Below are 72,089 nucleotides of genomic sequence, written 5' to 3'. Positions count from 1 at the left end.
TTGATAACAAAAATTCAAGCTATCCAGCCAGTCATGCAATAATGATTATCATGATTATTATTATTATAATTCTATCTGCTCATCAATCAGACTGTAAAAATGTCTGTTTTTTTTTCACTTGCACCAGGATCTCCAATGGCAAGGTTAGATGTCCTTTGACTTCTTTGCTTACTTCAGATAGTATTGTTTCTCCGTTTGTAATATAAATCTATTAGACACACAGAATTAGGAACCATCATTAAGTTTGTGTTACATTTGTGTGTGTTTGTGTGCATTCTGCCTTGCAATAATAATCCAGCAATTTCTAAACCTGACTTAACAGAATTCCATGCAGAGTTTAGTGTATGAAAATTACAGTCAATTGTGTTTCCATCCACCCATGACTTATTTGAAAGTTCTAATGGTTAAGACTGATGGTTAAAATACAAGACACCCAGTTAAATTTGAATTTCAGATAAACTGTGCTTTGTAGTCTAAGTAGGCTCCTTGCCATATTTGGGACATGCTTATGCTAAAAAATTAATCTTTATTTATCTGAATTTCAAATTTAACTGGCATCTCAACTTTTTTGTTTTCTTTTAATTTTTTTTTTCCTTTTAAGCAAATTTAGGGGTCCTACCAAGAGTAGCAATGAGGTATTAATACTATTAGTAGTTTCAAACCTAATTTTGTTAAAACTGGGCTTTACATTTTCCCCAAGCTTTTTCCTTTGTTTATTCTTCTTTTCAAACTCACATTTCAGACTTAAACCAGAGAGCAATCACATAAGGTACATATGTTTCAAAGTTGAGGAGCTGACTATTTGTTATTTGAATAATGCTATCTTATTTATTCATGATTCAAGAGAGGCATTTTACACTTTCTAATAAAACATCTGCTTCAAATACCTTATTATTTAAGTGTCACTTAGCTTACCATCATTTTATTTATTTATTTATTTATTTAAATTTCTATACCATGTTTCTTGTTATGTGAGAGCCATGGCCATCCAGTTTGTTTGTTTGTTTACCTGATATTAAACACATAGCTAAGAAAATAGAATGAAAAACCTGCAAGGATATATTTTCCACGAAGATAAAATTCTTTCTTTTCTCCAGTGGAAATACCCCAATTCTGAATGTTTCATCATATGGGTGAGGAAAAATGATAACTAGTGGTTCTTTTTTTGATCTCCAAAATCACTGCAGTTGGTGATTGCAGTCATGAAATTGAAAGACACTTGCTCCTTGGAAGAAAAGTTATGAGCAACCTAGACAGCATATTAAAAAGCAGAGACATTACTTTGCCAACAAAGGTCCATCTAGTCAAAGCTATGGTTTTTCCAGTAGTCATGTATGGATGTGAGAGTTGGACTATAAAGAAAGCTGAGGGCTGAAGGATTGATGCTTTTGAACTGTGGTGTTGGAGAAGACTCTTCAGAGTCCCTTGGATTGCAAGGAGATCCAACCAGTCCATCCTAAAGGAGATCAGTCCTGGGTGTTCATTGGAAGGACTGATGCTGTAGCTGAAACTCCAAAACTTTGGCCACCTGATGGAAAGAACTGACTCGCTGGAAAAGACCCTGATGCTGGGAAAGATTGGGGGCAGTAGGAGAAGGGGACGACAGAGGATGAGATGGTTGGATGGCATCACCAACTCAATGGACATGAGTTTGAGTAAGCTCTGGGGCTTGGTGATAGACAGCGAAACCTGGCATGCTTCAGTCCATGGGATCGCAGAGTCAGACACGACTGAGTGACTGAACTGAACTGAATAGAGTGCTCCTTTAAAAGCTGCCCTAAAGCGGGTAAAGAGTAGATAACAAATGACCTTAAGAAGAGTGCAGGCAGGTCTCAGGGGAGGAATTCCTTAATCCCTGAAGCTTGTAATAGAAAGTTAGGATTCAAAGTGTGAAAATGTCAGAGCAGCACCATGAAATCTTAGAAAGACTCAGTAGGTGGAGAGAATCAAGATTGTATATGAGCAGCTGCTGGGAACCCAGGGTCTGGGAAACACCATGCATTCTGACACAAATCCCCAAGCCCAGGTACCATGGGAACAGCTGATCCTTCACAAATATTTATTGATACGTGGAGATGAGATGAGTCCTGACATGCCGTCTGGATATTATGAGCAAGGTGGAGGGTAACCAAGGAGACTGAACTGACAGCATTGAGTTGCATAAATCCCAGCTGTGAATTCAGAAGGGATGCCTGGGCTTGAATATTCCTTTTGCCCCCAGCTAATATGTGTACTGACCTCTGCTAAGAAGCTTGGAAATATTTTTAAGTAATTTGCTTCCCACAAGTAGAACATCTTCTTCAGATATTATGTGAGGAGAAACTAAAGATAATTAGTATAAATGATTCCTCAGACCATATACCACCTGAAAGAGCTAGAGAGAGAGAAATAGAGAGAGGGATAGAAAGGAGTAACTGAGATGCTCTTTTTTTTTTTTTTTTTAGAGTATTCTCTGTTGAGAGAAGCTGGTAGGAAGTTTTCCTGGGGAAAATTCCAGTAAATTCCATTATTAAAGCACATTCCTCATTTAAAAAAAAAAAAGAAAGAAAAAAAAAAGTAAAGCATAATTGTTAATTTCACTAAGTGTGATCTGTAAGTTGTCACTTGAGGAAATGTGTGGCAAGTTGTTTATATACCTGGCTTTGAACACTATGAAACATCCATTTTAAAAAGTAGATACATTCTATAGCACTTAAAATGCATACTTCCAAGCCTTCCTGGCTTCTGAATTCAGTATCAAACTGAAAGCCTATGAGGGGCAACTTTTATTTAAATTTGGCCAAAACAACCTTGTTTCATGCAAAAGGAGGGGGAAAAAAGAATAAACAAGTAATAAAAATCAGACTTCCTGGAGTGTCGAGTTGTGAAACTTCTGATTTTGAAAAATACTGGGTATTTATTGGGAATTTCACCAATGCCTTCTAAGTTTTCTGTGAAGTACAAACAGGAGACAGAAATGGGAATATTATGGAGAAAGGAGAATTACAAAAAATTAATTGAAGTCCCTTTCATTTTTCTTTCTCTAAGAAATAACCAGTGAAGCAGCCTAGGTTATACATGGATTACCTCAATCATCTGCTTTGGCTCCAAAATACTTAAAGAAAATTGCATTAGATGAAAAAAAAAAAAAAAAGAAAAGAAACATCACTTCAGGTCATAGTATTTCAGTGACAAAAGCAGATGATAGTGACGCAGAGATCATGAATAGCTTTGGTCTTTGATCCATCTCATTTGTTGGGTTCAAAGGTATCTTATTTGCTACATGTACCTGAATGTAGACTTTGGGGATGCACATGATAAATTTTGCCTGAGCTCAGACAAATATTCAGGATCAAATGCTTTTTGTTCTCCCTTTTCATTTTCTTACCTATTTTAATATCCTGTCTTTTCAAATACTTTTAGAAAATGTCATGTTCTCTCTCAAACTACTAAACTCATAAATGTATAGTGCTACCAAAGCTGAGCCTCCAAGGTGGTGCTAGTGGTAAAGAACCTGCCTGCCAATGCATGAGACATAAGAGACATGGGCTCGATACCTGGGTTGAGAAGATTCCCTAGAGGAGGATATGGCAACTCACTCCAGTATTTTTGCCTGGAGAATCCCATGGACAGAGAAGCCTGGATGGCTACAGTAGCCCATAGGGTCAAAAAGAGTAAAACATGACTGAAGCGACTTAGCAGGCATGCATGCACTACCAAAGCTACAAAAATTGAAAGGCGTATAAGAGAATACTGTGAAAAACTGTATGCCAATGACTTGGATAATCTAGATGAAATGGACAAAGTCATAGAAACATGCCAAGACTGAATAACAAAGAAATAGAAAAGCTGAATAGAGGCATAACTAGTAAGGAGGTTGACTCAGTAATCAACGACCTCTCGACAAAGAAAAACCCTAGAAATGAAGACTTCAGTGGTGAATCCTACCTAACATTTCTGTAAAGAACTAACACTGGTCCTCCTTAAACTCTTCCAAAAAGTCAAATAGGAGGCAAGACTTCCAAATTCATTTAATGAGATCAGCATTGCTATGATATCAAAGTCACATAAAGACCCTATAAGGAAAGAAAAACAATATTATAAAAAATGAAGTAAAAACCCTCAACAAAATACTAGAACACTGAATTCATCAGCATATTAAGATGACCATGTGGAACTTATTTCTGCAATGTTCAGTTCAGTTCAGTCACTCAGTCATGTCTGACTCTTTGCGACCCCATGAACCGCAGCACACCAGGCCTCCTCCATCACCAACTCCCAGAGTCCACCCAAACCCATGTCCATTGAGTTGGTGATGCCATCCAAACATCTCATGCTCTGTCGTCCCCTTCTCCTCTTGCCCTCAATCTTTCCCAGCACCAGGGTCTTTTCCAATGAGTCAGCTCTTCGCATCAGGTGGTCAAAGTATTGGAGTTTCAGCTTCAGCATCAGTCCTTCCAATGAACACCCAGGACTGATCTCCTCTAGGATGGACTGGTTGGATCTCCTCACAGCCCAAGGGACTCTCAAGAGTCTTCTCCAACACCACAGTTCAAAAGCATCCATTCTTCAGTTCTCAGCTTTCTTTATAGTCCAACTCTCTCAACCATACATGACTACTGGTAAAACCATAGTCTTGGCTAGATGGAACTTTGCTGGCAAAGTAATGTCTCTGCTTTTTAATATGCTGTCTAGGTTGATCATAACTTTCCTTCCAAGGAGTAAGGATCTTTTAATTTCATGGTTGCAATCACCATCTGCAGTGATTTTGGAGACCAGAAAAATAAAGTCAGCCACTATTTCCCCTCTTTCCCCATCTATTTCCCATGAAGTGATGGAACCGGATGCCATGATCTTAGTTTTCTGAATGTTGAGCTTTAAGCCAACTTTTTCACTCTCCTCTTTCACTTTCATCAAGAGGCTCTTTAGTTCTTCTTCACTTTCTGCCATACTGGTGGTGTCATCTGCATGTCTGAGGTTGTTGATATTTCTCCCGACAATCTTGATTCTGACTTGTGCTTCCTCCAGCCCAGCATTTCTCATGATGTACTCTGCACATAAGTTAAACAAGCAGGGTGACAATATACAACCTTGATGTACTCCTTTACCTATTTGGAACTAGTCTGTTGTTCCATGTCCAGTTCTAACTGTTGCTTCCTGACCTGCATATAGGTTTCTCAAGAGGCAGGTCAGTTGGTCTGGTATTCCCATCTCTGCAATATAAGATGATTCAAAATATAAATAAATCACTGGAATATACCACATCAAAAGAATAAAGGAAGAAAGAACAGAAAATAATATATACAGAAAAACCAATTGATGAAATTTAACACTTTCATGTTAAAAAAAAAATAGCTCAACAAACCAGAATAGAAACTACTTCAAATTATATTATTTGAATATAACACAGGGCACACATGAAAACTCACAACAAAGTCACAGTCAATGTTGAAGGCCCGAAAGACTTTCCCCTAACATAAGAAAAAGCACACTTTTACCACTTTTAGTTAACATTATACTGGAAGTACCAGCCAGAAAAGTTAGACAAGAAAAACAAATAAAAGATATCCAAATTGGAAAAGAAGGAAGAAAATGATTTTCTATTACAAAATGACATGATCTTATATGTGGAAAACCTTAAAGATCCCAGTGGAAAAAATAATTAGAATTAATATGCAAATTAAACAAGGTAGAAGGATACAAAACCAGTAAACAAGTCAATTGCATTTTTATACACTAGTAATAAACTATCTGAAAAGAAAATTAAGAAGATAATTAACAATAGTATCAAAAGAATAAAATGCTTGGGAATTTGCTTATCAAGAAAGTGAAACACAAAACTACAACATTGCTGAATAAAGAGGACATAAATAAATGAATGGAAAGACATGCTGTTCATCAATTGGAAGATTAATATTATTAGGATGTATACAAAGCAGTTCTTTCCAAGTGATGCAGAAGTGATAAATCTGCCTGCCAATGCAGAGAACATAGGACATGCAGGTTCAGTCCCTGGATTGGAAAGATCCCCTGGCAGAGGAAGTGGCAAGCCACTCCAGTGGTCTTACCAGGAAAATTCCATGAACAGAAGAGCCTGGCAGGCTACAGTCCATGGGGTCACAAAGGGTCAGACACTACTGAGCATGCATGCATATGCACTGTATAAAGCAATCTGCAGATTCAATCTAATCCCTATGAAAAGCTCAACATTTTTCTTTGGGAGGGGGCAAAAATAGAAAAATCCATCTTAAAATTCATATCAAACCTCAAAACATCCCCCAACAGCTAAAACAATCCTTCATTTAATGGTTACAGAATTCCAGTTTGGGATGATGTAATATTCTGGAGATGAGTAGTGATAATGATTGTATAACAATGTGGATTTACTTAGTACACTGAACTGTACACTTAAAAATAGTTAAGATGGTGAATTTTATGTTATGCATATTTTACTACAATTTTTAAAATCCTATAAAACAGTGAGTAGATTATAGATTATCTTCCAACTTAGAAGGCACCAGTAACATAGATGGACAGATACACACTCATCTAACTGTGGTGGTAGAAAGTTGAACCAGAATACTTCTTTGCACATAGACAAGCAACAAAAGAATGCAAGAATTGTAGGAACTGGGAAGGAACTGGGAGGAAACTGGGCAAAAATGCCCAGAGGCAAGTAAAGTTACAATATAGTTTGGGGCCAGCTTCTGAAAAGCCTTGAATGCTACACTAAAAAAATTTTTGACTTTCTGCTTCAGGCAATGAAAACTTGCCAGGTCTTTTAGCTGAAGAATGGCTTGACCAGAAAAATACTAGGAATAAAACTTTTATGAAAACATAGAGCACGGAGCTAAGCTGAACGCAGGAAACCAATTATGCTGTGAGGGGAAGGGAAGTATAAATTTATGAGTGAGCAATTAAATGTATTTATGGAAATTGATTTTCTCAAAATAACTTCAGTGAGTTAAGTCTTTCCTTTCTGATATATTTTTTACAACATGGAGAATAAAATACTCACAAGTCTGAGGTTTATGCTTAAGCATAATCTCCATTCACTGTAGTCACTCACAAGGGCATGGCCATTCTGGCATTAGGATATGATTAATAAAGCTATGATTTCACTCCAGTAAAACCCACTCTAATCTGATCAGAGGAGATCAAGAAAGAAAATAAAGATGCCTGCTCTTACCCTAAATGAAAGACATTCTTATAATAATCTTTGATTTCATGCCAACACATTACAAGGAGAAAAAAATGAAAATACACAGACATATCTGCATATATATCATCTAAAATATGCCCCTAATTCATTTTGCAAAACCATAATCTTGGATTTTTGATAATTAAATGAGAAAATAGATGCTCAAGAAAAGATCAGGTTTAAGCTCCAGAAATATTCTTGCTGATCCTTTTTATTTTCACTTCTTGAGATTACAAGTTAAATTCCTCAATAGTTACTTACATCAGATTTCCCCCATTCAATCTGGAGAGACTTGATTTTCCTGATATGGCATAATATAACAGGAGGCATTGGGGCCTTGAGGGTTAGAGCATTGTGGAGACATTGGTTGGTTTATGATGTCAGAGGTAATCACTTACTGTTGTGGGAAGCCCTTGAACTATACAGTGTTAGGCTCATAGTCGGACAAGGCAATGGCACCCCACTCCAGTACTCTTGCCTGGAAAATCCCATGGATGGAAGAGCCTGGTAGGCTGCAGTCCATGGGGTCGCAAAGAGTCGGACACGACTGAGTGATTTCACTTTCACTTTTCACTTTCATGCATTGGAGAAGGATATGGCAACCCACTCCAGTGTTCTTGCCTGCAGAATCCCAGGGATGGTGGAGCCTGGTGGGCTGCCATCTATGGGGTCGCACAGAGTCGGACACGACTGAAGTGACTTAGCAGCAGCAGCAGCAGCAGGCTCATAGTCATCCACTTCCCTGGGCCATCCCTAACATATGCCATCTCTTAGCAAGGAGGAGTGATGGAGTGACCCCTAGCCATAGTTCATATCTTTGCATAGAAACTTGGCAGCATCCATCATCTTACCCAAGATCTTGGCCAGTTCTGGTCAGAGACAAGTGATAGCTTATCTGGTTTGGGTGGGTGCATGCTGCCGCTCTGATCATGAGGAAATCAGATCATCGTCAGAACCCTAGTGCTCCAAGCCTCAATGAGGTCACATCATCAGGTCACAGTTTATCACATGGATCCTTTCTCTCCCAGTCATTTTCCATGTTTTCTTTCTATTTGCTAAATGCCAGAAAAGAAAACTAATAATACTACTTAAATGATATAAGATGAAATACTGTTCTTGTATGTAAGCATTCTGATGTTATTTAAGTCCTACAGGAATTCAAAATAAGAGCAATAACAACAGTTAGAACTTTAAAACAAAGGAAATTTATTAGTAAAATCAAAGCAGATGTTGGTGGCTCAGCTGGTAAAGAATCTGCCTGCAATGCAGGAGACTTGGGTTTGATCCCTGGGTTGGGAAGATCCCTTGAAGGAGGAAATGGCAACCCACTCCAGTATTCTTGTCTGGAGAATTCCATGAACAGAGGAGCCTGGTGGGCTACAGTCCAGGGGTTGCAAAGAGTCAGACATGACTGAGTGACTTTCACTTTCTTCTGTGTTAATAATCATTCTCTTTTAAGAATACCATTGCTTCTGGAAAAGTTAAAGGCATCAAAATCGGGAGGAGCCAAGATGGCGGAGGAGTAGGACGGGGAGACCACTTTCTCTCCTAGAAATTCATCAAAAGAATAACTGAACACAGAGCAAACTTCACAAAACAACTTCCGATCGCGAGCTGAGGTCATCAGGCGCCCAGAAAAGCAGCCCATTGTCTTCGAAAGGAGATTTTTACGATTTTTTTAATTAGGTAAAACAATTTTTTTTCTCTTTTTTTTCTTCTTTTTCTTCTTTTTTTTTTCTTTTCTTTTTTCTTCTTCTCTTCTATTTTCTATTTTTCTTTTTCTCATTTCTTTTAAAGTCATCTAGTACTCCTCTTACTACTCCTTAATTTTCATTTTCAATACACTATAACCTTACAGGGGGAAAAAAAAAAAAAAAGAAGAAGAAGAGAAGCCCATTTTTAAACCAAACTTCATATATATTCCTAAAATTTTTTTTTTTTAATGTTTTGGTTTTTGTTTTTAATATAGTATTTTTAAGAGTCTAACCTCTACTCTAGATTTTTAATTTTTGTTTTTCAGTATATGATATAAATTGTGAACATTTAAGAATCCAATATTCAGCTCCCATTTTTATTCAGGAGTGTGTTGATTATTCTCTCCCAATCTTGACTCTCTGTTTTCTACCTCAGAACACCTCTATTTCCTCCTTTCCCCTTCTCTTCCCAATCCAATTCTGTGAATCTTTGTGGGTGTCTGGGCTACGGAGAACACTCTGCGATCAGACAACTTCGTAGATCTGTCTCTCTCCTCTTGAGTCCCCCTTTTTCTCCTCCTGCTCATCTCTATCTCCCTCCTCCCTCTCCCCTTCCTCATGTAACTCTGTGAACCTCTCTGGGTGTCCCTAACGGAGGAGAAACTTTTCACCATTAACCTAGAAGTTTTATTATCAATGCTGTATGGTTGGAGAAGTCCTGAGACTACAGGAAGAATAAAACTGAAATCCAGAGGCAGGAGACTTAAGCCCAAAACCTGAGAACACCAGAAAACTCCTGACTACATGGATCTTTAAGTAATAAGTGACTGTCCAAAAGCCTCCAAACCTACACTGAAACCAACCACCACCCAAGAGCCAATAAATTTTAGAGCAAGACATACCACGCAAATTCTCCAGCAAAGCAGGAACATAGCCCTGAACGTCAACATATAGACTGCCCAAGGTCACACCTAACACATAGACCCATCTCAAAACTCATTACTGGGCACTCCATTGCTCTCCAAAGAGAAGAAATCAAGATTCACGCACCAGAACACTGACGCAAGCTTCGCTAATCAGGAAACCTTGACAAGCCAATCATCTAACCCCACCCACTGGGTAAAACCTCCACAATAAAAAGGAACCACAGACCTCCAGAATACAGAAAGCCCACTCCAGACACAGCAATCTAAACAAGATGAAAAGGCAAAGAAATACCCAACAGGTAAAGGAACATGAAAAAAGTCCACCAAGTCAAACAAAAGAGGAGGAGATAGGGAATCTACCTGAAAAAGAATTTAGAATAATGATAATAAAAATGATCCAAAATCTTGAAAGCAAAATGGAGTTACAGATAAATAGCCTGGAGACAAAGATTGAAAAGATGCAAGAAAAGTTTAATAAAGACCTAGAAGAAATAAAAAAGAGTCAATTAAAAATGAATAATGCAATGAACGAGATCAAAAACACTCTGGAGGGAACCAAGAGTAGAATAATGGAGACAGAAGATAGGATAAGTGAGGTAGAAGATAGAATGGTGGAAATAAATGAAGCAGAGAGGAAAAAAGAAAAAAGAATCAAAAGAAATGAGGACAACCTCAGGGACCTCTGGGACAATGTGAAACGCCCCAATATTCGAATCATAGGAGTCCCAGAAGAAGAAGACAAAAAGAAAGGCCATGAGAAAATACTCGAGGAGATAATAGCTGAAAACTTCCCTAAAATGGGGAAGGAAATAGCCACCCAAGTCCAAGAAACCCAGAGAGTCCCAAACAGGATAAACCCAAGGCGAAACACCCCAAGACACATATTAATCAAATTAACAAAGATCAAACACAAAGAACAAATACTAAAAGCAGCGAGGGAGAAGCAACAAATAACACACAAAGGGATTCCCATAAGGATAACAGCTGATCTATCAATAGAAACCCTCCAGGCCAGAAGGGAATGGCAGGACATACTGAAAGTAATGAAAGAGAATAACCTACAACCTAGATTACTGTACCCAGCAAGGATCTCATTCAGATATGAAGGAGAATTCAAAAGCTTTACAGACAAGCAAAAGCTGAGAGAATTCAGCACCACCAAACCAGCTCTTCAACAAATGCTAAAGGAACTTCTCTAGACAGGAAACACAGAAATGTTGTATAAACGTGAACCCCAAACAACAAAGTAAATGGCAATGGGACCATACTTATCAATAATTACCTTAAATGTAAATGGGTTGAATGCCCCAACCAAAAGACAAAGATTGGCTGAATGGATACAAAAACAAGACCCCTATATATGCTGTCTACAAGAGACCCACCTCAAAACCAGAGACACATACAGACTAAAAGTGAAGGGCTGGAAAAAAATATTTCATGCAAACGGAGACCAAAAGAAAGCAGGAGTCGCAATACTCATATCAGATAAAATAGACTTTCAAATAAAGGAGGTGAAAAGAGACAAAGAAGGACACTACATAATGATCAAAGGATCAATCCAAGAAGAAGATATAACAATTATAAATATATATGCACCCAACATAGGAGCACCGCAATATGTACAGCAAACGCTAACAAGTATGAAAGAGGAAATTAATAGTAACACAATAATAGTGGGAGACTTTAATACCCCACTCACAACTATGGATAGATCAACTAAACAGAAAATCAATAAGGAAACACAAACCTTAAATGATACAATGGACCAGCTAGACCTAGTTGATATCTATAGGACATTTCACCCCAAAACAATCAACTTCACCTTTTTCTCAAGCGCACACGGAACCTTCTCCAGAATAGATCACATCCTGGGCCATAAATCTGGTCTTGGAAAATTCAAAAAAATTGAAATCATTCCAGTCATCTTTTCTGACCACAGTGCAGTAAGATTAGATCTCAATTACAGGAAAAAAATTGTTAAAAATTCCAACATATGGAGGCTAAATAACACGCTTCTGAATAACCAACAAATCATAGAAGAAATCAAAATATGTATAGAAACGAATGAAAATGAAAGCACAACAACCCAAAACCTATGGGACACTGTAAAAGCAGTGCTAAGGGGAAGGTTCATAGCATTACAGGCTTACATCAAGAAACAAGAAAAAAGCCAAATAAATAACCTAACTCTACACCTAAAGCAATTAGAGAAGGAAGAAATGAAGAACCCCAGGGTTAGCAGAAGGAAAGAAATCTTAAAAATTAGGGCAGAAATAAATGCAAAAGAAACTAAAGAGACCATAGCAAAAATCAACAAAGCTAAAAGCTGGTTTTTTGAAAAAATAAACAAAATTGACAAACCATTAGCAAGACTCATTAAGAAACAAAGAGAGAAGAACCAAATTAACAAAATAAGAAATGAAAAGGGTGAGATCACAACAGACAACACTGAAATCCAAAGGATCATAAGAGACTACTACCAGCAGCTCTATGCCAATAAAATGGACAACTTGGATGAAATGGACAAATTCTTAGAAAAGTATAACTTTCCAAAACTGAACCAGGAAGAAATAGAAGATCTTAACAGAACCATCACAAGCAAGGAAATCGAAACTGTAATCAAAAATCTTCCAGCAAACAAAAGCCCAGGACCAGATGGCTTCACAGCTGAATTCTACCAAAAATTTAGAGAAGAGCTAACACCTATCTTACTCAAACTCTTTCAGAAAATTGCAGATGAAGGTAAACTTCCAAACTCATTCTATGAGGCCACCATCACCCTAATTCCAAAACCAGACAAAGATGCCACAAAAAAAGAAAACTACAGGCCAATATCACTGATGAACATAGATGCAAAAATCCTTAACAAAATTCTAGCAAACAGAATCCAACAACATATTAAAAAAATCATACACCATGACCAAGTGGGCTTTATCCCAGGAATGCAAGGATTCTTTAATATCCGCAAATCGATCAACGTAATACACCACATTAACAAATTGGAAGATAAAAACCATATGATTATCTCAATAGATGCAGAGAAAGCCTTTGACAAAATTCAACACTCATTTATGATTAAAACTCTCCAGAAAGCAGGAATAGAAGGAACATACCTCAACATAATAAAAGCTATATATGACAAACCCACAGCAAGCATCACCCTCAATGGTGAAAAATTGAAAGCATTTCCTCTGAAATCAGGAACAAGACAAGGATGCCCACTCTCACCACTACTATTCAACATAGTGTTGGAAGTTTTGGCCACAGCAATCAGAGCAGAAAAAGACGTAAAAGGAATCCAGATAGGAAAAGAAGAAGTGAAACTCTCGCTGTTTGCAGATAACATGATCCTCTACATAGAAAACCCTAAAGACTCTTCCAGAAAATTACTAGAGCTAATCAATGAATATAGTAAAGTTGCAGGATATAAAATTAACACACAGAAATCCCTTGCATTCCTATATACTAACAATGAAAAAACAGAAAGGGAAATTAAGGAAACAATACCATTCACCATTGCAACAAAAAGAATAAAATACTTAGGAGTATATCTACCTAAAGAAACAAAAGACCTATACACAGAAAACTATAAAACATTGATGAAAGAAATCAAAGAGGACACAAACAGATGGAGAAACATACCGTGTTCATGGATTGGAAGAATCAATATTGTCAAAATGGCTATTCTACCCAAAGCAATCTATAGATTCAATGCAATCCCTATCAAGCTACCAACGGTATTTTTCACAGAACTAGAACAAATAATTTCACAATTTGTATGGAAATACAAAAAACCTCGAATAGCCAAAGTAATCTTGAGAAAGAAGAATGGAACTGGAGGAATCAACCTGCCTGACCTCAGACTCTACTACAAAGCCACAGTCATCAAGACAGTATGGTACTGGCACAAAGACAGAAATATAGATCAATGGAACAGAATAGAAAGCCCAGAGATAAATCCACGAACCTATGGACACCTTATCTTTGACAAAGGAGGCAAGGATATACAATGGAAAAAAGACAATCTCTTTAACAAGTGGTGCTGGGAAAACTGGTCAGCCACTTGTAAAAGAATGAAACTAGAACACTTTCTAACACCATACACAAAAATAAACTCAAAATGGATTAAAGATCTAAACGTAAGACCAGAAACTATAAAACTCCTAGAGGAGAACATAGGCAAAACACTCTCTGACATAAATCACAGCAAGATCTTCTATGACCCACCTCCCAGAATATTGGAAATAAAAGCAAAAATAAACAAATGGGACCTAATGAAAATTAAAAGCTTTTGCACAACAAAGGAAACTATAAGTAAGGTGAAAAGACAGCCCTCAGATTGGGAGAAAATAATAGCAAATGAGGAAACAGACAAAGGATTAATCTCAAAAATATACAAGCAACTCCTGAAGCTCAATTCCAGAAAAATAAATGACCCAATCAAAAAATGGGCCAAAGAACTAAACAGACATTTCTCCAAAGAAGACATACAGATGGCTAACAAACACATGAAAAGATGCTCCACATCACTCATCATCAGAGAAATGCAAATCAAAACCACAATGAGGTACCATTACACGCCAGTCAGGATGGCTGCTATCCAAAAGTCTACAAGCAATCAATGCTGGAGAGGGTGTGGAGAAAAGGGAACCCTCTTACACTGTTGGTGGGAATGCAAACTAGTACAGCCACTATGGAAAACAGTGTGGAGATTTCTTAAAAAACTGGAAATAGAACTGCCATATGACCCAGCAATACCACTTCTGGGCATACACACTGAGGAATCTAGATCTGAAAGAGACACGTGCACCCCAATGTTCATCGCAGCACTGTTTATAATAGCCAGGACATGGAAGCAACCCAGATGCCCATCAGCAGATGAATGGATAAGGAAGCTATGGTACATATACACCATGGAATATTACTCAGCCGTTAAAAAGAATTCATTTGAACCAGTTCTAATGAGATGGATGAAACTGGAGCCCATTATACAGAGTGAGGTGAGCCAGAGAGATAAAGAACATTACAGTATACTAACACATATATACGGAATTTAGAAAGATGGTAACAATGGCCCTATATGCAGGGCAGAAGAAGAGACGCAGAAGTACAGAAGAGACTTTTGAACTCTGTGGGAGAAGGGGAGGGTGGGATGTTTCGAAAGAACAGCATGTATATTTTCTGTGGTGAAACAGACCACCAGCCCAGGTGGGAGGCATGAGTCAAGTGCTCGGGCCTGTTGGGCTGGGAAGATCCAGAGAAATCGGGTGGAGAGGGAGGTGGGATGGGAGACCGGGATGGGGAATTCGTGTAACTCTATGGCTGATTCACATCAATGTATAACAAAACCCACTGAAAAATAAAAAAATTAAAAAAATTAAAAAAATAAAAAAAAAAAATAAAAATAAAAAAAAATAAAAAAAAAGGCATCAAAATCATTGATATATTTAATATTGTTCATATTATTCTTCCTGTCCATATTCATTCATTCATTCTTTCTCTAAACACACACACACATATATATGTATATGTGTATCTGTCCATATGAATCAATAGATTATTGATAGATATAGAGAAATTGTTAGATACATCGAGACCAGGACTAGGATGATATAGGTGAGTCGCCTCAGAGATAAAATTTAAGGAAGCATCCTCAGGGCATACAAAGGGATCTACTTCCAACCCGTATACCTGTATCTGTATACAGCTCCACATTTACTAGACATATGCCCTCAGGCGAGGTCCTTAAACTCTTGATATCTTCACTGAATGAATAATAATACCTAACTGACAAAGTTTTTTAAAGGATTAAATGAATTATTGCACAAAAATTTTCCAGAAACTTTGCCTAACAGTATTCTCAATATATCTTGCTATTATTAATAATCATTGTTGCAATAATATCAAATTTGATTTAAACTAGGAAAGTTTTAAGTTGAAGCACCTGGAATTAAGTAGTCCCAAATTGTGCTAATTTAGGAAAAGAGTTTTCATGTGAATGTGTTTATGCTGCTTCTGTCCTGAAGCAGTGAAAATTGAATTATACACTCTTTGAATATAGAAAAACAAACACAGTTTAAAAATAAAGTTTTATTTTGCAAGTGGTAAAGCCAAGCTGGAAAATTCTAATTAGTCCCATCTGCACTGTCCCTGCTCTTATTTGCAATATATGCTAGAGATTTTTTTTTTTTCCCCATGGTGATCAAATACTACAGGACCTCACAAGAGCTTAAGTGCTGAACTTTAAATTTGGTATTTTTTCATGAATGTGGGAAGAATTGGGCAGAGAAATGCACTTTTAGCTGTGTGGAGGGCAGTGGGGTCCACTGATTTTATTTTCACTGTTAAAACCTGTACAAAAATAACATTATTATGATACACAGAAAGCCCCTAGAATATGTCAAAATGACTAAGAAAAGAAAATACAAGGAGGAAAACGTTAAGTGGGTTTGATTTTGAAAGCCAAATATTTTTAGAAAAATCTAATGAAACCTGCTTATAACTTTCTTACTTTCAACATTTCCCTACATCAAATGTTTATCTTTCAAAGGCCTGGTTAGGACACACACACACACACACACACACACACACACACACACACACACACACACACACAGAGTATTTCTTTTCAACATTTACCTTTCCTGGTCCTGGGGAAGATATTATAAGCGATGGGCTCTAACATTTAAACAAACACATAAATAAACTGTCAATGGGAAAAATAGCACCTCAGTTCTTAAAGGGCTTATCTTAGCCAAAAGGAGGCTTCCCTGGCGTCTGTTCTGTCCTGTCAGACAAGAAATGGCAAATATGATAACTCCAAAGTATTGCAGCACTAACCGTCGACTGCTATTGTTGGGTCCTAAGGAAAAACTGTTTAGGAAATTAAATTCCCCAAAGCCCCTTGTAGCCAGACTCCCAGGACCTTCATAAACCACTGAAGCTTACGTGGGCCAAGCGGCCACGCTTATCCTTGGTTCCGTCTTAGCTCTGGTTCTTTTACTCCAAGTGCTAAGCTTCCCCGGATCATGAATGAGCATCTATAGGCAGAAATCTCTATGTAAGACTTAAAAATTTGTTGAAATATACATTAGTAAAAACAAAGGCCCTCAGAGAGAGGTGTCCATCATTAAGTTACAAAAACCTCCACCAATTAATACTGGCTCATTTCAGACAATGAGCTGAAAGGACGCCTGGTGCTTGGAAGTAGGGTGTTAGAGCAGCAGTGGTAAGAATGCGAGGGAATACATAATTAACATGCACACCTCTTCCAAATACTCAACTCACCCTGTTTTCATGTAAGCAACGTCTCGGGTAATCAGCAGGTGGCGCTGTTCCCTGGGGCTCAGGGCTTGTCAGAGTAGCCGGAGTCTTTAACACAGGATTGTACTTCACAGATCGCACTGGTAGAATCCGAGAAGTTATAAGTCATCTTCCCAAAATGCTGGAAAACCTGGAGTTGTTGGCCATTAAGAATTCACCAATAAGTTTTGTTAAAAGACAGAGAAGTCCTGATAAGACTATGCTATGGAAAGTTTATCACTCATCTGTGTTGAGCTGGCTTTCTCTTTTGAACTTTTTAAAATATGGTTTCCAAATATAAATTTTGCTTTTCAGCCATCTTGTTCATCCCTATAGCTGGGTGCTACTACCAATGAGAAAGTCAAACTAAATTCAATCTCGGGGGGAGGTCTGAGATGAACAGGCTCCTGGTGTAGATCACATGTGAAGAATGACTTGATTCAGGACTAATACCTCTTGCTTATGGAAGGATGGAGCGTAAGAGTTTCTAACCATGTATTCCAGAACAAGAGGCAGGATGTGATCCAGCTTCCCATCAGAAACACTTGGGAGACTATTTTAAAGTGACAGATTTCCAAGCGTCACCTCAAACCTGCTGCAACCGAAACCCTGGGGGATATGACTCTGGAACCTGTATTCTTTTCTAATCTCCTTAAGTCAATTCTGGTGCAGCTGGGCCATTATTTGACCATGAGGACTTCTAAACAATGTAACTGTTTCCAAGAAAATAATGAAGAATCCTATGGTATTAAAAAATATATATATATTGCAGGAAACAGCAACTCAGCTTTCAGAGACTCAAAGGACAGTATCATTCCTTGGACTATCTCTTAAAAACTTGCTTTCATGAGTTTGAATGTTCATGACAAAAATCTACTTATCTAAATAAACTCAAGGAAATTATTCCCTTTCATGGGAGAAATCTGTGAGTAAAAGACAAAGTTGGACTATTCTTTCATATGAAGTTTTTGTGCCTCTCATTCAATACTAATGGATAAAATGGAACTCCTACTGTATGATTAGCATCCTAATAGTGAGACCAAATCCCACCATCAAGGAGCATACCTAGTGCATATTGTGCAGAGAAAAGCAAACGTTAGTATAAATAAGAATCTGTCCTATAGGCCAGATGTTCAGTTCAGTTCAGCAGCTCAGTCTTGTCCAACTCTTTGCGACCCCATGGAATGCAGCACGCCAAGCTTCCCTGTCCATCACCAACTCCCGGGACTTACTCAAAGTCATGTCCATCCAGTCAGTGATGCCATCCAACCATCTCATCCTCTGTCGCCCCCTTCTCCTCCTGCCTTCAGTCTTTCCCAGCATCACAGTCTTTTCAAATGAGTCAGTTCTTCACACAGGTGGCCAGAGTACTGGAGTTTCAGCTTCTGAATCAGTCCTTCCAATGAATATTCAGGACTGATCTGCTTTAGAGTTGGTTGATTAAATCTCCTTGCAGTCCAAGGGACTCTCATGTGTCTTCTCCAACACCACAGTTCAAGAGCATCAATTCTTTGGTGCTCAGCTTTCTTCATAGTCTAACTCTCATATGCATACTGGAAAAACCATATGACCACTGGAAAAACCATAGCTTTAACTAGATGGACCTTTGTTGGCAAAGTAAGGTCTCTGCTTATTAGTATGCTGTCTAGGTTGGTCATAGCTTTTCTTCCAAGGAGCAAGTGTCTTTCAATTTCATGGTTACAGTCACCATCCGCAGTGATTTTGGAGCCCCTCAAAATAAAGTCTGTCACTGTTTCCACTGTTTTCCCTTCTATTTGCCATGAAGTGATGGAACCAGGTGCCATGATCTTAGTTTTCTGAATGTTGAGTTTTAAGTCAACTTTTTCATTCTGCTCTTTCACTTTCATCAAGAGGCTCTTTAGTTCCTCTTCACTTTCTGCCATGAGGGTGGTGTCATCTGTATATCTGAGAGTATTGATATATCTCCCGGCAATCTTGATTCCAGCTTGTGCTTCATCCAGCCCGCATTTCTCATGATGTACTCTGCATATAAGTTAACAAAACAGGGTGACAATGTACAGCCTTGACATACTCCTTTCCCCACTTGGAACCAGTCTGTTGTTCCATATCCAGTTCTAATTGTTGCTTCTTGGTCTACATACAGATTTCTCAGGAGGCAGGTGACGTGGTCTGGTATTCCAATCTCTTGAAGAATTTTCCACAGTTTGTTGTGATCCACACAGTCAAAGGCAGTGTAGTCAATAAAGCTGAAGTAGATATTTTCTTGGAACTCTCTTACTTTTTCTGATGATCCAATGGATATTGGCAATTTGATCTCTGGTTCCTCTGCCTTTTCTAAAACCAGCTTGAACATCTGGAAGTTCACGGTTCACGTACTGTTGAAGACTGGCTTGGAGAATTTTGAGCATTACTTTGCTAGCATGTGAGATGAGTGCGGTAATTCATGCTTTGGAATGAACAGTATTTAAAGGTAAAAAATAGGACACTGAAAGATGAACTCCCCTGGTCAGTATGTGCCCAATATGCTACTGGAGGTCAGTGCAGAAGTAACTCCAGAAAGAATGAAGAGATGGAGCCAAAGAAAAAACAACACGCAGTTGTGGATGTGTCTGGTGGCGAAAGTAAAGTCTAATTCTGCAAAAAACAATATTGCATAGAACCTGGGATGTTAGGTCCATTAATCAAGGCAAATTGGAAGTGGTCAAACAGGAAATGGCAAGAGTGAACATCAGTATTTTAGGAATCAGTGAACTAAAATGAATGGGGATGGGTGAATTTAATTCAGATGATCATTATATCTACTACTATGGGCAATAAGAATCCCTTAGAAGAAATGGAGCAGCCATTATAGTCAAGAAAAGAGTCCAAAATGCAGTACTTGGATGAAATCTTAAAAACAACAGAATGATCTCTGTTCATTTCCAAGGTTAACTATTCAATATCATAGTAATCCAAGTCTATGTCCAGACCAGTAATGCTGAGGAAGCTGAAATTGAATGGTTCTATGAAGACCTACAAGACCTTCTAGAACAAACAGCTAAAAAAGACATCTTTTTCACTTCAGGGGACTGGAATGCAAAAGTAGAAAGTCAAGAGATACCTGGAGTAACAGGCAAAGTTGGCCTTGGAGTACAAAACAAAGGAGGGCAAAGGCTAACAACATTTTGCCAAGAGAACGCTCTGGTCATAGCAAACACCCTCTTCCAACAACACAAGAGAAGAGTCTACATATGGACATCACCAGATGGTCAATACCAAAATCAGACTGATTATATTCTTTGCAACCAAAGATGAAGAAGCTTTGTGCAGTCAGCAAAACAAGACCATGAACTGACTGTGACTCAGATCATGAACTCATTGCCAAATTCAGACTTAAATTCAAGAAAGTAGGGAATACCACTAGACCATTCAGGTATGACCTAAATCAAATCTCTTATGATTATACAGTAGAAGTGACAAATAGATTCAAGGGATTAGATCTGATAGAGTGCCTGAAGAATTATGTCTGGAGGTTCATGACATTGTATGAACAATGATCATACCGTGATCAGGCAGTGATCAAGACCATCCCCAAGTAAAAGAAATGCAAAAAGGCAAAATGGTTATCTGAAGAGTCCTTACAAATAGATAAGAAAAGAAGAGAAGCTAAAGGCAAAGGGGAAATGGAAAGATATGCCTAGTTGAATGCAGCGTTCCAAAGAATAGCAAGGAGAGATAAGAAAGCCTTCCTCAGTGATCAATGCAAAGAAATAGAAGAAAATGATAGAATGGGAAAGACTAAAGATCTCTTCAGGAAAATTTGAGATAAAGGACAGAATAAAGGACAATAAGGACAGAAAATGTCCTTAAAGGACATTTAAGAAAATGTCAATAAAGAACAGAAATGGTATGGACCTAATGGGAGCAGAAGATATTAAGAAGAGGTGGCATGAATACACAGAAGCACTGTACAAAAAAAAGATCTTCATGACCCAGATAACCATGATGGTGTGATCGCTCACCTAGAGCCAGACATTCTGGAATGTGAAGTCAAGTGGACCTCAGGAAGCGTCACTACCAACAAAGCTAACGGAACTGATGAAATGCCAGTTGAGCTATTCAAATCCTAAAAGATGATGCTGTGAAAGTGCTGCACTCAATATGCCAGCAAATTTGGAAAACTCAGTAGTGGCCACTGGACTGGAAAAGGTCAGTTTTCATTCCCATCCCAAAGAAAGGCCAGATGTGTTTGAACATAAAGAAGAAGCACAGTAAGGCGGCTGGGAGAAATGAAAAATAATAATGTGTTCTGACAAGGGCAATTTTTATTTCCTCCTTAGTAAAAGTGATATACTTTTAAAAGAAATTATGAATGGCATGGTATTCACTAAGAAATAGCCATTTATTTGGATGGGTGCTTTTTCTGGGAAGATTCATCAAAAATAGCTCCTGGACTGTGGGAACTTTATGGTTTTTATTTTATTTAGTGTTAATTGGAGGATAATTGCTTTACAATGTTGTGTTGGTTTCTGCATACATCAACACGAACCAGCCATAGGTATACATATGTCCCCTCACTCTTGAACCTCCCTCCCATGCTATCCCAGCCCTCTAGTTGTCACAGACCACTGGATTGAGCTTCCTGCATCATGCAGCAAATTCTCACTGGCTATCTATTTAACATGCAGTAATATATATATATATATGGATCACAACCTTATCATGCCAAAGGGGCTTGCATAACTCAATGTAGCAATGAGCTATGCTGGGCAGGACCACCCAAGACAGACAGATCATAGTGGAGAGTTATGACAAAACATGGCCCACTGGAGGAAGGAATGCCAAACCACTCCAGTATTCTTCCTGCGAGTACCCCATGAACAGAATGGAAGCGGAAAAAGTTATGACACCGAAAGATGAACCCCTACAGGTCAAATAAGCTACTGGGGAAGAGCAGAGAATGATTACTAATAGCTCTGGAAGGAATGAAGCAGCTGGGCCAAAGTGGAAATGATGCTTTGCTGTGGATGTGTCTGGTGGTGAAAGAAAAGTCTGATGCCATAAAGAACAGTGTTGCCCAGGAACCTGGAATGTTAGGTCCATGAATCAAGGTAAACTGGCTGTGGTCAAGCAGGAGATGGCAAGAAAGATATCTTAGGAATTAGTGAACTAAATTGAACTGGAATGGGTACCACCTGCTGCTATATGATATGACACTCTTGCTCTACGACATTTGTTTTTCACTTTCTGACTTACTTCACAATGTATAACAGATTCTAGGTTCATCCACCTCACTAGAACTGACTCAAATTCATTCCTTTTTATGATTCAGTAATATTCCATTGCATATATGTACACAACTTCTTTATCCATTCATCTGTCAATGGGCATTTAAGTTGCTTCCATGTCCTGGCTAATGTAAATAGCTGCAATGAACATTGGGGTACATATTTCATTTAGAATTGTGGTCTTCTCAGGATATATGGCCAGTAGTGGAATTGCTTGGTCATATGGTAGTTTTTTCCCCTAGTTTTTAAAGAAATCTCCATACTGTTCTCCATAGTGGCTCTATCAATTTACATTCCCACTAACAGTGCAAGAAGGTTCCCTATTCACCTCATCTTCTCTAGCATCTATTGTTTGTAGATTTTTTGATAATGGTCCTTCTGATTAGTGTGAGGTTACACCTCACTGTAGTTTTGATTTGCATTTCTCTAATAAGAGGTGATGTTGAGCATCTTTTCATGTGTTTATTAGCCATCTGGATGTCTTCTTTGGAGAAATGTCTGTTTAAGTCCTTTGCCCACTTTTTGATTGGGTTGTTCGTTTTTCTGATATTGAGCTGCTTATATATTTTGGAGATTAATCCTTTGTTGGTTGCTTCATTTGCAATTATTTCCTTCCATTTTGAGGGCTGTCTTTTTATCTTGTTTGTGATTTCTTTTGTTGTACAAAAGTTTTTGAGTTTAATTAGCTGGACCATAGGAACTTTATGTGAGTCCCTCTCATTGGTGTGGCTGGTTTCCCCATCCTCTCTCCTTCTCGGTGCCTAGACTACTGTCATGCAAGTAAAATTTTCCAAAAATAAATGGGTCAAAGCTTGGACCCCCTGGGTTTGTTGGACACATGATTTTAAGACCTGAAATCCCCCTTGATTCTCTTTCAGATGAGGAGGAAGCACTAATTAGTTAATTTCAGATTAAAGTGAGAAGTCACTCTAAATCCATGAATGATTTAACATAATGGGTCTTGCAGATCTACTGTCAGTTTCTGGCACTGCACTAAGGTAGAAAATACTCAGTTGTTTCCCAGATCTGGACTACCACTGATGCTTTTATATCTTTCATACTTTTATGAATTGCATCTTAATATTTTCTCTTTTAAAAAGCAAGTCCTGTATGTTACAGCTTAGAGTTTCCTGGAGGATGTGTTCTTCTAGATTATAAAATGCCTAAGACTAGTTTTTATTTTGAGTTGCTGCTCCAGCTCAATCAGTGGAATGGAGTTATATGAAAATAGCAAATGCTAGTAGGTAAAGTTCTTTCTCAGAAGAATATGGGTAAACATTTTTTGTCAGTTTTCGTCTCATTGTTTTATTCAATTTGCTGTCAAGACAAAATCAATGGTAATAGGGATCACAAACATCATTTCATTTGGCTTACAAGCCTAATAGGTAAAATGTGAAAAATGGAAAATGTTACATGAGTTGCAAAGAAACTACTTCTGGAGTTTCACTGACATAGCAAAGGGAAATGATATAAATGCAACAAGTGTTAACACTTAAAGCACTGCATGCATGCTAAGTTCCTTCAGTCATGTCCGACGCCACCCTATGGACTTTTGCCCTCCAGGCTTCTCTGTCCATGGGATTCTTTAGGCAGGAATGCTGCAGTGGGTTGCCATTTCCTTCTCCAGGGGCTCTTAACCCAGGGAACGAACCTGTGTCTTGAATGTCTCCTCGCACTTGTAGGCAGGTTCTTTACCACTAGTGTTACCTGGGAAGCCCAGATTTGGAACGGTACTTGTAACCTACTCATTTCTAGACAATTATGGGGCCTTGGTGCAAACCCTTCATCTATCATTGCTGACTTCCTTTGACATGCATGAACTCACATTTACCTTAATATAGATATAAATGGTTATGTGTATAAATATTTATACACATTTATACACATAATGATTTGTACTTCCCTTGTAGCTCAGTCGGTAAAGAATCTACCTGCAATGCAAGAGACCTGAATTTGATCCCCAGGTTGGGAAGATCCCCTGGAGAAGGAAATGGCAACCCGCTCCCATATTCTTGCCTGGAAAATCCCATGAACAGAGAGGCCTGGCAGGCTACAGTCCCTGGGGTCACAAGAGTTGGACACAACTAAACCACCACTATGAACATTTATATATATATCAATATATATATATAAATCAATATATTTACACATAACTATAAGAAAATAAACATATATTTTCTTGCTTTGTCAACTGAGAGAACCTAGAAACAGTCATGCCTCAGAAGCAAAAAGCACACCCAGCACCCAGAGGTTAGTTTCCAGTGCTGTTGTCCAATAAGAGGCATTGGATCTCCTTAGAGAAATGGCTGGTTGTATGACATAGGTAAGGAATATACAAAATGAACATGGAACATTCTGTGGTGCCAGAAAGTAAAGGAGTGCTAAAACAAACAAGCAACAAAAACAAAGATAAGAAATGCCAAAATGGCACCATCTGGAAGCATATTCAATGACCAACACTGGAAAAATGTTAAATAAATACATACATACATACAAATAACAATGAATTGAGGGATAATCCAAAATACAAATACCCATGCATCCATACTGATCTAAATAAACAGACAACAGACAAATCTTTGTGCAAAAGAATTCCAAATAATCTATGCAGATAATCTATCATCAAGGATTTATTTATTCCATTATATAAAGGGTATCTAACCAATTATATAAAAATAATGACCATATGGTATGTGTTTGTAGGCTTAAACATGTTAACATCATGGGCACTGTATATATACACACAAATATATACACACCTATATAATATACATATATGTATATAATATAAACACACATGTGTAGTATATATAGATTGTGTTCTTTTTTTGCATAAACTGTACTATTGAGTAGTATGTGCTACTATACAATACAGTTAACATATAGTGTCATGTATACACATGGTTAATATGCAATATAGTATAGTTTACCTTTATATTTTATGCTCAAGCATGCATAGTTACTATATACTTCACATTTCTAAAGTTCAAAATATTGAAAACAGTAGACCTAATACATTTACACTGAAATGGAATTGAGTATCCATGGAAATAATTAATTATAGGAATGTAACAACTAGGGAAAAATAAAGAATAGTCTTAAAATCTACTGGAAAATAAGAAATTTAAACAATCAACTCTAAAACAAAGAAGGTACATGCAAGTTTAAGCTGAGAAAAGGGGATATAAGATTGTAAGAATAAGAGAACAATATATAACAAGAAGAAAAAATGATGCAAAGGAGACTAGCAACTGATAAATAAATAAAAATGGCCTATCCATATAATGGAATATTGTTTTACAATTAAAAGGAATGAAATACTTATATATGCTACAACATGGATGAACTTAAAAAAAAATATTTTGCTTAATGGAAGTAGACCATGTACAAATGATTCTTATCTTCAGAAATGTCTATAATAGGAAAATCTAATGACAAAGGAAGTAGATAGTTGTGTAAGTCCCCTATGGGTGGTGATTGGACGGGGAATACTGTTGGAGGGTGACTGCTAAAAGGTGTGGCATTTCTTTTTGAAAATGACGAGCATGTTTTAAAATTGTATTATGGGTTGCAACTCTGTGAACATACTAAAAGTCATTGAATTGTGCACTCTGAATGGGTGAATTTTATGATATATGTGCCATAATAATAATTACATATCATATAATTTACAAATTAAAAATAAAGGGGATTTGAAAACAGTTTGGAGGCTTATTTTAAAAAATCATGCATGGTATGACTTTTCACTTTAGAGACCAAGTAGGGAGAGTAGTGGCAAATGCAGATCTAAATATGTAGATCATTTTGGCAAAAGTATGTCCCATGAAACAGAAGCAAAGTAATAGGACACTATTACTATAATAAAGCCCAATGGAAGCAGGACTATGATGTTAGGGTAGAAAAATGGTGGTCACATAATGGGTACTTAGAAGTAAAACTTGCAAGAGTATTATTGACTATGTGGTGAAAAAGGAGAAAGAGGGGAAGGGAGAGTCAAGTTTGAGTGTTGAGTGGTGATTTATAGTCCAAGGTGGTTGGAATATTATGACTATACCCATGTCTAAGTGGCCACTGAAACTTGTACCATACAGGTAAAGGAAGAGAATAATCCACTAAAGACTGTGTAGAAAAACTAAAAGAGATTGGAGACATTCAGAGAGTCCCTCTTTTTAAGGTTGTTGAGGGTAGGGCCAAAAAACATGTTGGCAAAAAAGTTTAAAAAGAGAGAAAAATAAAAAGAAAATATTTATCTTGGAAGCCAAGGAAGTGAGATTCAAGAAAGAGAGGTTATCAACACAGTCAAGGGAAACATTTTATTAAACTGTTGGGAAATTATTGTTATTATTATTATTAAATTATTTAGATGAAGATAAAACTTCAAAGCATAATAGGAAAGGGGATGAAGTCGGAGTGCTATTTACTCTTTGAAGAGCATTATGTTTTACATGAGAGCCCACAAAGGACAAAGCAAAGGGAATGTAATACTATAACACAAGAAAGAATATTTAGGAAGAGATCAATCCAGTGATGGGTTATTCAGAGGAAAACAAGGCTAGGGCCTCAAAGTTTTTTCAGTTATCTATGATTTCAAAAATTCCTCAGTTTGCTGCCATAGAATTTTTTCATCCATAAACTTTATCCAAATTACTCTTGTAATAATTTTTATCATCCTCCATATTGAATTTTAGAAGGGAAATGGTTTTCATAATTAAAATTGTTCATTTTATTAGACTAAAATAATTAAATTTAAATTATAAAGTATTCAATTATTCATTCAAAAGTTTTGACTATGTAGTACATGCAGTACAAGTTGCTGGGGTTATGATGAGTAAAAGATGACATAGAATCTTCATCACATAACTAGCAATCTGATACTGATTATAAGCATTAATCAAATTATGATAATAATAAAAATAAATGAAAGGCTGTTATGGTAAGTGCTACTTCTAATATTCTGGATTATAGTGAATAATTTATCTTTATTCTGACTTTATCCAGTATTATCTTATATTTCTTATTTATTGCTTTCAAAAAATAGTGCTATACCTCATTGAATTCTCAAACCACTCAGGTGCAAATCTGGAATCTGACATGATTTATCAAAAGTCACAAGCTACAAAGTTTTAAGATCTAGCCTCAAGCAGGTCATCTACCTCATATAATTGTAGCACTTATCTATCCATATGTCTCTGATTATTAAAGGAACATCCTTGTGATCTGTAGAAGGACTTCTAGAGGAATGTAAAAGGAAAAATGTGATATGTACAGGAAAGGAATTTCTTATATTTTCTTGGCACTGACTTTTTCCTGGAATGTTCTTTGGAAAAACAGCAATTTTTGGAAATGCATATTGCTTATAGAAAGTATTAAAGTGATACACTCAGATCTTGAAGACACAAGTTTTATTTCAACAGTTAAAATTAGAAATCTAACACAGAAAACCAAAGTCTGAAGCATCCATTTTTCTTTGGAAAAAAAATTTTTTTTCGGAAATTCATTTATTTAATTTTTATTTTTTATTATTATTTTTAAATATAAATTTATTTATTTTAATTGGAAGCTAATTACTTTACAACATTGTGGTGGTTTTTGCCATACATCGACATGAATTAGCCATGGGTGTACACGTGTTCCCCCATCCTGAACTCCCCCTTCTACCTCCCTCCCCACCCCATCCCTTTGGGTTGTCCCAGAGCACCAGCTTTGAGGGCCCTGCTTCATGCATCAAACTTGCACTGGTCATCTATTTTACATATGGTAATAAACTTTTGACCACATTCAACTGCCAGACCTTCTTGACCCTACTTCATACGTAACCGTGAGACTCACAATCTCCTTTCTATAAACATGATATTGTGTAGGTGAGACCACACCACTGTTCACCCAGATTAATATGATGGGCTTTTACTTGGCTGCATGAGTGCATGCTAAGTCACTTCAGTTGTGTCCGACTCTTTGCAACACTATGGACTGCCAGGCTCCTCTGTCCATGGGATTCTCGAGGCAAGAGGACTGGAGTGGGTTCCCATGACCTCCTCCAGGGGATCTTGTCCACATAGGGATTGAACTTACATCTCCTGTGACTCCTGATTGCGGGCAGTTTCTTTTCCACTGAGCCACCAGGGAAGCCCCTTTACTTGGCTAGTCTCTCTCTATTAGTTTCCCTCCTAATCATTCACTTTATCTTTTATTAATCTTGATTAATAAGATTAACTTAATCTTGATAAAAGGCTTATTCATACACCTGAACATAACTCAAATCACCTCTGTTCCGTATAAAATAAAATCTAAGCTAGCAGCTTAGGATTCAATGACATCCATCCTTTGGCCTCAGTGACATTTCCAATATTATCTCCTAACCCTTCTCCATTTTTGCCTATTTGCTACTTGCCATGTCAAGTCCTACTTTTTCTTATCACGATACTTTCTTTTTTTGATGGTTTCTACCTCTGTTTGGAGTATCTCCCATCCCATTAATTCCTCTATGCTAAAACTCTATCCACTTTCAATTCTATTTTTATAAAGTCTTCCAAAGCATGGAACTTAAGCCAAACTCTTACAGCCCTTCATCTCTTAGAACTGCCATATGACCCAGCAATACCACTCCTGGGCATACACACCGAGGAAACCAGATCTGAAGGAGACACGTGCACCCCAATGTTCATCGCAGCACTGCTTATAATAGCCAGGACATGGAAGCAACCTAGATGCCCATCAGCAGACGAATGGATAAGGAAGCTGTGGTACATATACATAATGGAATATCACTCAGCCATTAAAAAGAATTCATTTGAATCAGTTCTAATGAGATGGATGAAACTGGAGCCCATTATACAGAGTGAAGTAAGCCAGAAACATAAAGAACATTACAGCATACTAACACATATATTTGGAATTTAGAAAGATGGTAACGATAACCCTATATGCAAAACAGAAAAAGAGACACAGATGTACAGAACAGACTTTTGAACTCTGTGGGAGAAGGCGAGGGTGGGATGTTTCGAGAGAACAGCATGTATATTATCTATAGTGAAACAGATCATCAGCCCAGGTTGGATGCATGAGACAAGTTCTCGGGCCTGGTGCACTGGGAAGACTCAGAGGGATTGGGTAGAGAGGGAGGTGGGAGGGGGGATCGGGATGCGGAATACGTATAACTCTATGGCTGATTCATGTCAATGTATGACAAAACCCACTACAATATTGTAAAGTAATTAGCCTCCAACTAATAAAAATAAATGAATAAAAAAAAATTTTTGTACATCTTAAGATCCACTCCTGAATTTTACTATTTTCAAGAATATGATTGGTTCTTACCAATTCAGAAAAACTTGAAGTATTATTTTGGTGTGTCCAGCAAGGCAAGGACAAGCCATTGGTACTTCTGAACAAGTGAACACAGATAAAGACACCAAATTCTGTGAGAGCTACACAGCTGCCCAAGGTCACACAACTGTGAGAGGAGGGCCTCATTTCCAAGTCCCCTGACTTCTACTTCATGGCTTGTGTCTTACACCAGCTGCCTCAAGTTAACCCACAGGTCTCAACACATCCCAGGGGTCTTTTTCTGCTTTTCAGCCTATCAATAAATGTGCTTTCCCCCAAACATTGCTGGGAAACACAAACGCCATCTACTTTTTCTCTTCCACATAGTAATATTTTCTCCCCTCTAGGATCTCAGTTCCACTGAACACAACACTACTGCTATGTTTTCCTTGGATGCCAACATGAAACTCAGCTGAACTCCTCCTAACCCCTTGAATCTTGGACCTTAGGCTGCAAGTCACTTGGGTTTCCCATTTGCCTCACAAGTACTTTCTGGTTTCAACCCAGTTGGAAATATTGAGACAAGAGTCTCTCTCAGAGTGTAGTGTTTGATCACTTTTACTTTTTTGAGTTGGAGGGAAGCAAAACCTCTAAAAACAAATAAACAACTGTTAATCAAGCTTTTGATCCTCCTCAAAGTTTGAACTCTGTTTCAGTTTGAGGCAAAAATTTAGGTCAGCTCTCATTTTATTTATTTGTTTCAAATTTTTCAAGGGAGCCCTTCACCTAGGACGCCCTTGGGCACAAACAGAGTAACATGCACAAGCACACACACTCACATACAATTAACATATTATTTTAAAATTCATTCACCTCCCCATAGAAACACCACAATTTCCAAACAGCTAAAAATAACAATAACAATAATAAAAAAGCATTTCCAAAACCAACATTTTATCAGTTTATCTTTCAGTGGAACTTGCCAAATTATCTTTTGGGTATGGTATGAGTGATGATGCTAAAAGTTTCTCTGACCCCCAAATGATCCTACCATCTGATTTAAAAAAAAAAAAAAACACCCATCATTAGAGATGTAGCTGTATGAATGGAAGCATTAATCTAGAAAAGTTTTTTCATATCCTAGGCCATATAACCTTGAGCCATCGACACCTCATTGTGAATTAATTTATAGGAGATTAAATGAGTGAGAACTCCCCATCAGTGTAGACATTTGCTCACTATCCTCAAACCCTTCTTTCTATGACTCTGTCTATTCCACCTTTACTTACTGCTGTTTGCTTATTGGGAAGACAAACCACTACAACTACCTGGAATTTATTTAACAATTAAAGGCTTAACTTAAAGTTCACTTCTTCCATAAGCAACAGGATGGAATGCCTTCCAAGTGCCAGGTACTTTACACTATATTGCTTCTTTATGTTTTTGATGACTATGTACCAGGATGAGTGTTGGATAAATATATATTGTGTATCCTATTTGCCCAATTAAAAACGAGTTCTGTGAGCTCCTCCAGGGGTAACGGCTGAGCCATGTGCATCTTTACATATGCATTTTATGTAGCTGAGGGCCAAGAAGTGTTGTTGATGAAGGACCTTTATTTTTTATGACTACTCCTATTGAGACCACAATCAAAGCAGAATAGAGTGGCATTATGACACTGTTTTTTGATGTGCCAGTGGAACAATCAAGCGGACGTAGTTAGAGATCAAGACAGATTTATTCTGAGCCACATTTGGATATAAATGAGTAAAAGGAATCAAACCTCTGAAGAGGTAGGCGGCTGTATGATTGAGCCCATAGCAGAAATAATAAGCAACACAGAGCAAAAAGTAACTTTTCTTCCACAGACACAACAAAAAGAAAAACATATGCAGAAGCAGGTAAGTGAGTGTGTGGTAAGGTCAGAAATTGATGGGCCAGATCAAATTTCTCATAAAAAAGCCCCAAGGATATGTACCCAGAATTCAGTATGTCTAGGGGCCAAGAGAAGAAAAGTAAATTTTTTGAAAATAATTTCACAAGTCATGGGAAAGGAAGTTGTCCATGGAGAAACAAAGTATTGGCATACAATGTGGAGGGTTCTTGGCCAAACACATACACATTTGTAGTAATACCCACATGCTGGGTTAAAGGATAACAAGGTGACTTTTGCCATGGTAATCAATTTGCCCTGGTTCAATGCTATTTTGTGTGTATAAGAGGTAAGAGAGTACTCATATTATTAACTTTTTTAGATCAAATAGAATTACAATTCTTCAAAGTAAATGACCATTTATCTCTTGATAAAAATTGTACATTTAGGTGATCTTAAAGGATCTATAGATCTCCTCTCCACTTCCTCAATAGTAAAGCAAGAGAGAATATAAAGAAACAAACAAACAAACAAAAAGATTGAAATTGGAAGACTTGTACTATGGGGTATGAGAATGAAGATCCAGTTAGCAAGTTATTGCTATATAGACTACCAAAGGGAGTGTGGTGGGGATTACAAAATACAAAATGGATGGAGCAGAGTTTAAGCAAGAAAACAGATTTTACAAGTGCTCAAACCAGTAAGACTCAACCAAGCCTGCATATTAAAATCTCATGAATAGCTTCTAGAGAAAAATATCATGCCAAAACATCACCCCCAGAGAGTCTGTTATGGTACCTGAAAAACAACACTTTTTAAAAACTTCCCAGTGATTCTATTGTAGGGTCACGGATAAAAAGCTATCCCAATTCCTTCTTAATCTATAAAAGAAAAGACAAATGCAAAGATATCGGTGATTTCACCCTCAGGACACAGCTGGTAGCAAGGGAGAAAGGAAAGCCCTCTCTTTAGCCTGGAGAATTGCGAAGATCACAAAACAAGTCATGCATTTCCTGAAATGTAACTGCTTTCTACCTTGCAGCTTTGTTTTTAAAATTGTGCGGTAAATGACAATGAGCTACCACTATACACCTATTAAAATAGTCAACTTTCTAAACTTTCTAAACTTTCTAAACTTTCTAAACATTAATTCTGCCAAATGCTAGCAAGGATGTAGACAAACTGGAACCCCACCATCTCATCCTCTGTTGTCCCCTTCTCCTCCTGCCTTCAATCTTTCCCAGCATCAGGCTCTCTTCAAATGAGGCAGTTCTTCACATCAGGTGGCCAAAGTATTGGAACTTCAGCTTCAGCATCAGTCCTTCCAATGAATATTCAAGCTTGGTTTTTTTTTAGGATTGACTGGTTGGATCTCCCTTCTGTCAAATGTACTCTCAAGAGTCTTCTCTAGCACCACAGTTTGAAGACATCAGTTCTTTGGAACTCAGCCTTTTTTATTGTCCAGCTCTCACATCTATGCATGATTACTGGAAAAACCATAGTTTTCACTCTACGGACCTTTGTAGGCAAAGTAATGTCTGTACAGTTTGATATGCTATCTAAATTTGTCATTGCTTTTCTTCCAAGAAACATGGGTCTTTTAATTTCATGGCTGTCCAGTGATTTTTGGAGCCCAAGAAAATAAAGTTTGTCACTGTTTCCATTGTTTCCCCATCTATTTGCCATGAAGTGATTTTTATTTACTTTTATATATGATCTAGCAATTGTGCTTCTTGGTATATACCCAAATTAGTTGAACACATTTATTCACTCAAAAATCTGCAAGCACATGTTTTTAGCAGCTTTATTCATAATTTGTCAAAACTTGGAAGCAACTAAGATGGCCTGGATAAGGAAACTTTGGTACATCCAGATCATGGAATATTATTTAGCACTAAGAAGTGAGCTATTAAGCCATAAAAAGACATGGTGGAAACTTAAATGTATATTACTAAGTGAAAGAAACCATCTGAAAAGCCTACATACTGTGCAAGTCCAACTGTATGACATTCTGGAAAAGGTAAATCTGTGGCGATAGTAAAAATATTAATGGTTTTCAGAGGTTGGGTGGTAGAGAGGGATGAATACGTAAAGCTCAGGGGATTTTTAGGAGAGTGAAGTCACCCTGTATAATGCAATAGTAGATACATTTGTCAAAACCTAAAGAAGGTGCAATTCCAAGAGAAGAGGGAAACTATAAACTTTGGGTGATAATGATGTGTCAATGTAGATTCATCAATTGTAGCAAATGTGTCCCTCTGCTGGGAAAAGTGGATCATGAGGGAGTCTGGGTGTGTGGGAGCAGGGGATTTGGGATATCTCTGCACCTTCCATTCACTATTGCTGTGAAACAAAAATTGCTCTAAAACAGTCGGTTAAAAATAAATAGCACAGGGGCAGCCTTTTGGGGTTCTAAAAGATGGGCGAGTCTGGGTTGTTATCTTTTCACCACCGTCCCCTCACCTTCCAGAGTTACTCACTGCTCCCTCATAGGGGAGAGAGATTTTTTCTGATAAACTAAGTGTGGGCAGGTCCATAAGTGATTAAGAAATAGAACAAGTAAAGTTTCTCCTCCAACCATCGAGAGAAGATGTGGCTGTGGAGTGGTTAAGTGACTCATTTTAATATCATTCTTTCATTTGACTTTGCTTTTTTAATCTTTTTGGAGATTTTTCTCATTTCATTTTTTATTGTATAATATTTAATGTATTAAAATATGTAAATATGTATATATTATGGAACACAATAAAAGAAGGATTTTATTTATTTTAAGCAATGTTCTGGGCAAGTTTTAATAAACATTACACTCAGGATCAAAACACTTGCATTTTGATCTTGTCTTTACTTCCATTATTTTTGTTTGTTTCTGGGAAGTACAGTTAGTATAAATTTCAGTTTTTCATACTGTAAGTCTCAGTTTTTCCTATGATAGCATCCTCACCCTACCCTGCCTCATGGAAGATGTTCTTATGTGTTCAAGTGAACTTAAAAATACAAAAGAACAGTGTAAGCTATTGTTGGCAGGATAGGGTTCTCCTTTAACTTTGGTGTCATACTTTTTTTAGTCCTAATAGAAAGGGTCTTTTTGAAACATAAATATGCTGTTCCAAGAGGCAGTCACATTAGCAAGAGAATATTTGGGTGGAAAATAGGTAGTCCAATCTTCAGATTCTGAAAGCCATACTACTATTTACTTGGAGGAGTACTGGTTCTGTACCATAAATTTAGGAACAATGATGGCTGTGGTCATGACCTCACAGTATTCCACCAGGTGGAGCCAGAGATTGAAAAGATGGCTGTAAAAGGAAGAGAAAGGAAGACCACTACCAATCCAAGGAAGGCTCTATTTGGGCTCAAATGACTTCAAGTTTAGTGTGACTTTATGTTAACCAAATAGACTATATGCTTTCTGGTTAAGAATAATATTTGCACAGACTTCCACATATTACAGAGCAGAAATAAGATGATACATTACAAAGATGATAATTTGGGAAAGCAAATTATTATAAAATAATTTTTCTACTTTGTAAAATACAGTGTAAGTTGCTATTACTGTTGGTGATATTCTGAGGGATTTACATAGGAGTCCTGTATCTGAATAAGTTTAGAAATCATCCCTGCTTCAATTATTGGGCATGAACCACCAAGACATGGAGATTCAGAGAGGAAGTGTATAACTATTGTATATATAAAACTCATATTCCATCTGGGTTTATAAAGTATATCTATGTAACCCAAATAATCTTGGTATGTTAAATGGCTCAGCCTCACCTTAGGGTCTCATTTGTAAAAACACAGGATACTAGTCAGATGCAACTTCAAACTACTTGTTCCCAATAAAATTATTAAAAGATGTGTATTTTACCACCTATAAGAGCACTCCTGAAAATAATTCAGCTCATCTTTTTCTATAAATCTTGTGGTGGTTTGGTCGATAAGTCATGTCCAACTCTTGTGACCCCATGGACTGTAGCCCACCAGACTCCTCTGTCCATGGGATTCTTCAGGCAAGTATACTGGAGTGGGTTGCCATTTCCTTCTTTAGAGGATCTTCCCAACCCAGGAATCAAGCCTGGGTCTCCTGCATTGCAGGCAGATTCTTGACTAAGTATCTCTCAGGAAATCTAGTGAGAGATTCTTTTCCTCCATATTTCTCAAGTCTGTCTTTGAATTTACTCCTTGATGCTTTGCTAAGCAGGAACATGTATGCTACCTGTGCTGGGAGGTGAGTCTAGGAGAGCCAAAAATTTAGCAGCAATATGAGTCTATTATTTGATGCCTTCAAAAGGAAGTCTTCCATGTCTTTTGAAAGGTCTAGTTCTATACTTTGACTACTTCTGCCACTCCCAACCTTCAAATGACCGCCATTAGATAATTTTTAGTGACTAAATCTCTCCTCTTATTGAATTTCTAGGCAGGTTGGGTTCACATAAGAAAAAATCCTCATAAGAACTGCTTCAATTATTAATCTGTTTTTATTGCTTTTATTCTGCCATTCTTATTTCAGTATCAGAAACAGAATTGCTACCAACTATTTTGGGTGGGGGGAGATATTTATTGTAGGCAGAAGTCAGGTAAGAATTCTGACATGGAAAATGAAACTTTGGAAAAATTATTGAACCTGGAGGCTACACTTAGCCAGCTAATCCCAGTAGATAACCGTTAGTAACTCCAGAGGCTTATAAAGTGGTTTGGCGATGTTATCTCCTCAAAAATCAAACAGAAAATAAAAGTCACCATATGATTCTCTTTTGACATCAAATCTGGAGCAGATAATTCCTAGTTTTCTCATCAACGTTTCTTTTCGATGTCCAATAAATAGATAAATCCCTCAAATGATTGAGCAATAATCTTGGGATCTAGGTGTAGCTAAACTCAGGTTTAGAACATTCAGTACTTAAAGGACTTCCCTCCCTTTGTAACTTTCAACATAGCAAAAGCTGAGATATTTTAATAAAACAGAAACTTGGATTGAAATAACTATAAACCACCATCTTCATTTGAATTCTATAGGAAATTATTTGACATAAATTAAAACATGCTGGAAATTGACTTATGACCTAAATTAATTTTGTCCCCTTTTTCAACTATCTATATCTAAATCTCTCTATACCTATATATGTATATGATCTATATCTACATCTGTATATATCTATACACACATGTTTGTGCACGTATAATATACACATACACAAAGCAAAACTTGTTTTGTGAAGATTTAGAAAAGAAATGTGTGTGTATATAAATGTATTTTTTGTTTTTTAGGAAAAGTGGAATTTATTTATTAAAGAAAATTTGGCTGTCAATTAATCTACTTAAAATCAGTAAGTTCAACATTAACACTTTGGATTGAAACTTGCTTTCTTTCAAATAACAGGTAGACTCTACTCCTAAAGGTCACTTCAAGTAAGATTTTAAGAACCCAGAGTAACAGTACAGAGGGAGGTCATCCCTTCCCCGTTCAACATTTACTTGTTTGTAAATTCTGTCAGATGCTAGAAATATGGCCTTAAACACTACCATCAGTATATATACACACACACACACACATATATAAAATTTCATTCTGAAATCTTCACAAAAACAAGTTTTCTTCTTTCCAGAAGTTTTCTTTGGATTTGCTCATAGTTTTCCAATCCAGAATTATGTAAATAAATTATATCATACAAGGCAATATGTTCAAGAAGTTATTACATTAAGTAAGCAAATGTCATAAAAAAAATCCCACAAAAACAAAGTCCCTCATTCAGGTTCCTTTGAAACATGTTTATTCATTCACTCTTCAAACTTTTTTACCTTTAAACTGCTTCCAAGCTCAGAGAGCCCCGGAAGGAATTCATATGCCTGCAGCTATACCACCCTGAGAGGATCTCCTTCAATTTCACAATTGTCAGGGGGAGTTTGGGGGTGTGGGGAGGGGGCAGGGCTGGGTGTGAGAGGAAGGAACCCACAGCACACCTGCAGCGGAGAGGAGTTAGGGAGTGGTGCCAATGACTCAGGCCTGGATCAGCCTTTTAAACTCAGGATCTGAAGGCTCTTGCTCATTTTTTAAAAATAATAAAATAAAACAAGAAAGTGTTTGGCATAGTGTCATTGAGAAATGGGATGTTAATCCTCTTGTCTGGCCTGAACTGATTCTTGGAACCTTATAATCTGCCTGCCTCATCTGCACCTTTAGGTTGAGCTGAACAAGGGTCCCTTTTTACTCCCTATCCCAGGCTGTGATTCCTCCTTGTCCCACTAGCCAGCAGCCAGGCTCCATCCCTGAAACAGAGAGTTCACCCATTTTTGCACCTTCACTGCCTCGCATATGCAATGTGAGCCATGGTTGGTTTAGTGGGCCATGTTCATGAACCTTTTGTGTTCCGTTCCTTTCCCTATATGGGTAGACATGTACGGAACAGGTAAGCCATTTCTCTGAGAATGTCAGTAGTTTTGCCTTTTCATGAAATCCTTGTCCTCCTTGTTTTATTGTATTTGTGATATATTTACGTATGGCATGATTCTCTTTGCCAAATAAAACTCAACTTTAATTTCTTTGAAAAAAAAAGTATTATTAAGTCTTACTTTCCATTGACACTGATAGCATTCTGGTGATATCAGTTATTTTCTATTTTAGAAACATGGCATCAGGAGTTTCCCAATCTCTTTTTAAAACATGACAAATGAGCTCTTTTCGTGTTCACAAAAAGTATGAGCAAACCCATAAGATTCTCTCATTCCACCTCTCCATCTCCCTGTAAGAATGTGACCAGATTTCCAGATCTCTTAGGAAACATGTCTGTGATAGACAGGGATTACTGTTATAATGAGTATGCATTTATAATCAAAGACTTTGATGTGTAAGAAATGCCATTTAAAACGGTTAAATCTTACTCTGAGGCTTCATCTGGTCCAGTTCATGGAAAATGTATCTCAGTCATTAAAGAGGAGTCCTTCCTTTGACCTGGTGTCACCCAGGAATTAAGGAGGCTTGTGCTGTCTGGGAAGTAGAGCAAGGATCTGAGCGTCAATTCATCATAATCAATAATGAAACCCACTTTGCTAGGTTTCCCACCTAAAACGCAAGACACCCAGCTAGTTTTGAATTTCAGATAAACAATAAAAAACTTTTAGCATAAATGTGTCACAAACATTGCATGGGCATATTTGTACTAAAAAGCAACTCAATAATTACCAGAAATGCAAGTTTAATTGTGTCCTATATTTTTTATTTGTTAAATCTTACAACCATACTTCCTGTCCAAACCTGTGAATGCTTTGATAAATGTTGGCTCCGAACTCTGAATGTTGTTCTGCCCAAACTCAAGTTTTGCAAATTCTGAGAGACGCAACCCATGCTAGAATTCCAGTCTCTTGGGTGCAACACAGGGTAATACCTTTTTTTTTTTTTTGGTCTAAGCTTTTTTGCTTGTCATCTCATATCTATGACATTCGTCTGGAAGGTTTTAAGTCTTATGTAAAATACAATACACAGTTAATCTAAAAATAACTTCTGTTTTTAACCATCTTATATAAAATTCCTCTGAGACAAAGAAATGTTTGAGGATTGGAAGAGAGGAAAGGAAAAGTAAAAGGACTCATAATATAAATCAATATCTATTTATTAATATTAATAAATTATAAAAATAATTTATTTTGTCACAATTATATCATTTATAATTATGATTATAAATATAATTTATTAGTATAAATTATATCACAATATAATAATAAATATCATAAATATATTTCTGACAAGTAGCGATTTAAAAAGAGAGGCTCCACCTAATAAATATGGACATCTTTCCCTTTTGCTTCTTTTCTAGATCTGCAAAGTACATATCATAAGTTGGTGAAAATCACAGTACTCTTGGATAAGCTACTATGGAGTCATGATACTTCCCAGCTTTACAGGATGGTTCTAAGGATTTGCAGGTGCTTTAAAGCTGATGGGTTGATTAGCCTTGTCTTGTACTGTTGATAAATCTTTCCATCTGTATAACCTAGTTTTCTCTCAGTTGACCTAGAGGAGGTAAATCAAAGTCTATCTAATTTAAAGAATAAAATAAAAACCATCAGCAAAATCATAGTGGTCTGTCTTAGTGTGAAGAATATTTGAAAAGGAATTTGGGAAGTCTGGCTTGGACAAGCTGATGAACCTCCAATCATATGATCTAGTCATCTAAATCTAATTCAATAATCTTGTAGACACAAAATGGTATTTAATATACTGGGATCAGGTTACTTACTAAGCCTAATTATTATTCTAATTATTCATCATCCCCTGATGAGTAGAAAGACTGTGTTTCCCTGTTAAAAAGCCATGAATAACCTTCAGAAATATGGAAAATAGTACTCTGCAATTTTGAGACTTCTGAGGACCCTCATCTTTCTGTCTTAAAGAGTAGCAATTCATCCCTGTCTTGATCTGAGTACATTTCAATTCCTGAAAAAGAAAGTGGGAAGAAAGTACAAAGTCTTACTGTTTATTGTCCTAGTTCCTGCCAACATACTTTGCCTAGGAAATCTTCCTTCCTCACAAAAAGCCTGATATGCAGCTGTTCCTAAAGCAGGAATCTGGTCCACTTTTCTCTGATGAGTGGAAAAAGTACAAGATCACAGGGAAGGACTGGAGCTAGGGAGATATTTCTAGCACCTTGAAACTGCTAGTTAGAAAGTTAAGGTTAAGCAAATGCTTATTTTCTCTTCCCCTACCCACCTCCTACCTCTTTCTTTATTATTATTATTTTAAATAACTATCTACTCTGAATTTCATCCGAGAAACACAATATCCTAGGACCGATGGAAACACACATAAGGCTCATATAGGTATTTTAAGAGGCTGGAGTCTAAGGAAACTATGTGTTTCTTAATTAGAACAGATTCAGATGCTTTGACAAGTCTTGAAAGAATAACATATGAGGCATTCCAGGTTTACCCTCCAGTCAAGCTCAGTGTTTCCAGCCTTTGAAGTTGCTGATTTACACACATCTGTTATGGGCTCAGCTGGACTCACCGCAACTTTAGAGAACAGGCCCCAGGTCCACTGCATTTGAACTGTCTGATAGAGCAATACTGTTCATCCCCATCTATACACTAGAATCCCTTAGGGAGCTTTCCAATACTCCCAGTGCCTCGGCTGCACCCCAGACCAATTAAACCAGAACCTCTGGGGTTGGCACTCAGACACCCAGAAACATTTTTTTAAAACAACCAGATGTGAGGTTAAGAATGAGAATAAATGAATTTTAAAGCATCCATGAATTAAGATTCATAATAGGCAGATTTCTAAATGCATTCTGAATACTTCACTAAGATGAGATCTGCAGGGTTAAAGAGAGTGACTTAGATGAAGAGAGATGACCTCGAACCTCAGGGATCTGGGAACCAACAAAGTCCCTAAGGTTCCCTCCTAAGGAAGGAAGTACACTTTCTACCCAAGATGAAGGAAGTATAAAAGAAAGAGTGCCCAAAACACCAGACTGTCCTCCCCATCCTACCACTGGCCAAGCTAAATAATCCCCTAGGTTTCAATGTCCTCCCCTAACTAATAAGGGGATGACATTTTACAAGTAACTCTCAACCTTGGCTGTGCATTAAAGTCATACAGGGTCTTCTGTGACATCCACTTGCCCAAGTTGTGCCCTGGACCAATTCAACCAGAATATCTGGGGCAGGAACTCGGGCATGAACATTTTAAAATTTTCTTCATGTTGGATTCCAGGTAAATTGGAGGGTGCTCAAGTAACTGAATTCCAAATAAACAAGGGATTTTTTTTTTTTTGTACTAAATGTGTCCCAAATATTTGCACAGAACATATGTACACTAAAACATTACTTGTTGTTCATCTTGAACTCAGTTTAACTGGGTATCCTGTATCCTGCCAAATCTGATAGCCCTACATATGGTAACCTTACAATATGCAGCCAGAAAGAACTGCTGGTCCCCTTGCTACTCATTGTGGAGTCTCCAGAAAAGTAATGTCAGTTTCAACTTAGGAGCTTGTTAGAATTGCAAATATTTGGGACCCACCCTACATCTACTGCCTTAGGGACTTCATTTTAACAAAATCCTCTTGTATTCATGTGTACACTGATGTTTGAAAATTACTGGCCTAGATTATCCTATCACAAAGTTTCCAAGAATCGTCCAACGACCTCAGTCCAAACCACAAAATCCAGAGGTTGCTGCACAAATCAAAACATATCCCTAAGTTCTTGGCTATGACCAACCTAGACAGCATATTAAAAAGCAGAGACATTACTTTGCAGGCAAAGGTCTGTCTAGTCAAAGCTATGGTTTTTCCCATATTCATGTATGAATGTGAGAGTTGGATTATAAAGAAAGTTGAGACCCAAAGAGTTGATACTTTTGAACTGTGGTGTTGGAGAAGACTCTTGAGAGTCCCTCGGACTGCAAGGAGACCTATATCAGTCAATCCTAAAGCAAATCAGTCCTGAATATTCATTGGAAAGACTGATGCTGAAGCTGAAACTCTAATACTTTGGCCACCTGATGCAAAGAATTGACTCATTGGAAAAGACTCAATTGGAATTGACTCACTGGGAAATATTGGAGGCTGGAGGAGAAGGGGATGACAGAGGATAAGATAGTTGGATGGCTTCACCAACTCGAGGGACATGAGTTTGAGTAAGCTCCGGGAGTTGGTGATAGACAGGGAAGCCTGGAGTGCTGCAGTCCATGGGGTCGCAAAGAATCAGACATGACTGAGTGACTGAACTGAACTGAAAGCTTCTGACAGCTTCAGGAATGGTTTGCTTACATTCTGGTGAGGAAATGGACTGCTCTCCTTCACTCCAACTCTAAACTAGCTTATATTGCCCTTACTGTTTTTTGGAGAGTCATATACTTGAGCTCCCATTAGACCTATGCTCACTACTTGGCCTGCCCATGCCTGTTTTCCTCTCAACATAGGCAGAGTTTGGAACTGACCCAGATCTTGCTCTAATCAGGAGAATACAAAGGTGGACTGATTTCACTGGCCTGCTAGCACCCAAAAATGGTGACTCAGAACTGACCTGTCTTTGCAAATATACTCCTACCTACAGGGCAGGGCCTCCTTACCTTACCTCACTGACTGGGTGTTTGCTGATACTAAGGACCTCTTACCTTCAAAGAGATCTAACTATCCATCTGTCTACTACTACTGATACTATTAAAATAAATTGCTTTTAACTCTTCCAGATTTAAAATACAGCACTTCAAAATGTCTTTAAGATGCCTTAAGCCAAAGCATTATTATGCTTTAAGCCATATCTTATCAAACACCATTAGTTACTCACTCTGATCACAAGGCAAATCCAATTATAAAAATAAACACCAAGCATTTTGCTGTGTTCACACCATGCGTCACAAGGGTATTTGTCTGAAAACACGTGACTCCAACATTAATTTTGCTTTTCTCACATATACCCACTTATTTGTTCCAGTTTTAAGGGTTTCAATAAAATCTTAAGTGTGCATTGACCCTTCCTCATACATGAAATTAAATCTTTATGCATCCAAATCATTTATGTGAACTCATGGGAACATTGTTTTCTAAAACAGAGTACTTTCTTTCTTCTCATGAATTTGTTAAAGATAATTAAGACTCCCATCAAAAAAGCAGCTATATAAGTTAAAAGTTAATACCTTATAAATGCAAAAGCATTTTAAATAAATGAAGATGATTTTCAGTACTCAGAATCTTATATCTGGAAATGTCCTTAACGGTTCTGCATTGTACAGTTAAAAAGATTGAGATTGTAAGATCATTGAGGGACTGAGCTAGATTTTAGTGCCTCTCTCTCTAGTCATTTTCCCTAGAAGCCTCCATCGAAGAATTCAACAGATAAATGTCAATTTTACTTCATTATTGTTCCAAATCAGTACAATGTGCACACCACTGATTCTAGAGTAACTAACAATAGCATACATATGCTAAACTGGTTTCACAATTAAAAGATAAATTACTAATGCTATTTTACAGTTAGTAGTATTCTCCTTATGATTGGGACCAAGTTGATGACCTAACTTACATTATTTTTCCTTTTCAATTTAGTGTAGTTGACAGTGAACTCAGTTCTTCCCTCCAGATCATGCCTTTGGCCATGGAGTTCCTGACGGATGTTAGCTGGCTCCAACTTGCCCTCTCTGCTTGCTGAGGTGACAGGACCTCTTTGCCCCATGGGGACTAGAGGCATTCAAGCCAACACCCACACAGGGTGGGACTAATTCTCCCTGGACATAAATCTGCCAGATTGTCATCAGCTAGATCATCCCCCTACAAGGGCAGAGCAGTATAAGTAAGCTGAATCATAGATTACTTCACAGCTTATAGCTAGTAAAATAACATACTTGAAGGTTAATGTGATTATTTTCTAAGCTTAAGATGATATACTTAGACATATATTTACTTTTTAACCAATTTCATTATATACATATATATAAAGAAAGTCTTACATATTCAATGATTATGTAAAGGTACTCAGTCATTTGCTAAGAAAACAAGGAGTGATTAATGTATAAATAATTCCAAGTAAAATATATTTTAACACATGCTTTAAAAACATTTTAAAAAGTAAATTTTATAGGGAGAGATAAATCAGGAGTTTGGAATTAACATATAAATACTACTATATATAAAATAGATAAACAATAAATACTACTGTATAGCACAGGGAACTATATGCAGTATCTCATAATAACCTATAATGGAAAAAATAAGAAAAAGAATATATATATATATATATATGTGTGTGTGTGTGTGTGTGTGTGTGTGTAACTGAAACACTTTTCTGTAAACCTGAAACCAACACATTTTAAATTAACTATGAAGTAATTTAAAAAATAAAAGAAAAATACAAGCAAAGATAAATTGGACATTTAGGAAACCATTCAGTTCAGTTCAGTTCAGTTGTTCAGTCATGTCCAACTCTTTGTGATCCCATGGACTGAAGCACGCCAGGCTTCCCTGTCCATCACCAACTCCCAGAGGCTACTTAAACTCATGTCCATTGAGAAGACCCATAGTAATATTTATATGTAGCTATTTGATTTTTTTATTAAAAATGTGCTGGATAAAATGAAATGGCTAATTGAAGGTTTTTTGGAAATGAAATGAAAACTGAGACATTCTCAAGTATCATTCAAATCCTTCACCTATTCTTCTAGGATGCTCCCTTTCTTCTTTCACTTATTTTTATTTCCAGAAGCCAATCATGCCAGTTCAGACAGAAGGAATGGTGCTTTGAATGGAGCACTCAAGTGTTTCCTCTGTGAGAAGATCAGAGAGAAGAAAGGAGTTGAACTGAACACAGGAAATATTATAGCATGCCTTTATTGAAGAAGATGCCTAGAGAAAAGTATACAAGATTCCAAACTTTTCTTCTATAAGATACAACTACATTTAACTTTCTCTGTATACCCTTCTCCCTCAAGTTATATGTACTTCATTCCAATGAGCTTTAATTAGAAGTCATCCCTTGAAATATTGAGGACTATTCTAGCTGTATTTGTATTCACAAATACAGTTGCAGTAGATGTCACCTGGGTCTACAGTTAATATCTGGGTGAGCTGTTAAAGCAGGCTCTCATGCCTGGCTTGTAGTTTGTTATAACTATTGACTAAGATTCAGCTGGGGCTGCTAACCAGAGTTCTTCCTATCTCTCTAGCATGACAGTTTCAAGGTAGTCAGGGTTCATATGTGATCTTCAAAAGCAAGTATCCAAGAAATGCAAATCAAATCTATAATGAGGTATCACTTCACATTGTTCAGAATGAATATCGTTAAGAATCTACAAACAATAACTGCTGGAGAGTGTTTGGAGAAAAGGGAACATGTTGGTGGGAATCTAAACTGGTATAGTCATTATGGAAAACAGTATGGAGATTCCTTAGAAACTAAAAATGATACAACAATCTCACTCTTGGGGATATATTTGGAGAAAACCATAATGTAAAAAGATACACGCACCATAATGTTTATTGCAGCACTGTTTGCAATAGTCAGGACATGTAAACAACCTAAATGTTCATCAACAGGGGAATGGATAAGAATATGTGGTACATATATACAATGCAATATTACTCAGTCATAAAATAAGGATGAAATAATGCTATTTACAGCAATGCAGATGGACCTAGAGATTGTCATACAGAGTGAAGTAAGTCAGACAAAGACAAATATCACATAATAATGCTTATATGTGGAATCTTAAAAAAAGCCTACAAATGAACTTATTTACAAAACAGAAATGGAGTTACAGATGTAGAAAATAAACTTATTATTACCTGGGGTTATAGAGGAGGAGGGACAAATTGGAAGATTGGGGTGGACATACACTACTATATATAAATATAAATATATATTAAATATATATATATATATATGTGTGTGTGTGTGTGTGTGTGTGTGTGTGTGTATGTGTATGTGTGAAAGTTCCTCAGTCTCATCTGACTCTTTGTGACCCCATCGACTGTAGCCTGCTAGGTTCCTCTGTCCATGGAATTCTCTAGACAACAATACCAGAGTGGGTAGCCATTCCCTTCTCCAGGGAATCTTCCCAACCCAGGGGTCAAACCCAGATCTCCCACATTGCAGGCAGATTCTTTACCATCTGAGCTACCAGAAAAGCCCAATACATAAAACTAAATAACTAAAAAAGACCTGCTGTATAGCACAAGGAACTCTACTCAGTAGGAAAATATTTTTTTAAAAGAGTAGATATATGTGAATATATAACAGATTCACTTTAAAGCTGGGTTTAGAAAAGTCAGAGGAACCTAAGATCAAATTGCCAACATTTGTTGGATTATAGAGAAAGCAATGGAATTTCAGAAAAAAAAAGCATTTACTTCTGCTTCATTGACTAAAGTCTTTCACTCTGTGGATCACAGCAAACTGGAAAATTCTTAGAGATGGGAATACCAAACCACCTTCCTTGTCTCCTGAAAAATCTGTAAGCAGGTCAAGAAACAACAGTTAAAACTGGAAATGGAACAATGGACTGGTTCAAAATTGGGAAAGGAATATGAAGTGGCTGTATAATGTCACCCTGCTTATTTAACTTATGTTCAGAGTGCATCATGCAAAATCCCAGGCTAGAGGAATCACAAGCTGAAATCAAGATTGCTGGGAGAAATATCAACAACCCCAGATGTGCAGATGTAGTTAAGTCACTCGGTTGAGTCTGACTCTTGAAACCCTAGGGACTGTAACCCTCCAGGCTCTTCTCTCCTTGGGATTTCCCAGGCAAGAATACTGGAGTGGGTTGCCCTTTCCTTCTCCAGGTGATCTTCCTGACCCAGGGATCTAACCCAGGTCTTCTGCATTTCAAGCAGATGCTTTACTGACTGTGCCATTAGGGAACTCTAATGGCAGAAAGTGAAGAGGAACTAAATAGCCTCTTGATGAGGGTGAAAGAGAAAAGTGAAAAACCTGACTTAAAACTCAACATTCTAAAAACAAAGATCATGGTATCTGGTCCCCTCACTTCACAGCAAATAGAAGGGGGGAAAGTGGAAGCTGTGATAGATTTTATTTTCTCCTGCTTCAAAATCACTATGGACAGTGACTGCAGCCATGAAATGAAAAGACACTTGCTCCTTGGAAGGAAAGTTATGATAAACCTAAGTGAAGTGAGTGAAGTTGCTCAGTCGTGTCCAACTCTTTGCAACCCCATGGACTGTAGCCTACAAGGATCCTCAGTCCATGGGATTTTCCAGGCAAGAATACTGGAGTGGGTTGCTATTTCCTTCTCCAGGGAATCTTCCCGACCCAGGGATCAAACCCAGGTCTCCTGCATTGTAGGCAGACGCTTTACATCTGAGATACCAGGGAAGCCCATGATAAACCTAGACAGTGTATAAAAAACCAAAGAGATGGCCTCCAGAGGGGTCAGGCCATTGAGGGCTGACAATGATTGCCGAGCCCAGCCACAATGCAGCATGTTGGGCCTTGTGCATACCCGTGGTGCCAGAAGCATCCGCCAGGCTTGCTTGCATTGAACTGAGAAGATGCCCCTGTACGGCAACCTGCTAGTGGAGACTAGTGACTCAAAAACAGAATACTGGTCCAAATACTTCAAACTTCTGCATTCTCAGCACCAGGTGAAGAAGGCAGCCCTCACTCAAACCAAGAGCCAGAGGACACAACAAAGTACAATCCTTGCTCCAGCAATCGACCTGAATCGAAGTGGCTTTTCATGAGCAACAGATTGTAGACCCCCCACCACACGTGACCATGGGCATCAGGGACCCTGTTCCCAGCCAGTTTTCTGCAGGATAAGTTTTGATCCCCTTAGCTGATGTATAGGATCCCATGTTGCCTAACGATTATAAGAAAGCAGTGAAGCACCAAAGAGAAGAGCAACAGAGACAGCAGGAACCGGAAAGACAGAAGGAAACAGAAGAGAGAGAAAAGAGGCTTAAATAGACATGAAGCTAGTGGGTTTTCCAGGTGCACCAGATCCAGATTCTGTTGAAGATGTAGATTGTGAGTGAGAGAGGAAGAAAAAAAGTAAGACCAGAGCCACCATCACAACCCCCCATGTCTCTTGTGGAGAAGGACAGAGTTAACCCAAGACTTCTCTTATGAAGAGAATTCACCACCTCGCTCACAGTCTTCCAAAGTTAGTTTCTATCCCTCCCACAGTGTGCAAGGAACAAGACAGACTGCGATCCCTGACAACCGATCTTGGCAACTCTTTCCTTGCCAAGGTCGGGGGCAGGGTAGTACATAAATTCATGCAGAAGTAAGACTTCTGGGAAGGCCAGTGTATCAGGAAGCAAGAGCAGGGTCTGAGCACAGCGCCATCGGTGAAGAAGACTAGTAAGTGGGGCGGCAGTCGCAGCCAAGAAGTTGAATTGAAATCCACTAGCTAAAATACTTGCCTGGAGAATCCCAGGGATGGGGGAACCTGGTGGGCTGCCATCTATGGTGTGGCCCAGAGTCAGACACTACTGAAGCGACTTAGCAGCAGCAGCAGCTAAAATACTTGTGTCCTACCAAAGTGATCCGACTCAGGAACAGGATTGGTGCAGGAGAGGTGGATGAAGACTTGGAAGTTGAAACCAAGGAAGAGTGTGAAAAATATGGCAAAGTTGGAAAATGTATGATATTTGAAATTCCTGATGACCCTGTTGATAAAGCAGTGTGAACATATTTAGAATTCGACAGGGTTGAGGCGGCAATTAAAACTGTTGTTGATCTGAATGTGAAGAATTTTGGTGGCCAGGTGGTCAAAGCATGTTTAATTTGGATAAATTCAGGGTCTTGGATTTGGCATAACAAGTTTGATTTTAAAAACTAGAGGCTGAGTCATCTCCAGCAATTCTTATGATAATTAGTAGTGACCATTCTTTATCAGATCTGTTTTAAATGAAGGTATTCTAGACTGTTTTCTTTCCAGATGATGATTGAGAAGCTAATTTTTAAAAAATGGTACCAGGTACAAAGACAGTAACAGAACTTAGCTGTTTTTGAGGTTTTTGTTTTTAACCATTTTTTCGGAGTGTGCTTGTAGTTGTTGCTCAGTCACTCAGTCGTGCCTGACTCTATGAAACCGCACGGACTGCAGCATGTTAGGCATCATTGTCCTTCATTTCCCCAGTGCTTGCTCAAATTCATGTCCATTGAGTCGGTGATGCCATCAAAACATCTCATCCTCTGTCGTTCCCTTCTCCTCCTGCCCTCAATTTTCCCCAGCATCAGGGTCTTTTCCAATGTCTAGACCTTTTCCAAGGTCTAGTCCTTCACATCAGGTGGCCAAAGTATTGGAGTTTCAGCTTCAACATCAGTCCTTCCAATGAATATTCAGGACTGATTTCCTTTAGAATTGGCTGGTTTGATCTCCTTGCAGTCCAACGGACTTTCAAGTGTCTTCTCCGTCACCACAGTTCAAAAGCATCAATCCCCTGGTGTGCAGCCTTCTTTATGGTCCAACTCTCACATCCATACATGATTGGAAAAACCATAGCTTTGACTATACAGACCTTTGTCGGCAAAGGTCTCTGTTTTTAAATATGTTGTCTAGGTTTGTCATAGCTTTTATTCTAAGGAATAAGCATCTTTTAATTTAATGGCTGCAGTATCTTCAGTGATTCTGGAACCCAAGAAAATAAAGCCTCTCACTGTTCCCATTGTTTCCTCATCTATTTGTTGTGAAGTGATGGAACCAGAGGATATGATCTTCATTTTTTGAACGCTGAGTTTTAAGACAGGTTTTTCACTCTTCTCTTTCGCTTTCATCAAGAGTCTCTGTAGTTCCTCTTTGCTTTTTGCATAAGTGTGGTGTCATCTGCATATCTGAAGTTATTGATATTTCTCCCTGCAATCTTGATTCCAACTTGTGCTTCATCCAGCCCAGCATTTTGCCTGAAGTACTCTGAATATAAATTAAATAAGCAGGGTGATAGTATACAGCCTTGAAGTACTCCTTTCCCAATTTTGAACCAGTCCATTGTTCTATGTATGGTTCTAACTGTTGCTTCTTGACGTGCACACAGGTTTCTTAGGAGGCAGGTAAGGTGGTCTGGTATTCTCATCTCTTCAAGAATTTTCCACAGTTTGTTGTGACCCACACAGTCAAAGGTTTTATACATAGTCAATGAAACAGAAGTAGATATTTTTCTGGAATTATCTTGTTTTTCCTATGATTCAGTGAATGTTGGCAGTTTAATCTCTGGCTCCTCTGCCTTTTCTAAATTCAGCGTGAATATCTGGAAGTTCACCATTCATGTACTGTTGAAGCCTAGCTTGAAGAACTTTGAGCATTGCTTTGTTGGCATGTGAAATGAGTGCAGTTGTGCAATAATTTGAACATTCTTTGGCATTGCCTTTCTTTAGGATTGGAATGAAAACTGCCTTTTTAAAGTCCTGTGGCCACTGTTAAGTTCTAAAAATGTGCTGGCATATTGAGAACGGCACTTTCACAGCATCATCTTTTAGGATTTGAAATAGCTCAGCTGGAATTCCATCACGTCCACTAGCTTTGTTCATAGTGATGTATCCTAAGGCCCACTTGACTTCACACTCCAGGATGTCTGGCTCTTGGTGAGTGGTCATACCATCATGGTTGTCTGGGTCCTTAAGATCTTTTTTTGTATAATTCTTCTGGAGCCTGTTGAATGTCTCTATAATTTTAATCAGATAACTTCAAAACTTGGAAAAACTGTTGCAGCTGTTGGTGCATAGCATACTGCTATTGATCTTTTTATATAAATAAATAAATCTATAGGTCTTCCCTAATGGCTCGCAATGAGTTGGACAAGACTGAGTGACTGAACTGAACTGATGGCTCAGTCAGTAAAGAGTCTGCCTGGAATGTGGGAGACCTGGGTTCAATCCTTGGGTCAGAGAGATCCCCTGGAGTAGGAAATGGTAAACCCACTCCAGTATTCTTGCCTGGAGAATTCCATGGACAATAGAGTCTAGTGGGTTACAGTGCATGAGTCCATCTCTCTCTCTCTCTCTCTCTCTCTCTATATATATATATATATATATATATATATACAGATAGATAGATAGATAGATATAGATATATATAGATATGTGTGTGTGTGTGTGTGTGTGTGTGTACAAATATATAATATACATTTTTATAAACTTTAGCTGTGTCAGCTTGGCATTGTACAGAAATTAATAGTCAAGTTGGTCTAGAAAGGTTAAACATAATTTTCTTTATTTGTAAAGAGGTAACTCACTGAATAAGGCTTCTCTGGTGGCTCAGATGGTAAAGAGTCTGCCTGCAATGTGGGAGACTCAGCTTAGATCACTGGGTTGGGAAGATCTTCTGGAGAAGAAAATGGCAATCCAATGCAGTATTCTTGCTTGGAGAATTCCATGGACAGAAGAACCTGGTGAGTTTCCATGGGGTTGCAAAAAAAAAAATCAGACATGACTGAGCTGCTAACACACACAGCTCACTCTAAGTGTAAGGTTTTATCTACACGGGCTTGATTACAAAAACTAGAGCATTCTCTAAATTAAAAAAAAAAAAATCAGAGACTTCACTTTCCCAACAAAGATCCATATAGCCAAAGCCATGGTTTTTCCAGTAGTCACATACAGATGTGAGAGTTGGACCATAAATGAAGGCCGGGTGCCAAAGAATTGATGTTTTCAAACAGTGGTGCTGGAGAAGACTCCTGAGAGTCCCTTGGACTGCAAGGAGATCAAATCAATCAATCCTAAAGGAAATCAATTTTGAATATTCATTGAAAGGATGGATGCTGAAGCTGAAGCTCTAATATTTTGGCCACCTGATGAAAAGCTGACTCATTGGAAAAGACTCTGATGCTGGAAAAGATTGAAGGCAGGAGAAGAATGGGGCAGCGGTGGTTGAGATGATTAGATAGCATCACCAACTCAATGGATATGAATTTGAGCAAACTCCAGGAGATAATGAAGGGCAAAAGAGACTGGCATGCTGCAGTCCATGGGGTCACCAAGAGTCGGACATGATTTAGGGAGTGAGCAACAACAAAGCAACAAAATTTCATCTCTTAATGGAGGGAATAGGAGTTCTAGAAGAACGTGCAGCACTGGAGATATTAATTTAGTCATCTTTGGAAAATACTACTGCCACAGACACCAATGGGCTTAACTGACATAGAAAGGATTCAAATGGAGGCAACTAGATAGATAGATAGAATTCAGTTAAATCAGGTGCATGACAGCAACTGAAGATCTGCCTGTAGTGATGCCCCTGAGTTGAGCCTCCACTCAAGATGGGTTCCCCTCCTGATATCCATTCAGTAGGAAGAGTTGACAGAAGCAAGCAGTTAGAGATTGTTCTATTCACAGGGTCAATTACATCTAGTACAGCCCCAAGCAAAGTTTATGAAAGGAAGAAAAGAGAGAGGAAGAACATAGAAAGAAGGTGTGTGAGAGAGGGATAGATAGGAAAGAGAAGTGGGAGGGAGGAGGAGAGGAGAGAGAATGCCAAGGAACTCTCTTCCTTATGGTATTTCATCTCCCTCCGGGTTCCTTCAATTCTGCCTGCGTTATCAGAACAGCCTCAGCACACAACAGCTTAATTGAGCACCGACTCACGACTATTTTTTCTGAGAGACATAGACATACTATTTTTAAGTATAATCACATATCTCATTTTTTATATTCTTTCTTTTTTTTCCACTAGTGTGTAACTGAGTCTGCATTTCTTTTCCCCTTCACCTAGGTTTACCTGCTGAGAGTCAATTGAAAATGAAGAGCGCTAAATACAGAGGGGTATTAGTTAATTTATTTTTATCCACTGTCTCTCATACCCTAACTTGATTTCTTTCTACATTAAAGGTCATGAAACCTCACTGTTAAGATGACTTTCTAAAAGGACTTTAAGGAGTTAACTTATTTCTCTGTCTTTAAAAAAAATGAAAGAGCAGAATTATTTCTACCTTGGAAGCTTGAAATAATTCACCAGTAAAATTCTCATGGCCTGAGATTTGGGAAAGGATACTTTTGCTAGATTTCTTATTTTCTAACTTATTAATTTATTGAGACTTTTTAGAGCCATTCTCCATTTGTTTCTATAAAAGTTTAGTAACCCCCTAAGTATTTATGATGAGATGAAAGATAATTAGTGGTTTTCTAATGCCAAGACTCATCTCTTTTTGAATTTTCTAATACTCCTCACCGTAGCATCTTAAGACATACATATTTGTCTATAATTATTAAAGGGGAGGAAACAGCAAAGCTTATTTTTAACTGACAGGTTGAATGCAAAAAAAAAAAAGGACTTTACCCTTGGATTGTTCTTGTTTGTAGTCTGCATATCAGGAAAATGAGGCAGGCCAAGCTGATGGGTCTGCTGATCATGACTTTGGCAGTGTAGAACCTGGCACATAGAGTATCCCTGTTGAGCAAACTCATTTGTTGTAAATATTTAGACAGAAATGGGCTTTACAGCAGCCACATCTGAAGACCCACAAATCTGAATGTTATACAAGGAGCGTGTTCTGTTTTGGGCTTTGATTAATGTCTACAGGAGAGAAATCCAATCGACTCCTGTCATATTCATGTTAATTAATAGCTTGCAGTATCTGTGTATCAAATGTGAGTGTGGATACCTGTTAGTTCATTTACCACAGGGGCTGGGCTTAGCAGATGGGAAAAATATTATTTTAGCATGTTTTTAATGACATTACAATTTATTTTTGTCTTATGCTCTTTGGTGTGCATGAAAGGAGACTGCCACCTGTGCATTGCGGATGAGTGTCAATGATTTGGACAGATTAATTTACAGCATAGTTGAGAACCAGAGGGGATTGCTGGGGCAGAACTCACCTTTTGGTACAGCACTGACATAAACTACAATTTAACTCCATTTTCCAGGCCTGGAAGACCAAACTTGGATAATTCTATGTCAAGTGGAATATCAGCTGTACTTTCTCTTAATCATGGAAAGTAGAAATAAATATATAGATTTGTTTCCATGCATCTCTGTATATGTGTCTGATGTATAAATCTGACTCACTTCAGTGGTGATATTTGTAACTGACTTTTCAAATGCTGGAAGCAACAGAGACATCTTGAATGATGTAAAAGCACATCTATATTTTCAGCAATGATACTTGAGCTATAGAACATCATTTTTAAAAAATGAATAGCAGATCAATATTAGCATTATGATCTGTATGTTAATCAATGCTAAAGACTCGGAGAAGGCATTGGCAACCCACTCCAGTATTCTCGCCTGGAGAATTCCAGGGACGGAGGAGCCTGGTGGGCTGCCCTCTATGGATCTCACAGAGTCGGACACGACTGATGCGGCTTAGCAGCAGCAGCAGCAATGCTGAAGACTAGGCAGAGAATACCAATTGTGAAAATGGTATAGTGCAAGATTTCTTCTGAATTATTCCACACACATTATACTTTGCAGGGAGCAGGTTTGGCTTAAAAGTAACAGGATTTTTTGTTTGCTCTTTCAAAGGGCTATCTGTTGTATTACCCAGTGCTTTACTGTTTTCTCATAGTTGAAATAATTAAGATAATTTGCAGGCCCTGGTTTGCTCATTTTGCCTAGTTACCTTGATGCTATGGTCTGTTATATCTACGGGGGAGAACAGTTACTCAATCTGAACATCTGGAATCCATCATGTATAGTGAAAAACAAGATGTATTCTTAGCTTTAAGCCAAATTCAGATAAAACTGATGGGTGGAACCAATGTGTATAGGCAAGAAAGACTAATACTTGAAATGTATTTTGTGATTAGGAGATCACAGGGGAGCTTTTGTTCTATTTCATTTTTAATTTATTTTATTTTACTGTATTTTAATTTATGGCATAGCAATCAGAATCTAATTGAAGGCAAACACATCCTATTTGGGCCAGAGTCAGAGCATTAGAAGTGAAGAAAGAACCTACATTTCTCAACTCTCTACTCAAAGACTTTTCTTGCTATAATCCCTTGATTGAGTTCAGCATGTATACTTTCCTGAAGAGTCGCTGATATTACTGGGACAAGTTGCAGAGAGGATCTGCCAGGTATTATGGGTATGTGTTTCTCCCACCCATGTCTTCTCTCCTGTCTCTGCAAGAAAGTGACGTTTCATTGGAATCCGAGATTCACTTTGGTTTATTTTCATCAGAAATGCGTATGAAATCCAAAGCACACAAACTTCATTTTTAACAATGTAAGTCACCCCCATATTTATACATGTTTTTTTGTCCTTAACCTTTTCCCTTTTTTAATTTTAAGAACATCTGTCCCCATTGCAACTTCACTCTGATCAGGAAATTCAATTACAAAGATAGAAACACATATAACAGGTGAAGCAAAAATACAGCAGCTCCATTACTTAACACTGGATAGTCAAATGATTCCCAGATGAACAACAGGCCCTATCTTCAGCTAAAAACTAGCTCACCTGGTATAGAGAAAGGAAAAGTTGATAGATCAAAGAGGTGGTAGAGATAACAGAGAGTAAGTGATGTGGACATGGAATATATTAAGAGCATAAAAATGCAGTTTGACCCAAGAGTTTTTCCTAGTTATGCGTTGATGAGGAGACACAGGGAAAATGATGTCAAATTAAAATAAAAATCCGTTTGGCAAATTTAAACTTCATCTCCATCATTTCTCTCTTAATCTGTTACCCAGATAGGCACTTAAAATAGGAATGCGGGCCTACTGGGGCATGAAATAGTTGAGAACTATTCAACAATGAGGAGAATCAGGGAAATCTCTTTAGAAGGACCCTTTGGAATTTAAGCGAGTTGAACTTGAATAGCCACAGATAATTTACCATGATCCTTAAACACAGAGGAGAATTTTTATTATGAGAACTTGACTCTGTACTAAGGTTATCATCCTTTTTAGAAATCGGTAACTGTAGAAGTTATGTTATGAGATAAGGTAAGAATGAGTGTTCTTCATGCCTCTAAGGGATTAGGGTAAGTAAGAAAGAGGTTAGGGATGTGAATCCCTCAAGACCTCCTAATCTCACTTCTCAAAGTCATAGCCAGACTGGTTAAACCACATTTCTTCTTGTGTCTTCATTTCCCTCAGGGCAAGTTACACAATAATTATAAAAATGTTATATGAAATACTGAGATGTGTGTCCTCTATATCATATCTCATCATTCAAGAACTGAAAATGATGTCCAGCTCACGTTGAACACTTGGGAATGCCTTTTAGTCTCCTTTCATTGATTCTCAAAGTTAGTCTAATCCTCTCTGGAAAACAATCTCTGTTGTCAATACATGATGTCCTTACCAACACCCCTTCTGCTTTTTCATATTGCACACTACCTGTTTAAGCACTGACTTTCACAAAAGCAATTTCTGGCTCAAATTCATTCATCCTGAGATGCTAGCTGGTTATGATTTTAAGTTACAGGTGCAGTAACTTAGTTATCTGCTTTTCCAAGGAGATCCAGCTATGGTCTCTGCCTCATTTGATGGGTCTGATGGCCAACATCTTGACCAAGCTCCAAAATTTTTAATTTTAATTTAGCATATTTTGTACAAAATTGGGTTACCAAGTAAGTATCCCATTTGATCCATGCTATAAATTACACCACTGTTTGTCTTGATTTGACAAACACAGTTAGACACTGAGAGGTAAAAGATGAAAGTTTGGAATGTGGTGGCATAAGTCTGGAAATCATAGATCAGAAATCAAGGAAGAGAAGTGAATAGCACATGTTAGTTCTCCAGGAGTTTCCAAGTATAAAGCAGAGCTTTAGGAATGTGAAACGTTCAGGTTTTTTGTTTTTGTTTTTTTCTTAATCTGAGTATGTTTTTTACATACTGCCTTTTCTGGTAACTTCATTAAGCCTGTGTAATGATAGTTTGCTTCAACCCAAGGCTGCATCAGTGTTCATTATTATCTATTTGGTGCATTGTAGTAGCACAAATATAACTAAATTACTAGGGTCAAACCATAATGGGAGCTGTTGTGATGGTAATTAGAAGAGAAATCAAGCCTTTTTGGTGAAACTTGCAGAAATGTAGCATGGGGTATGTGCTTGTAGGGTGCACTTAAAGTCAGGTTGTGGGTTCAAGGTGGTAAAATGGGTGATGAAGATATACCATTAATCACAGATCTAGAAGATGCTCTGTACAACCCTCTTCTTTTCTCTCTGTAAGGCAGTTCTGAGGCTGACAATAAGACAGAAACCAACGGCTTAGAGTGAAGGTGCAAACTTTCATGTCTTCACTAATTGTCACTGAACAACTGTAACTTAACTGAGGTTATTTAAAAGAATAAAGGAACTATAAGAAAGTGTAGTTCCCCCACTCAACATCTTAATGTCAGTACCTTTCTATTCCAGGAGAGCCATCATTTCATTCTCTGTCTGCCTAGAAGAGCTGTCTGTCACAATCTATCTTTAGAATCTTTTAATTTAGAAAAGAGGAATTACCCTTATTGTCTACACACACGTCCCATCAGCTTGGAAAGCAGAAACAGAAGTCCAGTGTCAGCACTTTCAGTTTCTAGCCTTTCTAAGTGTAATGATTCTAGACTCAAATTGAGGTGCGAGGAAATGCTTAGCACAAGTCTTCAAAAATTGATACATACCTGCTGATTAACATTTTTCACTAGAAACAAGAATGGTAAGAATTCTAAATTGATGAAATGTCTCTCTAATAACCTAAGTGAGAGGATTAACAGTGAGCTCAAGCTGTAAGAAATGCCTGCTCATTCAGCAAACAATTCGTATCTACCTAAGAACCCCTCATTTTAGCCCCATTCCACATTCTCCTGGGACTCTGTTCCATGTAGACATGTGGAATGTTCAGAGTTGTGGGTAACCTATTCCAAATTATGTCTTTTTTCCATCATGGCTTTGTGGAATTTAAGAAATAAATTATTTTTTACACTCATGTAATGGAAGCTTCCAATTTGGAAAGCTGTTTACAATCACGGTTGTGCCTCTAATAACAAGCATAGAGCCTGGAATATAGTAGGCACTCGATAATTTTTTGAAAGGATGAATGAACTGCTACTAAAGCTAATGGATGTGAAAATGGCTCAATCTCCATCACATTTATGAATGGTAGACCAAAAAATGGAGAAAAAAGCAACAACAATTGACTTCAAACTGCCATAATAACCCAAAATACTGGGTCTGTGTCTTCTGCTTCCTTCGACTTTTACAAAATACACAGCCAAAATGTTTCCATCTAGCACAAAATTCCATGAAGTTCTAGAATGGTTAATCATTTAATATATTATTCATGATTGTCATTTGTTTACCTCTTGACATCATTGTTCATCTTGTGAAGTTTCTTCACAGTTAATCAGTTATAGCTTATTCAGGCCTTCCTTTTTCTGTTAAGCAATTTTAAAATTAGTTGTATAATTAAGAAAAATATTAGTCAAGCTATACATTTTTATATGCAGATACAGATTATATTTAGACAGTCAAATTTTAAAAACTAGGATAATAAGCTAAAATATTATGGCAAGTTGAATAATTTTTAACAAATATTCATGACATGATTTTCAAGTTGACTGTGTAACTTATTTTGGTCGATGAGATGTTAGCAGATGTGTCTTAAACAGAGGTTTGATATATGCTTGTGCATTGGGGTTTTGCTGTAGCTCTACTGCCTTTTCCATAAGAGGAACGTATCTTGGTAGCCACTGGCTAAGACAAGGACGGGAAAAGGCAGAAACTGACCTGTGTCCAACTTGCACCTCTGAGCCACACTCAGTCAAAAACAGTCTAGACTCAGCAGATTCCATGCTGGCCTGAAAAGGTAGGAGTATTAGAGCTCATTGCTCTAAGCCACTGAGTTACATATGTTTTGTTGAGTATCATTATTGAGAAAACAACCGACTGATATAACTAGCCATGAACTAACACTATTTTACTTTTAGATACTTTGACATGTAAGGACTGTAACATAGGAGATTTCACTTAATCCTGAACACAATCCCATAAACCAGACACAACTCATATCCCTATTCTACATATTTGAAAGCTGAGACCCAGAGTGGGAAAGATATCTTCACACCAAGGTGTGATTCCAATCTATATGTCTCCAAAACCCATGTTTTAAGTTGCTTTATCCATCTAGATGTAGCTAAATGTGACTATATATTCTATGGTAAATGCTCTCTCTAGTAAGTGTTCAGTAAATAGCAATTCACTTAATTTCCCTTTTTCTTTCTTCAGTTTCACTTATCAAGTCAAATGAAATTGAAATGGACTAAGGCCTCATATATTATAGGAAGATGTATCAGGAATGTTTGTTCCTGACATGGTACTCATAATATGATACCAAAAGTGAAAATAAGATATTATCTAATCACATATTTAACTAAGATTGGGGCAGTGATTGAAATACTGTCAGAAGCCAGACATGATTAATTGAGAAACTGAGTTTTCAGTTAATAATCACTGCAGAGAATGAGAGAAAGAAGAGATTATATGCTGTACTGATCAAAGTAGGCTTAATCCATTAATGTTATCCCTTCCTTAAACTGGAGATTAAGAGTTGATTATAAGTATTTTGTCATTAATACACTTACACTGTAATAATTGCTATTGTATTAAAAGTCTTCATGTCCCCTGTGAATGCATATTTTAAGTTGAATAATTAATTTGCAGGAGATTGTCCATCCTGAAAATATATTTTCATTTTCCATGTTACTATTTAAAGGACTTTCCTCTCCCTTGTATACTTGGTAAGTTCTTTTCTGATCTTCCCAGGTAGGTGATCTTTCTTTCCTCTAAGCTTCTGTAACAAATAATGGTAAAATTTTTATGGCTTTTCTACATTGCTGTAATCACTCCATGCTCCTGCCTCTTCTACTGACTTCTTTGAGGACATATATTTTTGCCTCCTTTGTTAGCAAGCTCAGTGCTTGGCATGAAGTAGGTATGCCAAAATACTGAATGAATGGATGACATAGTTAAATCTTAAGAATTCAACTTTGAGGAATAGAACAAAACAGAAATGTAATCATTTCAATCATAGGGCTAAAAGAACTAATTCTTGATGCCAAGAGTGACCTCGAGTGACCTTGACCCGCAGCGGCTTGAAGTAAGGCTTGGGTTCTCAGCCAGAAATTGATGCTGGATTAGGATGATGAGAGCACCAAATCCTAGCCACTAGACTAGAGGTCAGGCTTCCCTGGTGGCTCAGACAGTAAAGAATCCACCTGCAATGCAGGAGACCTGGGTTCAGTCCCTGGGTTGGGAAGATCCCCTGGAGGAGTACATGGCAACCCACTCCAGTATTCTTGCCTGGAAAATCCCCATGGGCAGAGAAGCCTGGTGGGCTAGAGTCTATGGGATCACAAAGAGTCGGACACGACTGAGTGGCTAAGGATATACAGACTAGAGGTCAGTGACCAGGCCGTGGCTCTTGGGCTGTGCAGAAAAGAATTTCCACAAAGATGGAAAGTAGTGAAGCAAGTAAAGTGTTTATTAGGAAGAAAAAGAGTATAATATGTGTGGATAGACACATGGGCAGACTCAAAGAGCAAGTCCCTGAGTCACACCCTCATGGGCATTTCTTTTATAGGGCATTTCTTTTGGCCAATTATATTGATTTCCCTGGTTCACAGTCCCTATTTAGTGTATCTCAAGATCGTCCCATGTGTATGCACACATCTCTCAGCCAAGATGGAATCTACCACAAAAGCCAATGGGTAATAAGCATCCCTTTGGCCTCCAAGGAGCCTTTCTGTGCATATGTGGTTGGGGAGGTCTGCTGACTTCGAGAATGAGATGTGGTCTGGGTAGGGTCCAGCCTCCTCTCTTAATTGTCCTGCTATTTTCATCTTGGAGTTCCAGTCCACAGGAATGAATCTCCCATCACTTTACCCTGGGTGGCTTTTTTACTTTCTGCCTCAGGAGGGCATGCCTCTATTGAGTTTGGATCAGGGATAAATTAACAGAGAAGAGGAAAGAAATTCAATAGAAGATGAGGAAGAATAGTGATAGACTGTCTCTTTTATTTACCTTTTATCTTTGCATATTCCTACTTTTCCTTGTATCTTTGAAGTAGTATGTCAACTGGAATTAAATATTTTTCCCATAGGTTTTTTATATGTATAAATAGGCGACATAGCTAATTACTGAAATGGTGGCATTACATAAACAGATCATTCAGATAAAATGTATTAAAGTAAAAAAAAATTGTTTTCCCCATTCCATTTACCTCAAATTTTATTTTTTTCTCCTTGTCCCATTGCTTACCTTCTTTGGGAGAGAGGCTAGAGATAACAGGCTATTACAAGACCTAGACCCTGACAAGACAAATATAATTCCGACACTAATTTCATCTTTACTATTGGAATTGAATTCGGGACAAAACCCTCTTTAGGGTCAAAACTCTCTTTAGGGTTAAAACCCTCATTAACCCTCTGTTATGCCACACATGCATGAAAATATATCATACAAAAATATCCTGAAATCAAATTTCAATGTTTTGAGTCCCAGCAACACTGAATCTTTATATTACATAAACACCGATTCCATATGCATAAGTTGTATTTGAAATGAGAGTCACACAAAGACATCAACTCCCTGCAAAGGCTTAGTTAACCTGCTTCTGTCCTACATTGTGATTTAGAGTATGGGGAGAGGGATGAGAAATTTAACCCTTCAGTTGCTATATGTAAATATCTTCAGATTAAAACAAATGGAGCTAATTGAAGTCATCTTAAATGGGCTAAACAATTTTGCCTTTTAAAAATGGGACATTAAATGAGAAAGTCTAGGTACTGAACATAATTAAGATGTTTAATAAATATTGGCATTATTTATCTATTGTAGATTGGGAACAAATGTTAATTTACTTGACTAAGTACTGGCGTTTCAATGTGCCTTTCTTGGAGAAATTTTAGTAAAGAAGTATGAGCTCTTGAGTTGGACATTACAAGTTTGAATATGATGTGACATTAAGTAATCGTATTTAATCTCACTGGTTTTAGTTTCCTCAACTATGAAATGAGGGCAGTAATAGTTCTTACTTCATGAGGTTATTGTGAGGAATAAATGTGCCAATATTTAGACCAGTAGTTGACATATATAGCAAACAGTCAATAAACATTAGCTGTTATTAATATTTCCACAACCTCCTATTGATTATTCAGTTTTTACTTTTATTTTCAGATAAAAAAGGAAAGAAGAAATCTTTTGTGTATGTGTTTGTGTGTAAGTAGGACAAGAATAACTTGAAGACAATCTTAAAATGTGCCTAAAATGATGAACCCTGGAGAAGGAAATGGCAACCCACTCCAGTATTCTAGCCTGGAGAATTCCCATGGACAGAGGAGCCTGGCAGGCTAGAGTCCATAGGGTTGTAGGAGTCGGACCTGACTTAGTGACTAAACCACCACCACCAAAATGATTAAAATTTTATAAATTCTTAAATTTAAAATAAATTCTAAGTAACTTATTTTAGTTATGACCTTAATTTAGTTTCAATCTTTCATTCCTTATGTTTTCAGATAAGATAACCAGAGCAGTAAATAGTGCTTTTGGAAAATATTATCTATTAATAATAATATTGAGAGCATAGATTTGTTTTACATTATTCTCACATATTTCTTGTCAATGACCTGAGCTGAATCTGAACTGGCATTCTTGAAAAGAAAGACTTGGTTTACAAATCCCTTAAGCTCTAATGCAGTCATTTTAATTCACAACAGGCTAGAACCTTGTATAATTGTTCTCAGCTCAATACAATCTTTAACAGCTTTTGATTTACATATTGGGCAGCTGTTTTGAATAAGAAGTTGTCCATCATGGATCCTTTTGTCATCTGTCCAAGGAATGTGTTTATAAATGGTTCCTAATAGAATAATGAAGGATTCATGTGAGAACAATGATCAATAGCCAACCTTAGAAACAATATAAGTCCAAGACAGATGTAAACTGTGACAGGGCATAACAGTGTCAAGTTATCTATGGGGAATGTGCAAAATTGCTCCTGGAAAACAAATGGAAATTTTCAAGTCTTTGACTATTGGACAGAATCTGATTCCTTGACACAGAGGCATTCAGATTCTGTGTTAAATAAATCATTGACCCACACATGACTGAGACTATGTAGATAAATGTGAACAACAGTGCCCAGGGAAAAGGCAGTTCAAAGAGGCCAGCCAGATCAGCTCTGGGCTGTGATTATGGACTGTACCCCGCTTTAGCCTTCAGGAACAGATGTCCGTTGCTATAAGAATGAGCCACGTTGATAGCAAAGTTTCTGTACAAACACATTTTAGACTATGTCAGACACATCTGTTCAAGGGCTTTGTAATAGCTTTATTTATTTCTTGCCTGAACTGGAACGTCAGAAGCACGCACTCCATGTTAAGCCAAGAGTTCCCTTTGTTCCACACAGCGGCCACAGCTGGAACTTTTTGTTGGTTGACACAGCCAGATCTTCTGTAGAGACCATTATATTCTTTGGCATATTTCAGTGAGTTTGCATCTTTTAATCCACCTCAGGAAGCAGTGGGGAGTTTGTTAGGGCCACGCGCAGAAGATTCTATTAAAACTACACTGGGGTACCAGCTGGGAATGCAAAATTGATAACATTGAGGTGGCCTGCTACCAAGTTGGTCTTGGTGAGGGGAACTCACTGCCATAGCCCTGTTCACTTAGATCATTTAGGGGAAAAAAGCATCAAAACAGAAGTAGCTTCTTGTTCTTATGTGTTGAGGTTGCTCCTAGATAACTATTTCTAGCCAAAAAGAAAAGGGAAAAAAATTTTACTGCATTAACAGATTATAAGGTCTGTGTACAATGAACAGTTTCATGAAGATTACTAGAAAAACATCTGGCCTACAAAAGTTGAAGTAGAGGAGACTGGTTAAAACTAAGTTCTGCTTATATTTCTAACATAATTAAAGCTGTTTTTCCTCTTTAACCACATCAATTGAAAGCCCAATTTCAATGTTGAATGCCTTGAGGAGTCATAAATTGAAGGGGATGGGGAGGGGAAAAACATTAGTAGATATTCATAAATGTGCACTTAGAATAGCATTTAATTGATTGTATCCAGCCTTGTTCAGACAAGCTCACTGCCTGCTTCTGGTTTTCAGAAACATACTATCTTAAACTTTAGAGTACTCCAGCCCAGCCCTGGAGCACCCACACTCACATTGTTTTTGACTTTCACTTCCTACTGACTGACTCAGTTCAGGAAGGAGGCTGTTCAAGCCTTTCCAACAGGCAAGCCAATGGTACTCTCATGTGTTCCTCTTCTTAGTAACCCACTTGCCACTTGATAATTTCCAATTACTTGGCATATTGTGTATGAGATTATACATCTGACTACAACTGAACTCCAGGGCACTTCCCTGTCAGTTTCTCTACCAAAAATGTCTACTGGGAAGAAAAATCTCTTTCAGGGACATCTCCATCCCCATGAGAGTTTTTGAATGAGAAAACCCCCAAACATAATTTCTACTGATCTTGCTAGAGCATCCTTGTGAGAAGCAGAAGCATAAAGAATTATATGTCTTTATGGAGATGCATATGCATTTAACATATTGCTCAATACGAATAAAATGGTAAAACTCCATTCTAGGAAAGGGAGCAGCATAATAAGCATGACATAGATGGGCAATGTTCAGTAATCCATAGCCAGAAACACCACAGAGATAACCTGGACACAGGGGACCCTGCTGGATATGTATGTACCAGAGATTAGAATACAAATAACAAATAAGCACCTTTGAAATTTTAACACAAGAAGGTAAATTTTTCCTTATAATAAGTAGCATGTAGAACATTTAGAATATCACAAGTTCTAAAATTATAAAATCTTGATGTGATTCCAATTCAGCAACATGGTTGAATAACTAAGCATTGTACTAGTACTGTGTCATTGTATTCTATTGTTTAGAAGAAACTTACTCAATGATACTAGGAGACAGGATTCATTGAGGACTTTCTTAAAGGTTGCCTATTAGAGTGGCCCAGTAGAAATGTCTTTTATACTGTTCATGGGGTTCTTGTGGTAAGAATACTGGAGTGGTTTTCCATCCCCTCCGTGAAGGCAAAAGTGGAAGAGGACAGCAAAGAATGAGATGGTTGAATGGCATCACTGATTCAATGGACATGAACTTGGGTGAACTCCGGGAGATAATGAGCAATAAGGAGGCCTGACGTGCTGCTGTCCATGGGGTCACAAAGAGTCGGACACAACTTAGTGACTGAATAACAACAATAGTAGAAATGTCACAGGTCTTGGAATTAGATGTTTCTCATTTCTTCCAGGTCCATTACTTCCTCACTATTTGACCTTAAGGAAACTGAAAAATCTCATCGTGTTACATTTTCCTTACTTATAAATTGGAATAACATTACCTATGTAACAAATCCCATCAAATTAATCTCATGTCTTTTTCCAAGTAAAATATTGGCCCATTTAAATATATATATATACATGTGTGTGTGTGTGTGTGTGTGTGTGTGTGTGTGTGTATTTGGTATTGGTAAGTACAATTGGTAATTATATACATATATATATATATATGTATATATATATATATATATATAATTTTTATTTTAAAAAAGTATTTGACCAAAAATTACTTGATATGTTTGAGGACAATAAGATAAACAAGATTTAGGGTATCCTGTAGAACAGGGTCCATTAGATAAAAGCTTTTAAAGCTAGTATAAAAATACATATTCTTATATCTTTCTCATTCAATAAATTTATAAACCTCTTGAATGAGGGCATTAGTAATGAGATTATTAAGCTTATGCATGGCACAAAAGTAGAAGGATAGCTAGTTGTTTGGACGACATATTCAAGATAAAATTATATTAACAGATATGAGTGACGTACTGAGCTTAATAAGCTATTTAACAAGCACAGAAGTTTAAGGTCAGTTAGGATTGAGAATTGAGCAAACCTTCTGTTATGGCTTATCTTTGTGAGACAGTTTGGTATTTTCATCTCTAGTTTCTACCTTTATTAGATTAGAATTGACTATGCTAGGACCTCAGTTTAGAGCTTTCTGAACCAAAGTTCAAACTCTTTTCCCATAGTCTTTCCCCCCTCCCTGCTTTCTGATATTTTCAAGGGTGTTACCTCATATCTCTAAGAATTACCATATGAATTACAGTAGTCCATAGCAACAGATGGCCATTTCAACTTAAATTCAAATTATAAATCAAATTAAATTAAAAGTTTAGTTCTTCAGACACTCTCACCACGTTTCAGTGTGGCTACCACACTAGATGTTGCTGATATCATTACATCACTGTAGAAAGTTCTATTGAACACCACCAGTATAAAGGAGTGCTTATCAGTTGGCCTAGTACTACCCTGAAAGTGAAAGTGTTAGTCATTCAGTCTTGTTTGACTCTTTGCAACCCCATGGACTGTAGCCTGCCAGGATCCTCTGTCCATGGAATTCTCCAGGCCAGCATACTGGAGTGGGTAGCTGTTTCCTTCTCCAGGGGATCTTCCCAACTCAGGTTTTGAACCCAGTTCTCCCCCACTGCACTATTTCTTTACCTCCTGAGCCACCATACCCTAAAGAGGGCATTTTGAAAATCTGTTAGGGCATTTTCAGTTTTCACAATGACTGTACAGAACAATGTTGTGCAATAGAGAACTGTTATATTTTCTCATCATCCTGTATTTAAATAAACAAAAAAACCTATTTATTATTATCTGAGTCTAGACTTAAACTTTGCAAAAAACAGGGCAAAAGTAGTTCTAATATATACTCTGTTCCCTGGAATGCATGTATCATATAAATCCAGGTACTTTGTGAATTCACTTACTTTGCTGGATGTTTAGAAAATCACACCATGAACAGAAACACAGCTCATGGTGTTTGAATAACCAATAAAATGGCACCCTGTGTTTTACACAGAATACAATCAAAATCCTGGGAAGAATACATAAGTCAGATATTTGAGGATTCTGATAGATAAGTCACAGCAGGCATATTAGAAAGAAGACTATAATTTAAAGTATTGCTAAACTTGGTGATGAATTTACTATCTTTTTCCTTCCAATCTTCCCACTGTTTAGCCTTAGAATACAAATCAAACTCAAAGAAAGAAGGAAGGAAATACTAATTTTAAAGTACTAGAATTAATGAAATTTAAAAAGAAATAATGAAATTTCAGAAAAAAAATAAAAGAAATTAAAAGCTAGTCCTTTGAGAAGGAGGGAGAATAAAATGGATGAACTCCTTTCAATGGCAAGAGACAGAGAGAGAGGAGAAAGATTGAACAAATTACCAAAGAATTAGTAATGAAATAGGCACTATCACTACAGATACCCATAGACTTTAAAAAGATAAATGAAATACTTGAATTATACACATAAACTTGAAAACTTAGATGACATGAACCCATTTCTCGAAAACCACAAATACTGAAAGCTCACATAAGATGAAGTAGATAATATGAGTAGTTTTACAGCTATTAAAGTATTTATTCAATCCATTATTTTAAAACCTGGGTCCAGATTTTAAAATAAGATGGTATCATTGGTGAATTTTTAAATAATTTTAGAAATCATAGCAACTTTAGATATTTTCTTCTATAAAATAGAAAATGAAGGAACACTTTTGAAGTAATTTGAAGTCAGCATTATTCTAATACCAAAGTCAGATAAACACAATTCTATAAAAGTATACACCGATATCCCTCATGAAGACAGACACAAAAAACCCTCTACAAAATAACAGCAAATCAAACCAAGTCTGGTAATGTATTAAAAATAATGATGTAATAGAATAATACATTACAACTCAGTGTGGTTCATTCCAGAAATCCAATGCCCATTTGATATTAGCAAATCAAATAATGAATCAAACAATCTAAAGAAGAACATTTCTCACTGTATGCCTTTGCCTTACTCATTTCTATGCTTGAAACATTCAGCAATCTTTATGTGCTTCATTCTTAAAAATTCAATTTAGAAATGTTTCCTTTTCCCCCTTCCTACTTTCTCTCCAACTCTATTCTTCTCCAGCTCTTCCCAAGACCTGTTAAAATCTCAGGTAAATCTCAATCACTTCATTTTTTATTGAATTGCAATTGTCTTTTTAAATGGCTATATGCTTCTCTAAATAAAAGACATTCTTAGAAGACTCATTTCCCAGTTGGAGCTGAGAGACTGATAACTGAGAGCAAATGAAACTATAGCTAATAGTGTTCCAGAAAATGATGAAAGTGGTGCTTATAAAAGTGTTTGGAAATAACTGTTCCAAAGAAAGAGATAGTTGTATCAAAATTAATATCAGCCTATGTTTTCTTCAGCATTTGGGTTATAGAACAGATAATTTGACAAGAAGTTCACACCTGCCTACAAGTGAACTGGAATCCACAAATGGAATGCTAAAATTAATGCTTCACTCTTACTAGTGAAAGATGTTCCCTAATTTCAGGGGAAATTATATGGGTCAAAAAGAGGAGTGCCTGCCTGGGCATAGAGACAACAGGAAAGGATCCAGGAGCCAGACTGAATCTCAAGTTTCTTAAGCAGCCTGGTAATGAGGCCACTAATATGTTAATTTAATCCTAGATTATGTAAAGAAAAATATGCCAGCAAGACTGGAAGTAATCTTTTAACTTCTCACTACAGTTATCAGGTTCTTAGCATATTAAGAGTAATTTTTCTCTTTGCACCTAGAAAGGATTTGGGGAAAATTTTTTTATGTATTCAGTTCAGTTCAGTCGCTCAGTTGTGTCTGACTCTTTGCGACTCCATGAACCGCAGCATGCCAGGCCTCCCTATCCATCCCCAACTCCCGGAGTCGACCCAAGCCCATGTCCATTGAGTCGGTGATGCCATCCAACCATCTCATCCTCTGTCGTCCCCTTCTCCTCATGCCCTCAATCTTTCCCAGTATCAGGGTCTTTTCAAATGAGTCAACTCTTCACATGAGGTGGCCAAAGTATTGGAGTTTCAGCTTCAAAATAAGTCCTACCAACGAACACCCAGGACTGATCTCCTTTACAATGGACTGGTTGGATCTCCTTGCAGTCCATGGGACTCTCAAGAGTCTTCTCCAACACCACAGTTCAAAAGCAACAATTCTTCGGCACTCAGCTTTCATTATAGTCCAACTCTCACATCCATACATGACCACTGGAAAAACCATAGCCTTGACTAGATAGAACTTTGTTGACAAAAGAATGTCTCTGCTTTTTACTATGTTGTCTAGGTTGGTCATAACTTTCCTTCCGAGGAGCAAGCGTCTTTTAATTTCATGGCTGCAATCACCATCTGCAGTGATTTTGGAGCCCAGGAAAATAAAATCAGCCACTGTTTCCACTGTTTCCCCATCTATTTGCCTTGAAGTGATGGAACTGGATGCCATGAGCTTGGTTTTCTAAATGTTGAGCTTTAGGCCAACTTTTTCATTCTCCTCATAGACAACATTACATAAATGATCAAAGTTTCTCAGACAGACCCTTTTGAGAAATAAGCTAGTTAAAAATTGGGGTAGCCAATCAAACAGGAAATGGCTTTTTGAGCCAATGGAGGATTATAGATCTGCTTTTCTCTAGCTTAGAAAGAAAAGGATGTTCTTAAAGGAAAAAAAACAATGGCAGTTTGATGTTAGGGAAAAATTGACAATGAAGGAGGCAGAGCACACAAATTTTTTCCTAATGGATATTTAATTAGGAATGAACTGAAAGGTTTTGAAGATTTCCTCTAGATCTAGATTTTTAATGGGAGATGGAAATTTAAAAATTTTTGATCTCTGTATCTGAAGTTGTTCATAATTCTTTGTTACTGTTTATTCCTTAATTAAGGCCTCACGTACAACCACTTCTGGCCAGCCTTCCAGTTTCTCCCATCCACCCTTTTCCTTCCCTCTTGAACTAGAATGAATACTAACGGTTTCAATGTTTCATCACTCCCTATAGTCTTTTCCCCCAAACTTGCCCATGTGTCATGTGACTTCTTCTCTCTGAAGGGACAGAGTCTATTTTCCTCCATCTTGGTTCTCAGTGTAGCCATGGAATTTGTTGTCCAATGGAATATTAGAAGATTGATGTTTGTAGAGGATTACAGAATAGCATGTGTATTTCTACTTCTTTCGTTGCTCTTACATAAATGTTGTAGGAACGTGCCTAAGCTAGCCTACTAGAGGATAAGAGATGTGAAACAGGATTGCATCATTTATTACTCTTCAGCCAAGTCCATACTAGATCAATCAATAGCCAGCCAACACCCAAGTATATAAGCCAGAACAGCCAAGATCAACAGTTCCACCTAATCAACATGTAAGTGGCTAAGCATCTTTGGAAGGAAATGCTGGTAACTTGGTGTTACTTCCCTCTTCTGTTCTCCCTGATGAGAGATCTTTGTTGGATGGTTTGTGTTGTGTCAGTGTAGAGTATTATTACTGGGTCAGTTGAAGTACTCTTTCCTCTGTTGGCATCTTCTGTAATCTGTAATGCACTTTATGAAAGTGAGAACAACTTTGTTGCATATTACCTGTCTTATTTCCATCTCTATAGGTCACGTTTGACATAAAGAATATGTGTTTGTTTCTTTCTATTGCAGTAATCTCAGGATCCAAGCCAATGTTTGACCTGGGAGCAAGTCTCTTCTACCCTCAGAAGGGCCTCATTTCTGCCCAGACTTTCTTTTCTTTAGCCCACATCAAGGAGTCACTTAGGAGGCAGAATCTCTAATTTCATTTTAGGAACCTCATGTTACAGCTCTCCTCTTGCTCTCTAAAATTCCCTCTCATTCCAATCAAATGAAACTTCATTTACTATTTAGGAGCAAACACAAAACTTTTTTCAACTAACTGTCTAATGTAATATTGTTTCAGGTATAATCTGTGTGCTGCTTTGCCTTCAAGTCTTGCTTTTGGAGCTACAAAATATCTGGTCTTTGTTAATAAATAGCCTAGATTTTTAATACTACTGTCCTGGTATGAGTTTCAGGAGATTGTTATGAAATTCAAAGCAAGATCTTGACTTTTTCCTCTCATTGTGTGATCACTAAGTGGATGCCCTCTTTTTATTGAATATTTCTTATGAAATATTACAGAAAGGAGAAAGAGGGGAACTATACATCAAGAAAATAAGGGTGATAATCCTTGTCCAGTATCTAACAATTTTTATCCTCATATTGTAAATAAAATATAATAATTGAGAAGAGATAGTCCAGAGATGACATGACTAAATAAAGATTAAAGACAGAATCCTGGAAAATATGAACTTTAAAAGTACATAAAAAGAAGGTGAAACTGTAAAGAAGATAAGAAAGAGATAGAGAAGATATAAAGGAACCTAGAAGAGTTTGATGACATACAAATAAGGAAAAAAAGAATAATGGTAGAATACAATGTTGCATATTGAGAAATGATTAGGTCTTTGAAATCAAGTATAGGTAAATTGACATCCTAACTCTTAACAAATTTCTCAACCTCATTAAATCTTATTTGCCTCATCTGTAAAGTATTCATAACATAGTATTTGATACTTAAATGGTTAAATTGGCTATATAAAGAGATAATGCATATAACATTACCCAATGATAAACTACATGATGAACAATGATTCCAATATCATGGCTACAGAGCCTTCATGAAACCAATTTGGAATATTTTCTGTATGCTAAGGAATACTTTTAATAATTGAAAATAGAGCCAGATGACATATGGTTTATTGAGGAAGAGGCATTTTGACAGTTTTTATTTCAATTGTTTGCCTATTTAATTTTTCAACTGCATCTTTACTCAGTTTTTGGTTTCCTGTCTGGACAATGTGTATTGCATTTCCATGGCTGAGAAAAAGCAAAAAAGAAAAAAAGAGAGAGGGAGAGAGAGAGAGAAAGTAAAATTTCACAGAATAACCAACAGGATTTATAAATCAAAAGTACTGAAAATGAAATATAAACTTAGTTAGTGGAATCCACTATACAAATCTGACTCCCATGTATACAAAGAACACAATAATAAAGACTCATATTTCACATAAGTTTCTCACAATTGTTTCTCTCTCTTTTAGGTCATCTGACAATGAGTTTGACTTCTCAGAAGAGGGTATGCAAACAATATTATGAAAGCCCTGTGTTGATCTTCATTGTCAGAAGCAAATCTAGATAGAACTTTTGAATTTGGGAATAATTCATGGTTTAAAAACACCTCAACCAAGACAACATGCTAAAGAGCTGTGTTGTTGAAAGAAACTCTGT

General features: G+C 37.4%; 1 pseudogene; it reads left to right on the top strand.

The window, feature by feature from the left end:
• The first annotated feature begins 47,491 nt into the window (after positions 1-47,491).
• LOC136157871 (splicing factor 45-like) lies at positions 47,492-48,773 on the top strand (annotated as a pseudogene).
• The last annotated feature ends 23,316 nt before the right edge of the window (positions 48,774-72,089 follow it).

The sequence above is a fragment of the Muntiacus reevesi genome, chromosome 2 (genome assembly GCF_963930625.1).
Source record: "Muntiacus reevesi chromosome 2, mMunRee1.1, whole genome shotgun sequence".
NCBI lineage: Eukaryota > Metazoa > Chordata > Mammalia > Artiodactyla > Cervidae > Muntiacus > Muntiacus reevesi.
Note: the sequence above shows the minus strand (reverse complement) of the source record. Positions and strands in the feature narration are given on the sequence as shown.